The sequence below is a fragment of the Mercenaria mercenaria genome, unplaced genomic scaffold (assembly GCF_021730395.1).
Source record: "Mercenaria mercenaria strain notata unplaced genomic scaffold, MADL_Memer_1 contig_3777, whole genome shotgun sequence".
NCBI classification, from domain to species: Eukaryota; Metazoa; Mollusca; class Bivalvia; order Venerida; family Veneridae; genus Mercenaria; species Mercenaria mercenaria.
Genome location: NW_026461949.1, coordinates 1 through 71,504, shown reverse-complemented (window position 1 = coordinate 71,504; position 71,504 = coordinate 1). Strand labels below are relative to the sequence as shown.

Below are 71,504 nucleotides of genomic sequence, written 5' to 3'. Positions count from 1 at the left end.
TTCGGCTTGGTCTGCGTTAAAAAGTAAAACAATGCAATAATTATTTCTTCCCGATTTTTAAGATGACATGAGACGGTCATTTGGTGGCCTGTGAGATATTTATATCCCACAACCCAGTATTTAAAGTCAATGATAGATGGATAATGAGGACTAGAATTTAGAAGATATTCTCTTTAAAAAGTTTTATTAGAAACGCATGCATTTGTAGCAGAAATCGTGACAACCTTAAACGTATTTATCATTATGTGTTCGAATTCTCCTACTGTAGGGAATAACGTAGAACTTTTATTGTAGAATAACAGATAACGTAGAACTTCTGATCACAACCTTTTGTCTGAGCATGTACTTCCCTTCAAAGGCATGTATTTTATTTACAACGAACATTTAAAGGTAAGAGTAAATTTTCCGGAAGCACAGAGAAAGCAAACGTAGCCAGGACACTACGTAGAAAAGTAGGCTCGCCACAAGGAGAAACTGCTTTATTTAAATGTGTATATGGCGACTGGGTAGCGAAATTGGTAAGTTGTTGGAGAAAGAGAGAGAGGGGTGGTGGGGGGGGGGGGCGGGGTTGATTTATCAAAAGGGAAAACCACACACACTAAAATACAATCCCCAAAGACCACAACTCGCAACACGATAAGCATGGACACGCACAAGACCAACAAACAAAAAAATCAAATGCGCACGCGTGTACATATGACGTACCATTTAGATCGACCGCCTTAAATAGCTCCAGCGATACCGTTATACGATCGTGCATTATGGTACCGCTCGGGCGATTTTAAAAGCTTGATCCAAACGGTTAGTCATACACAAACAGCAAGACAACGTGACAGGTAGAAGAAAACGAAAAACAAAAAGAAATACAGTAAGGTATCGCCCAGGGACGACCGTCGGGTTACCCAAAGTTTGGGAGCTCAAGTCAGTATAAGTTTGGTACTTAACCTCACTCATTGTAAAAAGGGGATGGGACGTAAAAGCTGGGACGGGGATGGGATAAAAAAAAGCACGAAAAAACAAGGCAAAATAGATAAATAGTACAGAACATGAAACGATCATTGCAAAAAAATCAAATTTTGGAAGTATATATTGTTTTGTTTGTGAGAACTTTTAAAATGTTTTGCTGCAAAAAGTACATCAAAAGCATAATAAATAAAATTATATCAAATAAATAAATGTTTAATGGCGATATATCTTCACTTATCCTTTGCATTTCTAACGACTCAAGAAATTTAAAATGTTACACAGAACTATTTCTAAAGGAGACGGAGCATAAAAGCTGAGACCGTGCAGAAGAACAGATCTACTGACCACCATCTCCCTATACAGTTATGCCCAAGTGTTCTTTGTCTATAAATTAAAACCCGATTTCCGTCTGAAACTTCCGGGCCATTGACTTTTGATTTACTGACACCTTAGCATCAGTGTATATGTTCCAACTAACTGCCATCATCGTATGAAGTATGACAACTGAATTCTCACACTTTCTCTAGTTACTTATCAGAAACCCTTTGCTCTACCAAACTTTATGCAATCCATAGAAAAAGACCTTAAACCAAACAGAAGTAGCATGCATATATGATATCGTCTCCAAGTTAGAAATCTGGAAATAAAGTAAACAAGAAAAGCCGGTGAGAATGTAAAATGCATTTAAAAGAGCTGCATCAGTTGTAGACCAATCTATCAACATGTATAACGAGTTTCTGTTTACAAAACAAGTCATTTTAGAATTATTGTTAGATCATGGACCGCTTTGAGAACAGTTTGTTTCATTACACCGCTGGAAATTGCTGCCTTCCTGCAGATCAAGCGGGAACAGCAAAATCGAAACATAAAACTACTGACCACAACCTCCCTATAAAGTTATGCCCAAGTTTTCTTTTCTATAAATCAAATCCCGTTTTCCGTCTAAAACTTCCATGCCCTTGAATTTCATCACTTTTGAGACACTTTTGCACCAGTGGTTATGTTTCGTGTAAAGATCATTGTCATATGAAGTTTGACAACAGGGAGAATCGAGACATAAATCTCTCAGTTTAGATTAATTGCTCAGAAGACTTGATGTTTAACCAGCTTATCATGAAAACTTATCTTAGAATCTACTGACTACAAACAATCTACGAATAAAGTTATGCCTAAGTGTTATTTGTCTATTAATCAAAACCATTTTCCGTTTAATAATTACCGGGCTCTTGACTTTTGCTCTGCTGACACCTTAGCACAAGTGGTTATGTTCCGACTAAAGGCCATTATCGTATGAAGATTGACAACTCTAGGCTCACACGTTCTCTTGTTACTGACCGGAACCCACTTGATCTATCACCAGTTATGCAGTCCAATGGAAAATTGATATACATGAGCAAAATAATGTACCTCTCTCTTTTGAAAAGACACATACAAAGTATATCTAGTAATGTATACCTTTTTCAGTGATTGTCATGACCTTTGGAAAAACTTCACTCTCCGGTATAATTTCATCTGAATCTTTTGCTTGGTCTGCGTTAAAAAAAGTAAAAAAAGAAAATGCAATAATTATTTTTCCGGATCTTTCAAAGATAACGTGAAACAGTCATTAGGTTGTCTGTGTGGTATTTATTTCCCACAAACTAGTATCTAAAGTCGATGATAAATGGATAATGAGGACTGGAAGTAAGAAGAAATTATCTTTAAAATATTTCATCAGAAACGCATGCATTTGTAACAAAAACTGGAAAACTAAAACGTATTTATCATTATGTATCCGACTTCTCCTACTGATGGAAATACACGTGAATTAACAGATAAAATAAACTGTGTGGCGGCCGTAAAAAGTCGCCCCGACTTCATCTCAGTGTTGTTATATTTTCTGGTCCTTCGGGATCATTGATTTTAACTCATTTAAATTTGAAGATTGAATACCGCTTAAGCCGGTGCTAGGGGGCGTGGGCAGTGTTGCGTTTTCCATTACTGCTCATGAACAGACTCAATCAAACCGAGTCTGTCCTTTTCACTGTTTGCCTTGTTCTCGGTGCTTCCGAGGGATCTATTTTCCAGATTTTATTCAGATCACAACATTTTTACAGAGCATGTACCTCCCTGTAAAGGCATGTATTTTATTGACAACGAATATTTAAAAGAAAGGGTAGATTTTCCGGAAGCATAGAGCAAGAAAACGTAGCCAGGACCCTACATAGAAATGCAGGCTTGCCACTATCCGAAAATGTATTGGAAAAAATACAGCAGACGAATTACTCCAAACATCCAACATTTTAGTTAAATTTAAAATATGAATATGGCGACTGGGTAGAGAAAGTGGTGGGGTGTTGGAGAAGGAGAGAAGAAGGATGATTATTCAAAAGAGAAAGCCACACACACCAAAACAGAACCTCCATAGACCACAGCTCACAACAGGACAAACATGGACACGCACAAGACCAACAAACAAAAAATGAAATGCGCACGCTTGTACATATGACGTACCACTTGAATTGAACGCCTTAAATAGATCCAGCGATACCGCAATATGATCGTGCATTATGGTACCGCTCGGGCGATTTTAAAGTCTTGATCCAAACGGTTAGCCATACACACACAGCAAGACAGACATCCTGACAGGTAGAAGAAAACGAACCAAAAAAAAGAAATACAGCAAGGTACCGCCCAGGGACGACCGTCGGCTTACCCACCGTTTGGGAGCTTCAGTCAGTATAATTATATTGGGTACTTGACCTTCCTCATTGTAAAAAGGGGATGGGGCGGAAAACCTAGGACGGGGATGGGAAAGAAAGAAAAGGACCACGAACATACAAGGCAATATAGATACTATAATATATAACATAAAACGGTCATGGCAAAAAAAATATCTTTCGAGGGATATCTGGTTTTGTTTGTGAGACCTTTTAAAATGTTTTGATGCACAAAGTACATCTTAAAGCATAATAAACACAATTTGACAAAATAAATAAATGTTAAATGGTGGTATATCTTCACTTGACCTTGGCAATTCTAACGACGCAAGAAATTTGTAATGTAAAACACAACTATTTCTGAAGGAGGGTGGGGTGGAGGGGGGGGGGGGGTGCGTAAAAGTGGAGACCAGTCATAAGGACAAACCTAGTGTGCAAAATCTCCCTATATAGTTATGTCCAAGTGTTCTTTGTCCATCAATCAAAACTCGTTTTCCGTCTAAACTTTCGGGCCGTTGACTTTTGATCTACTGACACCTTAGCACCAGCGTATATGTTCCAATTAACTGCCATCATCGTATGAAGTATGACAACTGAATTCTCAGACTTTCTCTTGTTACTGATCAGAAACCCTTTGCTCTACCAAACTTTATGCAATCCATAGACCGACCGATATGCATAAGTAAAATGATATAGCGTCCTTTTAATTTTACCTTTCTCTGTGATTGTCTGGATCTGTGGAATATCTTCATTTTCCGGTATCATTTTATCTAGATATTTGGCTCGGTCTGTGTAAAAAAGTGAGAAACAATGCAGTAATTATTTTTGATTTGATATTGATTTGAAAATATTGTAAAAATACAGAACAATTCAATTACAGTGTATTTGACCTCGTCTATGCTATTTGAAAAAAAACAACGTTAAACTAAACAGAAGTAGCATGCATATATGATATCGTCTGCAAGTTGAAATATCTGGAAATAAATAAAACAAGAAATGCCTGTGACAATGTAACTTTATTTATCAGTTGTAGACCAAACTATCAACGTGTATAACGAGTTTGTGTTTACTACAATGCAAAACAAGTCATTTTAAAATTATTCTTACATCAAGGGCTACTGTGAGAACAGTTTGTTTCATTACACCGCTGGAAATTACTGTCTTCCTGCAGATCAAGCGGGAACAGCCAAAAACGAAACATAAAACTACTGACCACAGCCTCTCTATACAGTTATGCTCAAGTTTTCTTGTCTATAAACCAAAACCTGTTGCAGTCTAAAACTTCCGGACTTTTGATCTACTGACCTATTTGCATCAGTGGTTATGTTTCGACTAAAGGCCACCATGATGTGAAGTTTGGCAAAAGCGAAACATATATCTCTCTTATTGGCCTAATTACGTAGGAGTCTTGCTCTTTGACCTGTTTATCAAGAAAACCAATTTACAAACTACAAACAATCTCCCTATAAAGTAATGTTCGAGTGTTCTTTGTTCATTAAACAAAACTGTCTAAAATCTACAGGAACCTGGACTTTTCATCTACTGAAACCTTAGCACCAGTGGTTATGTTCCGATTAACGACATCATCATATAAAGTTTGACAACTGAAGGCTCACACGTTCTCAAGTTACTGATTGGAAACCACTTGCTCTACTATCCAATATGCAGTCAGTAGACCGACCGATACGCATAAGCAAAATAATATAGCGTCCTTTCTGGCCCTAAAATGTATAAGTGGTAATGTTACACCTAAAGGCCATCTATAATATGAAGTTGGGCAACTCTAGGCTCACGCGTTCTCTGGTTAGTAACCGGAATCCACTTGATTTATCAACAAATATGCAGTCCAATGGACGATCGATATACACGAGCAAAGTAGTGTACCTCTCTGTTTTGAAAAGAGACATACAAAGTATACCTAGCAATGTTTACCTGTTTCTGCGATTGTCTGGACCTTTGGAAAAACTTCATTTTCTGGTATTATTTCATCTGAATCTTTAGCTTGGTCTGCGTTAAAAACAGTAAAAACGTGAAGTATTTTTTCCTGATCTTTCAAAAATAACGTGAAACTGTCATTATGTTGTTTGCGAGACATTTATTTATAACACCCCAGTACTTAAATTCGATGATAGATGGATAATGAGGACTAGAAGTTAGAAGAAATTATCTTTAAAATGTTTCATCAGAAACGCATGCATTTATAGCAGAAGCTGTGAAAAACTAATACGTATTTATCGTTACGTGTTCGAATTCTCCTACTGATGGGAATACACGTGTATTAAAAGATAAAATAGAACTTCTGATCACAACATTTTGACAGAGCATGTACCTCCCTGCAAAGTCATGTATTTCATTTACAAAGAACACTTAAAGGTAAGGGTAGATTTTCCAGAAGCACAGAGGAAGCAAACGTAACTAGGACCATACATTGAAAAGTAGGCTCGCCACAAGTCGAAACTATTGGAAAATACAGCAGATGAATTGCTTCAAAATCCAACATTTTCGTTAAATTTAAAATATGAATATGGCGACTTGGTAGAGAATATAGTAGGGTGTTGGAGAAAGGAGAGAAGAATGACCATTACTCAAAACGGAAAGCCACACACACCAAAATACAACCTCCATAGATCACAACTCGCGACAGGATAAGCATGGACACGCACAAGACCAACAAACAAAAAATTAATTGCGCACGCTTGTACATATAACGTACCATTTGGATCGAACGCCTTAAATAGCTCCAGCGATACCGTACTATGATCGTTCATTATTATTCCGCTTGGTTTTTAAAGTCTTGATCCAAACGGTTAGCCATGATACAAACACAGCAAGACAACATGACAGGTAGAAGAAAACGAACAAAAATGGAAATACAGCAAGGTATCGTCCAGGGACGACCGGCGGCTTACCCACCGTTTCTGAGCTCTAGTCAGTATATGTTGGGTATTTAACCTCACTCATTGTAAAAAGGGGATGGGGTGTTAAAGCTGGGACGGGGATGGGAAAAAAGGAAAAGTATGACCATTAACATACAAGGCAATATAGATACAATAGTATATAACATGAAACGGTCATGGCAAAAATCATCTTTTGGAGGGATATCTTGTTTTGTTTGTGAGAACTTTTAAAATATTTTGATGCAAAGCTTTCTTAATCGTGCAGTTAAACGTTAGGCTCTTGGTTCTCTGACTTCAAACTAGTTGTTGTGTACATTAGTGATTTATCGTAATTCTATGTTTTGCTTAATATAATCTGGTTTTTCCTTTTAGCTAATGTAAGATCCTTTCTCAGTGGGGATATTATTTACATTGTGTTGTGTAACTTGTTGAAAATAGGGTAAGTGCGAGGATAGCATGCCCTAAACGCGTTTATACCCCCCCCCCCCCCCACCCCAGTTTCCTTTATATAGGTTGCTGACCGTTCCAAGGCGATGCCCCTATTTTAATTTTTTTTTGTTCTGTCTATTCTTGTATTTTGTGTTGCGTATGTTGTCTTGTTTGTCCTTTAAGGTTAGCGTTTCTTTTTTCTTTCTCCTCCCTCCTCCTAAACCCAACCTATCCTTTTCACTTGCAATTGCGCTCTCTTATTTTGGCATTCCCTCCCCTTTTACTATGAGTAAGTTATTGTGCCCGCCTTAATTTTGGCTGCCGGAATCCTAAGGCGGTGCCCTACAGTGTTGTTATATCTTACTCACCTATTTATCTATGTTGGTTAGTTGTGTATGGATGTGTGTGTTTGTCTTTGGTTCATAAATGTCTACGCTACTGTGGTTTACGTTGTAGTGTAACTGTGATTAAGGAACGTAGCATTCTCTTTGTATATTCATCTCTGTTCTACTCTCTCCTGAAACCCCCTCCTCACCCCCTTTCTACCCCTTACCACTTCTTCCCCCTCTATCTATACTTTTTTATAAAATTAAAATGTAATTGTTGGATTTTTGAAGTAACCCGTTTGTAATATTTTCCCGTTACAGCCTCTTTTTGTTGTATGCCTACTTTGTAAATGCATGGATCTAAGGCTGTGTTTGCGGGGTTCTGTGCTTCCGAGAAATGTTCCCTTACCTGTTATATTTTGGTAAAGATTTAACCAAGGAAAACCAACTGCAAAACTACACTTAAATCTGGCCGTAAGTTTCAAACAAGAAAATAGTTAAGTTTTCAATAATACCTAAAGGGGCCCCATAATTGTAAGCAAGCGGAAATATTTAAACAAATATTATGTAAGTGAATCATGAGAAATCCTATTTTAGCTATTACGACGCACTAGTGCAGTCAATATTAACTATTTTATCAGATCTAAGTAAGGTTCGTACCAGGATGCGCCTGACCAAGCTTTGTGAGCACCCATCAAACAATTCCAAAGAATAAGTAATTTAAATTTATATACCGGGATGTTCATGAGTGAGTAGTAGTCGTTTGCAGCCTTTTTTATATTCCTCAAATACTGTCAAGCAAATCCATTGGAACAAAGATAAGAGAAGATGCAAAAGGCAAAGGAATACTTTTCATCAACAATTTAAGAGGACCAATGTTGTATAAGGACGTGAAATAATAAATTCAGTAAAGTAAAGCTCAATCAATAACTCTACCTTGTTTCTCTGGAGTTCTTAAAACTAACGTGCTGAACTGAAAGTAACTGGTAACTTCCCAAAAAATGATTGAGAGAAGAAGAAGTAAAATAGCATAGCAATTCTACTAAATAGTACAGACGTATTCGGCTCGACTTTGCTTTTTGTAGATTGTACTCCACTGATTGACTTTGATATTTTGTTCATGTACATTCATTTATCAATAAAATGAAAAAAAAAATGAAACGTTTACTGGGTTACTAGGTTAAATACGTATAATGACGTACCCGAGTCCCTAGGTCCTGGATTTGTCTCAACCCCAGCCATCATCAACAGAATTCCAATGAAAAGAACACAACCCACAGTCCTTAAACAGCGGCTAAAGTTTGTAACGCAAACAATGGTAACAACATCCACTCCACAGGAATGTCTAAATGTACCAATTTTTGCACGGTATGTTTGTACGTCGACACCCATTTTGACTTTCTGTAATTCGAACAGAAATGAAAGAAAGTTTGATAATATGATAGGTCACAAAATGAATTAATTTACAGATAAGATATAATACCACGTGCGTAACTCCTTTCAAACAATAGAAAACAGCTGCAACTTTGCATTTCCGTAAAAAACCTTAAAATCAATACCGATACTCTCCTTTAAAGGAAATTATATCGACGATTTCTGATATAACACGGTTTCAATTTTGTTTGTATAATTCAAGCTTAGAATTGATTGCAAAACAGATAGTGACTCAATAAATATGTTTTAAGATAATACATTGCGTTTTTGTGCAATTATGTACTTTACACCAATAAACATATTTATCATGATTGTCTTTTCACTATTTTGTCATTTAGTTACTATATAACAGATCAACATCGAATTTTCTTATTCTTTTGTGACACAGAGTAATACAAACACATTATAGAATACTATTGACAGAAAATTATTTTGTTGCGTGATCATATTACCATCTTTTGTTACCTCCACTCATTAATTTCTTTTGTTACCTGCTTTTACTGTCTACTCGCATTACTTTTATTTATCGCCTCATTGAACCTCATAGAACCTAACTTAATTTCAAGATACCTATGAGAACCTGATCAAATTAAAACCGCATTTTACATTCTACTGCTTTTATGTCTTTAAGCTAAAAAATCAATAACAAATAAACACCAATTTTTCTCTCGCACATTTTGTGCCGCGCGAAAGGTTATGATCGTAACTCGCCATATTTCATTTATCGAAGGTACACTGAAAGCAGAAATCAAGCTTTTGAAAGAGGTTTTGAGCTTTCCAATTACAGTCTGCTTGGAGATATAAGAAATAAGTGTATGCACCTTTTGCACATGCTCGCTTAACGTATACAAGTGTACTACCCATGAGATGAATTCAATAACTTTACGTACTTTTAACTGAAGTCGTGATGAGTAATAAAGTAAGAAATGATAAAATTCAGTCAATAAGCATCTAAAAATAGATATGGCTATCACGATTCGTTCTAATTATAATTAACGTATTATTGCTAAATTATCATACAACTTTCTCTGCATTTAACTGATCTTTTATTTGTTTTGTTTAATTTGCTACGAAAAAAATATAAAATGAACATACCAAACAATTGATAAAAATTCCTTCCTGCCGTATCTCTTATCAGTGCCCACACTCACAACTGTTATTGACGTAGATTAGCAACGTTAATATCACGTGACTTTCAAGAAATTTTACAGCAGATGCATTTGCGGATCAAGCCGGGTATACTTAGGGCGGTGTGTAAATTAGTGTGGGTGCGTACAAGAGTCTCTACGGATATTTATTGCCGCCACCAGCTCATATGAGCGACTCCTTACTAGTAATGCAAAGTTCAGAAGACGCCCCTCTTCCGGAAGCTTCCTTTGTTTGTTTGTGTGACAGATATAAAGCACCGATACACGGGACTCTTATCCTAAAGTTAGTAATTTTAGTTGTTGAAGAAGACGGTACGCAAGCGCACGAATCCTGGAATCGTATTCCGACTTGTTGTCCTACTGCGTCAACTATAAGGCGGTCGTTTCGATGGACTGTTCTGAAAGATATTAGAAAAATAGAATAATAGGATAATAGAAAATTAATGCCTTGCTGTACGACATTCGACAAAATAAAAAAAAAACTAAAAAAAAAACCAAAAAAAAACTGTCGCACTGCACGGCATTCGACAAAACTCAATGTCGTGCTGCACGACATTTGGTAGTAATAAATATCGTGTTCTGTAACATTTAATATTAAACATTTGAATTGTGAATTTTTACCCCGCGTGCAGCGCTTCATTCATTTCCGAAAAATGTTGTATGCCAACAATCGAATATTATATATATTAGTTTACTTTAACAAAATATTCATCTGTCTGCGTGGTAAGAACCTCAGGCAGCTGCTTAATAATTGCACGAGCTACACCACTGCAACAGGTATATCAAAAGAAAATAATTTTGCAGTGTGTTGAAAAAGGTCTTGACACTTTATTTTCTTCTTATTTCGCATGATTGTAAAACCATTAATCAATTCCACTTGTCACAACCTTCAAGTCATTCACAAAATATTGATTTATATCCTACAACAATGCCCGATATATCTCTCTTTTGAGTCAGGTTATATCAATTGCTTGAGTCATTGACAGCTAACAGTGATTTTACCCTACCTTCATGCAAAATAAAGGCAAAGATCAAGGGGTATGATCAATTTTTCTTTATCAGGCCAGAGACTTGATAACGCTTGGCGGACTACTTTTTGGGTTTTCTTTTTAAAACGTCACGACTTTGTTTTTGAGAATAACAGCTAAAAGATATATTTATGCTATTATTTTTAAAAACGCGCTTTTATTAGGTACGTGAGACCATGCCACAAATGTATAGTAGGATGGTAGTATGCTAGGCCTCGACTTTTTTTTTTCTCAGACTAACTTAATAAATTTGCCAAATGTGCGTAAGTTTATAAATTAAGCGATATGAAAGGCGATATCTTGAAGTATTTGAATATTGAAGTTTGTTTAATTCAATTTATACCTGGACACTTGATAAATGCGTGAAAAAGTATGAATAAACTATACAGTCAAACTTGTGAATAAAGACCAATCTTCGGAACAAGCAAAAGTGGTCTTTGTTCACAGGTGGTCTTTATTCGGGGGGAAGGGCCACTTTTCAGTTAGCCATTATCATGCTGATAAAAAGAATTTTTACAGCTTCTTGCTTTCTTTAAGTTCTATGTATCAATTTGGCCGGTGCAAACTTGCAAAGTTTCAATCAGTGGTCGCCAGGTGGTCGCTATTCACGGCCTTTTTATGAGCATTTTCTACGGGGGGACTAGAGACCGGTCGTTGTCGACAGGTGGTCGCTATTCACGGGCGGTCGCTAGCACAAGTTTGACTGTAAATAACAATATTAATCAAGCGTAAGATGATCGAGACAGAGATAAAAAAAGAACGATATTATAACCGTCTCACTTCAGGCATGCAAATGTGTAGAAGTGTCGTAATATTTTACCTTAACACTCATTTTCAGTAATGACGATATATGCAACTTTTAACAATGGTTTAAATTCTTAAGAAAATGCAAAACAAAACAGTGCCGACAATTGCTTAAACGTGGTTTTGAGCCGGATGCTACACTTGCAAATGTACCTCAAACCATTGAGGGTATATGTCTTGAAATGGCTTCATCAAAGCTAATTTTTAATACTGCATGAAAACGCACGTTTTGCAGGGGCAACTTCAATGCTTGCAATTTTACTGTTGGTAAATTACACAACTGCTGTGCAAGAGCTTTGACCCCGGAAGTGGCCCGTTTTCAGTGTTCGGAACTGCGATAATAAACTTTCAGTAGAGGAACAATGTTTTGCCTAAATATTTCTTCTCATAATCCTCGTTGAAATGGGTCAATATTGTTGACTTGCACGTTTTATAGGTTTGTCAGGGTTGCGAATTTGCTATATGTATTGTATTTTGTCATTATTTTTTAGCATGGGTCCTCTTCAGTTTGGAACCGACCATGTTTACAAACACTTTTGTTTATTTTATGAGGAGTAATAAGGCAATTTTCAACAATCACTTGGAAATACAATAGAAATACAAAGATAGCGAAAACGTTTGACCGAGAACAGACTGATGGTAGTATGTTGCCTATGAATAAATACTATTTGAATGACGTTTCTGTCTAGACTATGTCCGCTAATACTTCTTCGGTCACGTGTTCGTTGCTAACGAACCGTCTGCAAACACAAACCACTTGAGTGGACAAATAGCACAGGATTCGCTCAACGAATAGCATTAAAGTATTTTTACCAAAAACAATATATGATTAAAAATCGCATGTAAAACAATACTATATATGGTAAAACAAATGGAAAAGCAGGAAATTATTTTCTGTTCTTGCTTTTGATCATTATGTTATGTTTTCATGTTTCAAGAGCAATGCAATCCGTTTTCGTACTAATGTCAGTATCACTAAACATGTATATATATTAATGGATATTTAAATCAAAACCTAATTTCTATCTTAACATTGGGACTTCAAAATCGCATTAATGAGAGTTTTTTAAATGGCTAAAAAAGAATTTCTTTTATTTTTCTAAAGTTGGAGAACTAATGCTGAGTTCTTTTTGAAAGCGTTTAAGGCAAAATAAAATAATATCTTTATAACGTAAGCGCTGACGATGAAGAAAATAGGATTTTTCTCACACACATTTATTTTTTGAGTTTTCGGTTTGTTTAGGTAAATAGATCTACAATATGTATGTTTGCCAATTAACGATTATTTTATTTTAGGTGAAAAAAGTAAACACTTAAAACTATCAGAAGAATGAAACAAGAAATATATTTCATTCAAAGAAAGATTTTTCGTTTAATGTAATACATACAGCAGTTCAAAAAGATATTTTCAGCTAATAAGTGCTTCCGATTTAAACCGAAATAAAGAACAAGCATATAGAACAATTGTACGAAAGATTCATTAGGCAACACAGTAATACGTTTGAGCATTATACATAACATTCCCCGCTAGATGAAATAGGTTTATACAGTAATACATTTGACATTAAATAAACATTGCCCCGCTAGATAAAGTGGCAATACAGTAATACCTTTTAGCATTAAACTAAAATATCTCAGCTAGATGAAGTGGGCAGTACAGTAATACCTTTGAGCATTAAACAAAAAATCCTAGCCAGATGAAATAGGCAATACAGCAATACCTTTGAGCATTAAACAAAAAGAATTCCCGCTAGATGACGTAGCCGATACAGTAATACTTTTGAGCATTAAACTAAACATTCACCGCTAGATGACGTAGATCATAAAGTAATACCTGTTAGCATTACACTATAAACATTCACCGCTAGACGAAGTAGACCATACAGTGAAATACCTTTTAGCATTAAACTAAACATTCACTGCTAGATGAAGTAGGCTAAACAGTCATACCTTTGAGCATTAAACTAAACATTCAACACCAGATGAATTAGGCACTACAATAATATCTTTGAGCATTATACAAAAAAAATCTTTTACTTCTTCATAAAACTGTTATAAAGTAATATTTCGGCTGTAAAGTGTTCCATTTCCTTCGCAAAAATTCTCGTTCCTTTAAAAGAGTAAACTACGCAACTATGTTTCTATTTCTACTAGATCCTGTGCTAATTCCATTTCCTTGACCATTTGACCATTAATTCTTTAAATTCATTCTTAATTTTTTTCTGTCCGGGGCCGTCGGAATAATTCAGAACACTAAATTGTTTCTGATAGACAAGTTCCGAAACCATAGAAAGTTAACAGCAGATCGGGTGAATTTATTGTTGTTTGAGGTAAAATGGTATTCGAAGTATGGACAATTGAATTGCTTACTTGTAATATGCCTTACTTAATCAAATACAAATCAACGTCTATTGAAATCACTTTTAAATTTATCTTTAAATACTGAAATCCTGCTTTTACATCAATCGGCATAATATGAAAAGACATCGTGGTTCTATCGATGATTATTCTTGAGCGTTTGTGTTTAATTTTGTGTCTATTATGATTTATCTAATGCATAGATACTCGAAGGAATGATAGTTATACATTCTACTATAGCGTGCTTTTTTTGCAATACAATATATAATTGTCCTATTCTGCTACAGATGTTGTAGTTCTGATTCAGTGTTAGATCTACACTGACGAGAATCTAGGGCAGAGATTGTGTTATCTCTAAATGAAACTTACAATAAACCAGTTTATTTAAAAAATGAGATCCTAACATAATTACAACTGTTGACAATATCAAGTAGGAAAAGTTTCAGTGAATGTGTAAACTCCATGTATAACCCATTGCTTCTACACTTTCTACAAGTATGCTATTCACTGGATCGCCCCGCCGTTACATGACTGAAATACTGTTGAAAAATGTCGTTAAACCGAAAACAAACAAACAAACACTGGATCGGAGAAGCTCATTAATTTCTGTTCAATGTAAATGCATGGTGTAATTAGTTTCTTATATATTTTGTTGTTTGATGTGTTTAACGTATATATGTACAATGTATACGTTATCTTAGTTTCGTATTTCTGTCATGCCAAAGCTTTTTATTGATAGTCAATATCATGAGGGCGTTTTTTACAATATAATTTTAGGCGTAGTCAACTTTTCCTCCCGGTCACTGATACCAGTCCAGAAAGAAAAAAACACGATGCATGATATACCTACCCCTAGGTATACAATGAGAACCATGGTCATGAACTGGAAAATGCACTAACTTATTTCAATCGCTTATTTCTCACCTTAAGCGCGCAATTTGGAAACAATTCTATACTTTCCCTGCAAAATATGCAAAAATTGCATGCGATCTTCAGCATGTGCAATAGGGTTACTCTAGAAGTGTACACTCGCGATTATTCGTTTGGTCATAGTTGACTAAAATCACCTTAAGAAAATGTACACATTTACTTCAAAGATAAAGTAAGTAAAATAACCTACTACACTCTGGTAAACTGTTTTCAACTTTGCTTACTTCCTATGATGCCTAGATGCTACCAGTTGTGTTATTTAAAAAAAAACATACAGTAGACTGCTATTTACATATTTATTTACCAACCATCTAGTAAAACTAGTATTGATAAGAAAAAAGTACAAATTCAGAGACAAAGCACACAACTCATCTATTCAGAATTATGAATTAATGTTGTCTTCTAAAAAATTTAATTAAGCTCTCTAGTTCTGAAATTAATGGTAATTCATGATTTTGAATTTTAAGACTAGACGATCTTTTTAATGTGGGGTACTCGCTTTTTAAAATGTATTTATATTAATGCTTTTATTGTTAAAAGTTAGGTGTTTTTTTTTTTTAAAACAGCTTATGTGTCTATGAGGCTACAGAAAAAGAGGAAAATATTTGGCTGCAGCTAGATTAAAAACTTTGAAGTCATTATTTTTGGAGGCAGATTCAAATGAAGCAATATGTTTCATCCAGCAAAACGACAGAAATTGTCTTTGAGTTGCATTTTCTTCTAAAATATTCTTATTTTCAGATTAATATAAAGACGTGTTTTATTACATTTAAACGACCACACAAACTTATGGCATATGTAGGAAGCATGAAAACAAATATAGAAATTCCCTTGATTTTTAAAAGGGAATTCGCTTAGGTTTAAATGCCTGTTAATTCTAGAGGTGATCACAAAGGTCTTAATTAACAAAAATAAATTCTGAAGCACATATGTCAGTTATTTTACAAAATTAAGCACAAACACGAATGAAAATCTCTCAGTATCCGGGACTTGTTTCCTAATTATAAAAGCCGGGCTCCCAAGCCATTCAACAGTGTACAATAAAAGTAGACAGACGTTCTGTGTATTTGAAATTTCTTAAGTTTTAAGACTACAGTAAGTTTCTTTCAGCGATAAACACGTGAAAATACTCTTGCATAATAATTATATTTATACAATCGAACCACAGAAGCGTAAATGTATAAAAAATGTATCAGCTTTCGGATCATCACGATTTTTTATTTCCCATTTGTTCTTAAACGAAATATGTCTGATGGCCTTTTGTTTGCAGACTGAACTTTATTGACCTAACAATTAGTTGAAAAATACCACATTAGACGATATATTCCTGTTCGCTTGCTATTGCCATCTTGATCTCTAATTCTGTCTGTAATAGAACAACGTGCATGATACTGTACAAAAAGAAACGTTATAGTTGTATTAATTCCATTATTGACATCACACGTAATTTTGCAGTCATTCTAATGATTGTATAAAATTGTTACCAGACCTGTTGGTTGTTAGGAGGCATAGTAACCTAACATGTGTTTCCGAGTTCCTTGCAATAAAAAAATAGGTATTTACCTCTTTTCTGAAAGAAAATGACCATACATTTCTGAGGTTATAGACGAATTACTACATTCAGAGGAATCTTGATCAGAAACTGTTCAAAGCTGAGCAGTAACACCTCAGCATGAATACAGTTATATTTACTCTACAGACCCTTTGATCTAATATCACATGACCAGCTAGCTGGTGGTCAGCAATCCAAGTAATAAAGTGGGGCTGATAACAATGATAGGCACACTCCAGAAGCTAAACAATGATAAAGCAGACCTATGGGCATAATTTATACATCAGTATAGCAACAAATGAGACACACATTTTATTTCATGTTTCATTACTTTTGAAGACTTTTTTTCTATGTACAAGTATTGCTGGGAAAATAATAAATGATTACTTAAAATCTATATTATCATTTTAAGTATTGTTTTATTTTAATTCCAAATTTTCAATGTTAACCTAATTATAGAAAAAAAACTTTGCTAACAATCAGAGACCGTAAATATTTTTATTACAGACTCTCTGCAACAATTTTGGCCACGGCCGTTTTGGCCTAGACGTTTTGGCTTAGGATGTTTTGGCTAGGCAAATTTTCTGGATAGGATGTTTTGGCCAAAAATAAATTGTGGCTCCAAAACATGCAAAAAATGGTCTGGCAATTGTTCTAAAGAATGTTATAGTATAATTGAACAAATTAAACTGATAATAAAACAAACTCATGTTATAGCAATTGAAATCATCAAGTGAAACAACAAACAAAATAAATTTCTGTCTGATGAATACATGCAAGTGTGGTAATAAATTGATTAATTGCAGTGATAAAAGCAATTGGAAATAAATCTTCACAAAAATTTGTTAAATTATTTTTTCTTAAAATTATTTCTAACAACCCTAATGATCAATTACCGTATACTATAACATATTAATATCCAGATCATACTTTGCATGTTAGGGACATAAAATTTAATTTTGGCCAAAACATCCTACCCCAAAGATTTGCCTGGCCAAAAGATCCTAGGCCAAAAGATCCTAGTTGGCCAAAACGTTCTACATTCATTTTAAATACATCTGAATAGGCGTGTACGTACGTGTCTTATAAGTCATATATAACATCAAAAGGAAACTCTTATGTCAGCATATAAAAAAAGAATGAATTAGGTGTTTTTGAGTCTCCTGGTCGACATTGAATTTAATAACCTGACCTCAACATTTTTACGCTTCTACTACGCTTCTACAATAGAAAAGAAAAGCGGATTTTGATGTGTTTTAGAACACAGAAGTAGATATAAGTAAAAATAATATTAAAAAAAAAAAATTAGTCAGTCAGAAACGCATATATTTCTTTATCAATAGTTTTATATTCAACTGCAGAATCAGTGGTCTATATAAAACATATTTGTAAAAATTTTGATCAAGAAGAAACATAGAAATTTAATGTTAGAATACAATTTACCCAGAAGTTCAGTGCTATATCAGCCTTCAGTGTTGGGCCATAATTCACTGTGGTCAGTTAGCTTGTCAGTGATAATGAGATAACATGCTGGGCAGCAAACCACAGATATTTTCTGGATCTGGCCAAGATTCCTTAGATGTATAGACGCTTTGTCTTCAGTAACTCACCACGTAAGCAGAAATGTACAGACAACATTTATATCTACACAGCATTTACGGCAACTGCGCCCAGATCAAATATATAGTGCGCTCACTTTCCAGTAGTTTGTCAACATCCGGTAGAATGTGATTAGAAAATCTGTTCACTTTAATTGAAATAAATAACATATATGAAGTAGCGGTATATATCACGCTAAGGGATACCTGTTCGCACGAGCCTTGTTAATGGATGTGTGAGTTAAGGTTACGGTTTTCACGACGAATTCTCTGTTATTTGCTTTCATTTAAAACGAAAGTTAGTTAGAATTGCACATACTGTTACATCTGTTCAATTGTTTCAGTTTTTTTTGTTGACAATATAGTGTTTCGGACTCAATTACATAACAACCATTAAACAGAATACATAAATAGTAAAGTACGTCTAATTCTAAAGTACACCATTGTTTTCTCTCTTCTCTCAAATATCACCGTTTTTTTATGACGACCCATTTTTCTTTTCACATATTTCTGTCTGTAGTCCGCCTCTGATACATTTAACAGACACTTTTAATATCAGTAAGCGGGTGCATTTCAGTTACAAACAATTACTTTAAGTATTTCAGTTAACATTGCTGAAAGCTCATACCCCGAGTTACAAATTCTCACAAATCTTTGTTCACAGCTTCTATGATTTGGAAATTGTCAGAAGTGCTAATTCAATTCTGGGATGTTTGACAGGGTAATATCCGAAATTATGGCGCCTTTTCTCTCCCCTCAAACGGTTTATGTTTGGAGAGATCTCCGTTCACTGCCTTTGGAAAACCCGCCTTCAATTTATGTTAATGTTTGTTAATGAATCAACAATATATTAACGAAAATATTTTCCTATTACTTTCCCGACTTGCCTGCTAATTGTCATTGAAAAGAGTTATGTCTAGCATGAATGGAATGAGAGTCCAGGGGTCATGTTGCTTTTATTCAGCACTAATTGACAGATATCAGAAGATCATTATGTTATACTGTAGTACCGAAAAAACAGTTGCCTCATTATTATGTTATTAAGTTATTTTAGTCTCTGCTTTGTTGCATTCAGGATCTTTTACAGATTTTATTACCTTAGTTTGGTATCAAACCAAGACCGAAATAAGTACAACAAGTATATATCCCGGAAAAAAGTTTAACTACTCAATCTGTTGCTCAGCCATCCAAAAGATTTGATACTTCATAATTTGCATCAAACAATCCTAACCCGAAAATTGACATCAGAAAATACTTTCCTCCCGTATTTACCCTAGATCTATTAGTCTTCCAATTGTAATCATTTTTGATACTTTTGACCAATCGATCTATTTAATAGCGCAAGGACGAGTGATCATATTATAGGCGAAGATATCTTAATAAAGTTTTATTCAATAAAAAAACAAACAATATTGACTACTTCTATTGTACAGACGTTTGTACGCCAGACACTTGCATTGACATTACCACGAAATTAGGTGTCAGGTAACTGTGGCAACGTCATGGCGACGTTATAACAGAACTCTTAAATTCAAAATATGCTTATACCAAATATTTTTTCACTATATCAGGCACTAGCAAATGAATATATGTTAACGAAAAAAAAAATGCAGATTTTATTTTACCAATGATATCATTTAACTTTGTAAGAAAAAATGTAAATTGAAAATCACGATTTGGGAAAGCAACATTTTAAAAAGCCATACCTTTATAAGCGTAATGAATTGTTATCGTCGCAAAATATGAAATAGATAGCTATCACTGCGCATCAAATTGTTATTTAAGTGGAAATGTTTGGTAAATACTATTTCAAATCATTCATTTCTTTTATCAAAGTTTTAATCAGTGTCAAAATCCTTCATATGAGAAGGTAGTTGTAAAACTAGTTAGCAATCCTATTGATAATTTCTTTTCAATAGGATATGCTTCCGAAGCAAACAATGCCCATTCAAAACTATATGAAGGCAATCTTTGTGCAGTTGAATACAGTGGATAAAGTTACATAAACAGTGGTGAAAGCCGGGATCGTAATAAATTCTGCTGTCCTTTTCTTCTCCGAATTACATAAGGTAGTTCTGCACGTTTGATGAAGAGACGTAACGGCGTAACGTGATTGATTTAGAACACGTAGTACATTTGTATAAAGCCTGGATTAGGTATACAGAAATCAGAAATGAAAAACGTTTTATGTGTGAGTAAATTTATGTAAACAGCAACGTTACTATATTGTAAAAGACAAAATATGATATCAGAACGTTTGACATGTTATAATATTCAAATTAATGTCTTAAAATCAGCGTAGAATGTGCGGATTAGTATCAAATTTATCACGACAATTTGCCAAAAACGTTGTTTTCTTTTTTCTTTTTCGTTTTTCATTCTTACTAGCATGTGAATAACTTAAAGAACGAATAGGCAGTAAATACGACATTCAAAGTAGGATGGAGAAATACACTAAAACAAAATTTCTAATCAGGGTATTTAGATTTTTGGAGCAAACTAATGACCTCAAAATATTAACTTTCACTCGTCCTTATGCACATTTTACTCTAGATTTACACAGGCAATTTGATATCAGTTGATCGAATCATCAGTTAGTATACAAGAGTAAATAGAATAGCAACTCCTGTAGTCCCTTCGTCACACATACTATCAATATGCTTCAACTTCATTTAGAAAATGTATTCATAAGAGTTTCTATGGCGTATGGCTTGTCCAGATTAAGTTATCACGATTATCTCCAAAAACGCATATATATGCTCAGTCTGGTTAACATCATCATTATGCTTACAGAAGATGCACTTTTGATATTTTAGACACAAAAAATACTCAAAATGCACTTGTATATTGTAATATTCAATGGAACATTTAGGTTATGCCTTATCAATGAAAACAAGGCACCGCTTAATACAATTAACAGAGAAAATATGCAATAATTTCCGTCTCAGTCAGTATTATTACCCTTAGATTAACGTAGAAATATTTCAAATGTTGTATCCTCATTTTTAAAATAACATTTGTTGTCTGTAATGTTCAAGATTTCTTGCATTATAATATTAACATTAATTAACTAAAGCGTAAAATATTTCATACCTGGCAATATAAGCGGTCCTGTTCCTTCTATCATGTCGGCGCTTTAAATGTTAACTAGCCTAGTCAGCAAACCGTAGTTGTTAACGAAACAATGGCCATGTGACTTCCACGGAAAAGGAAGTAAATTATGTAAAAAGCATTTGCGGATCTACTAAGGGTATCCAAAAGCACCTTGAGTAGATTTCTAAAACACGACGATGGACTTCTTTTGATTCTAGCATAGAATAGGTCTTATTTTCGTTTTCCATGAGTGTTAGAAAAAGAGAGTAAATTGTGTCAACACATAATTTGGATACACGCGTACCATGGCAAAACGTTACTGACTTTTAACAATTTTACTTTGAAAAAATTGATTTGATCAGTGTTGCCTTTACAATTTGTTTGATAACACTTTGGCATTCTTTTTGTAAATTGCTAAGGGGACTTTCAAACGGAATGCGTCTTTATCTAATTCATCATGATTTTAATAGAGCTGGCTATAATAACACTGTCTGAACAGTAAACATTTGTTTTTCACTATTTGGTTTAAAATACTAGCTGAAATTATACATAAAGAAACAACTAAAATTAATATTCCTCATTTAGTTTTTGGTGTGTGTGCAAGAAGATACGCCTCTGAAGAGGTAACCCAATATGAAAGCTTGTTCAAGCATGTCTCAAATATCTGGATAGATTGAATGCGACATTGTCGTAAACCATGCGAAAGTGCGTACGATATTGACGTTAGAACGAATGCTCCGATGGGATACTTTAACGAACCGTTTTAGTGCATTTGCGTTTTCCCAGTAATATTTAACGCACACTTTCTACTGCCTTGAAAACTTTTGGCAAAAAAAATAGCTAAAACGTGAAAAAGTTCTTATTTTGGAACATGATAACAAAGTAAGAGTGATATCTGGTGCAACATTAAACGGTTTAATATCCCAACCGGTGTTTTTACCACAGATAGTCCCAAGACGGGATCTTACTATCTTCCCTTACTTTTTGTTATGCCATAGTTCCGTGTGTGTATTTGCCTTTTTTGTCTTAATATGTTTGTATATGTTTTACGATGTACACATCCATATTTACACTGATGTACGGTTTCAATGTGAGAGTATGGGATGGTGGCTGCGTTCGTTCCACGTGTTTTTTCCCCTGTTTTTATCAGACACTTTCCTTTTATGGCATGAGACACTTCGATAAGAAAATGCAATTTTTTGGAAACTATGTGTAAAAATTGTGGTTCATTTCTACATTTAATGTGTGTTTGATACCTCTTCATTATGCATTATATTAACTTTACTTGATTCACATTTGCTGAATTAGTCTCCCTCCGAAATAATTTATTGTCGAGGGTTTTGGCAACAAAACTTGGAGATTGTTACAAATCATTGTATTAGATTTATAATCGTCTGTGTAACATGCAGTCAAGCTTATGCAGTACTAGTCACAAGTAGTTCATGTACAAATTTGATTTTCATGTGTTTTCTTACGCTCTAGTGCGATAAAGTATTTTCTGTAGCATTCTTTCGAAATCGGTATGCTGCTATCACAACTAAATACAACTGACGGTGTAAGAATGTTAGGTCCCGAAAAATGAGACTGAAATAAGTGAAAGGGGTTAATACAGATGATTATTGGTAACGAAACGTAATATATTTATATAAAAGCTAACACCCATTTTTCTTTTACTTTTAATAGTATCGGTATAATTCTTGAAATGTTCAAAATGCACTGGAATTGTCCTCAAGAGTGTTTTCGTTTGTTTTTTCTAAAATAAAAGGCATTGATCAATACAGCACAATCAATTTTATTACATTATTTAACCTTTGAAACCATGTATCTTTTTATTTTCAAGTAGTTTCTCATATTCTAGTTGCCGTCAAAATATCATGATAAAAAAGGATAGTACTGATTAAAGTCTTCTAAAACACATATAAAACAATAAATATTGTGCAAAATTGCAATATCAATCTTTATTTAAAATACAATTTCCAGAGTACATTCCATTTAACATAGTCTATTGTACTACTATTTAATACCTTTATAAATAACCTATATATATTTGTTTAATGAAGGCTTGCAAAACAGCTTCGTGAAATAGATGACAAACCGTGATTCTTTTCTGTAGTTCTGTAGCATGCAACACTGAATACATCAATTGTTTTGTTCAGCAATTCGATAATTCGATAAACTGGATTGTGTGACAAACCGCAAAAAAAAATGTATTTTCTGTTTCGTACTGTTTGATTTTCTAAAAACATATAATGCAGTTGCGTAGCCTTATGTCAAAGAATGTTCTTGTGCTATAATTCGTGAGCTTGTACAAGTCTCACATTGGCTTTTAATTGGTTTACATTTGTATATCAGGTAGATAAACGTGTTCGGTTTTCATGGCCCAAGCATATAGTGATTGAGCTGTCTGTGTGTCCATCCGTCCGCCACATACAGCCCACATTAATGACCTGCTTTACTTTATACACACTCACGAGTCATTGTGGTAAGACCTACAAACAGACCTATATACTGATGACCCTGACCACACTAAGAACCTCAAAATTCAACACCTTTTTACATAAATTTCTTCCCTCTTACTAAATGTTGATCTTTTTGACATACGACAGTCTTAATGTGGCAAAGTGTTAAAACTGATCTATAAGACATGACATTGACTTTTGGATCACCTTCACCTTCTGATGGATTATCACTAAACTTGGTCAGTAGTATTTTTGTTTGACCCTCCCACTGGTTTGTTAAAATAGTTTAATTCGACTGAACATAATGACTATTTGAGCTAAAAGAAGAATAATCCTTTAAAACCGGGTCCTTTCTAACTTTTAGCTCATCTATATTTTTCTAAAACATTTCCTACGCTTGTACACAGAAGTAGAACACAAAAAAGCGATAATTTCGTGCTTCGCCATAGACCACTAGTTTACCGTATGATCTTTGGTATGCGACAATTTTCTTTTGTCATGCGAAGTGAGCTAAAACAGGTCTTTAAAGATTGACCTGATTGATACCGTTAACAAATAAAAACTAGAAACCTATGATTAGCTTACAGTACCATTAGACTGAACGGTATGCGATCATTTTGCGACAATGTTCCATTGTTATGCGAAGTGAGCCAAACAGGTCTTTTAATAATTTCAGACGGATACTACTAGTAACACCATGTTACACACATGGAGTTTCCATATTTACTAAACCATACCGTTACAGACTGGGTGATTTGAAAATAGTACAATGCTTACAAATTATATTCTTTCTTGCGTGATTCCATACAGGCACGGATAATCTACGTCATTAAACATCAAGGTTTTTCTTTATCTTTTTACAAATAAATGTATATGTGTAACTACGATATTTGAGACTTGCTAGGTTTTTCCAAAAAGCTTAAGCATAAGACCAATGATTTGACTAAGTCTTGACTAAGTCTCAAAATATCGACTTAAGCTTATTCATCAAAAGTCTTAGACAAAAGGCTAAGTCCAAAATTTGAGTCGATTTTAGGACTGGTAGCTACCTGTCTTAAGTCAAACGTAAGTCAAAAGCAAAAATGGCTACCCACTATGTTATTTTGCAAGGTCGAGTTCTACAAAGAAGACCGGTAATATTTCGTTACAGGTTGAATCCTTTAGATTATATGAGAAAACGGAACTTGTCAAATTGTTACAGACTTTGCCGATGTGCAATTATTGAAGTATGTGTCTAGTCGAATGTGGACATTTTTTAGAGCTACAGCTAGGTTACACATCTTACCTGTGTATTTTTTTAAGTTCTATGTGGAATTCGGTTTTATGCCACCGGGGGCTTCCAAACGGTCATCTTCGATGTTAATAGTAAAAGCTAGGCATGTGATTGACATTACTCGAGCACTTGTAAGACTGGGCCACACGATACATTTTACGGATGCAAATGATTTAGTGCCTTCCATCAAAATAATGTATAAAGTGTACAGACGAACACGAAATAGCCAAAACGCCCGAATAAAGTATATTTCATCAAGTATTCCGAAATGCACGTGAACATTTTCAAATTAACAATGGTTCAGGACGTGAGAAAATCAAACTAATTCGTTTCATTGACATACATCGCAGTCTAATCTGCATCCATACTAATCGATTATTCATCACAGATAACTTTATTCACTTTAAAGCATAGTGCGCAACGAATTTACTGAATATATGGTGGCCGATTTCTACCAGTGTTTTTCTGTCGTTCTGGCGCCCCCGCCATAACGAAAGAACAACGTTTTGACATTTGTCGTTGTCTTGTTATGTCGTTCTGAAGCTCCTAACAGAACGACGTTTTCCTCTTTTGGCGTTATTTCGTTCCCTCGTTCTGGTGCCCCCGCCAAAACTACATAACGAAGAATGCAACGCGACAGAACGAAACAACGCCAAATGTGAAAACGTCCTTCTTTCGTTGTGACGGGGCGCCAGAACAACAGAACGACACTGGTAGATATCAGCCACAATACTGATAATTATATCTTTCTCTTTTTACAATACTGTGAAATCATTTATATTCGCTGGCATGAAATTTCGCGCAAACGTGAAGAAGGACTGATTCGCGCGGGCTTAAATTCGCGCATTTTCAATTTTAGGAAGGGAAAGTATAATAAAAAATAATAATAGCGCGGTTTTAAATTCGCGCATCGGTCCTAGCGCGAAATACGCGAAAATTCGTCCTACGCGAATAAAAATGATTTCACAGTAATAATAAACTAATGATGTTTGTTTCGTACTGTGAGGATCAAATGTACAGTTAAAGTCTGATAACTTCGCAATGACTATTTGGACGGGTCACAGATCTATTCGTCACAGATGTGAAAAATTAGTTCTCAAAATTGTGTTTTCACATAACACAGTTACATACACATGTTTCACATTTCATGTAAAATTTGTGATCGATGATTAGAAATCGCATGTTCATATTACAATATTATATTAATATGCATTTTTACACCTGAATCGCAGTTTTCACATATTGCTTGTTATGAACTAGGAAATTTATTTACCGTCAGGCTTATGCTTCATCAAAATGGGTTAACGTATATTCACTTGCGAAATCTTTTTTGGGATGTTGCGGTAGCGCAGTTGGTAGCGTTGTCGAATGTCTTGTTGCTACGCCTTGTCGCCGTAGCGGTGTGTGTAAGATTCCGACTAATGCCAAAATAAATTGTAATTCATTTTCATTAAGATATGACACATGTCAGTGTACTGGCATTTTTTGTCATGGCTGTAACTTTTAACGAAATGATGAATTTTATAATGTTCAAATACGAAGGCGATGCTTCGTCGGACTCGAGCCAATGTCAAGGTCAAACACTGATGTTAAATGACATTTGATTATATTTCGTGTCCGCTGTGTATCTCTCAACTCTTCATGAAACTCGGGCAGGTATGTCCGTCATCTCATCGCGGCGTGCCAGAGGTGGTTAGCACGTTGGACGGAAAATAAATTCATAATTATGCAAAGGGCCAACCACATGATCGAAAAGACATACATGCCTTAAATATACACTTTCCAACTGCACGTGCACGAATATGGCGCGAAAATTGCTTTTCGCATTCTTTCAAGTGCTTCCTTAGGTAAACGGGGTATACAGATCCGTAACAGACACAGAGTCAATGTAAACATAAGCCTAAGAAGTAGCATGATGCCTGTGGAGCTGTTTTCCGGAAAAAAAACATCTATTACCACTACCCCCCCAACCCTGCCCCGCCCAAGCAATTTAACTGTAGTCGCCGCTAGGAGCATTGTCTTTTACATTTTACGCAGAAGGAACATACAAACTGAGGGACGGACCATTACTACACACATGCGTGCACACTACACACATCACTGTGTAGACCACTCCGGCTATATAGTTTTTGTTTTAGAAAGTAAAAGGCGAAACTATTTTATATAGATGAAATCACAAGGTGACTGCGAAAATTGCGTTTTACATTTGTAGGAAATTGCTTTTACATATGTGACCAAAAGTTGGTTTTTACATTTGTGAAGCTTTTTTTATTACATACAATGTATGTCACCAGCAACGTTTTTCATTTGTAACAACTCGGTTTAACATTTGTAGAAAGTTTTTACATATACGGTAAAATTATTTTATGTTTGATAGCGCGGGATAGATATGATATCTTTCTGACAGCCTCAATATAGAACAAAGAAAACAACGTAGATAGCGCGGCGAGGATGATATGATATCTTTCTGACTGCATCAACCTAGAACAAAGAAAACAACATAGACAGCGCGAGAAAGATATGATATCTTTCAGACAAGTTCAACCTAGAACAAAGAAAACAATGTAGACAGCGCGGGAAATATATGATATCTTTCTGACAGCCTCAACCTAAAACACAGAAAACGACGTAGACACCGCGAGAAAGATATGATATCTTTCCGACAACCTTAACCTAGAACAAAGAAAACAACGTAGATAGCGCGGAAAATATATGGTATCTTTCTGACAACCTTAACCTAGAACAAAGAAAACAATGTAGACAGCGCGAGAAAGATATGATATCTTTCCGACAGCCTTAACCTAGAACAAAGAAAACAACGTAGATAGCGCGGAAAATATATGGTATCTTTCTGACAGCTTGAACCTAAAACAAAGAAAACAATGTAGATAGCGCTAGAACGATGTAGTATCTTTCTGACGGCCTCAGCCTAGAACAAAGAAAACAATGTAGACAGCGCGGGAAATATATGATATCTTTCTGACAGCCTCAACCTAAAACACAGAAAACGACGTAGACACCGCGAGAAAGATATGATATCTTTCCGACAACCTTAACCTAGAACAAAGAAAACAACGTAGATAGCACGTGAAGGATGTGATATCTTTCTGAGAGCCTCAACCTAGAACAAAGGAAACAGCGTAGACAGCGCGAGCAAGATGTGATATCTTTCTGACAGCCTCAACCTAGAACAAAGAAAACAACGTAGATAGCGCTAGAACGATGTAGTATCTTTCTGACGGCCTCAGCCTAGAACAAAGAAAACAACATAGATAGCGCGAGAAAGATGTGGTATCTTTCTGACAGCCTCAAGCTAGAACAAAGAAAACAACGTAGACAGCGCGAGAAAGATATGATATCTTTCTGACAACCTCAACCTAGAACAAAGAAAACAATGTAGACAGCGCGGGAAATATCTGATATCTTTCTGACAGCTTCAACCTAAAACAAAGAAAACAACGTAGACAGCGCGAGAAAGATCTGGTATCGTTCGGGCAGCCTTAACCTAGAACAAAGAAAACAACGTAGGCAGCGCGAGAAAGATATGATATCTTTCTGACTGCATCAACCTAGAACAAAGAAAACAATGTAGACAGCGCGGGAAATATATGATATCTTTCCGACAGCCTTAACCTAGAACATAGAAAACAACGTAGATAGCGCGGAAAATATATGGTATCTTTCTGACAACCTAAACCTAGAACAAAGAAAACAATGTAGACAGCGCGAGAAAGATATGATATCTTTCCGACAGCCTTAACCTAGAACAAAGAAAACAACGTAGATAGCGCGGAAAATATATGGTATCTTTCTGACAGCTTGAACCTAAAACAAAGAAAACAATGTAGATAGCGCTAGAACGATGTAGTATCTTTCTGACGGCCTCAGCCTAGAACAAAGAAAACAACATAGATAGCGCGAGAAAGATGTGGTATCTTTCTGACAGCCTCAAGGTAGAACAACGAAAACAACGTATACAGCGCGAGAAAGATATGATATCTTTCTGACAACCTCAACCTAGAACAAAGAATACAATGTAGACAGCGCGGGAAATATCTGATATCTTTCTGACAGCTTCAACCTAAAACAAAGAAAACAACGTAGACAGCGCGAGAAAGATCTGGTATCGTTCGGGCAGCCTTAACCTAGAACAAAGAAAACAACGTAGACAGCGCGAGAAAGATATGATATCTTTCTGACTGCATCAACCTAGAACAAAGAATACAATGTAGACAGCGCGGGAAATATCTGATATCTTTCTGACAGCTTCAACCTAAAACAAAGAAAACAACGTAGACAGCGCGAGAAAGATCTGGTATCGTTCGGGCAGCCTTAACCTAGAACAAAGAAAACAACGTAGGCAGCGCGAGAAAAATATGATATCTTTCTGACTGCATCAACCTAGAACAAAGAAAACAATGTAGACAGCGCGAGAAAGATCTGGTATCGTTCGGGCAGCCTTAACCTAGAACAAAGAAAACAACGTAGACAGCACGAGAAAGATATGCTATCTTTCTGACAACTTCAATCTAGAACAAAGAAAACAATGTAGACAGCGCGGGAAATATATGATATCTTTCCGACAGCCTTAACCTAGAACAAAGAAAACAACGTAGACAGCGCGAGAAAGATCTGGTATCTTTCTGACAACCTAAACCTAGAACAAAGAAAACAATGTAGACAGCGCGAGAAAGATATGATATCTTTCTGACTGCATCAACCTAGAACAAAGAAAACAATGTAGACAGCGCGAGAAAGATCTGGTATCGTTCGGGCAGCCTTAACCTAGAACAAAGAAAACAACGTAGACAGCACGAGAAAGATATGCTATCTTTCTGACAACTTCAATCTAGAACAAAGAAAACAATGTAGACAGCGCGGGAAATATATGATATCTTTCCGACAGCCTTAACCTAGAACATAGAAAACAACGTAGATAGCGCGGAAAATATATGGTATCTTTCTGACAACCTAAACCTAGAACAAAGAAAACAATGTAGACAGCGCGAGAAAGATATGATATCTTTCTGACAACCTCAACCTAGAACAAAGAAAACAATGTAGACAGCGCGGGAAATATATGCTATCTTTCTGACAGCTTGAACCTAAGACAAAGAAAACAACGTAGACAGCGTGAGAAAGATATGATATCTTTCTGACAACCTCAACCTAAAACAAAGAAAACAATGTAGATAGCGCGGGATAGATATGATATCTTTCTGACAACCTCAACCTAAAACAAAGAAAACAATGTAGATAGCGCGGGATAGATATGATATCTTTCTGAGAGCCTCAACCTAGAACAAAGAAAACAGCGTAGACAGCGCGAGAAAGATATGATATATTTCTGACAACCTCAACCTAAAACAAAGAAAACAATGTAGATAGCGCGGGATAGATATGATATCTTTCTGAGAGCCTCAACCTAGAACAAAGAAAACAGCGTAGACAGCGCGAGAAAGATATGATATCTTTCTGACAACCTCAACCTAAAACAAAGAAAACAATGTAGATAGCGCGGGATAGATATGATATCTTTCTGAGAGCCTCAACCTAGAACAAAGAAAACAGCGTAGACAGCGCGAGAAAGATATGATATATTTCTGAGAGCCTCAACCTAGAACAAAGGAAACAGCGTAGACAGTGCGAGCAAGATGTGATATCTTTCTGACAGTCTCAGCCTAGAACAAAGAAAACAACGTAGATAGCGCGAGAAAGATGTGGTATCTTTCTGACAGCCTCAACCTAGAACAAAGAAAACAACGTAGATAGCGAGGGAAAGATATGGTATCTCTTTGACAGCCTCAACCTAGAACAAAGAAAACAATGCAATAATGCGGGAAAGATAGTGTTGAAGCCAGTGCTTCGTAAAAGACTAAAGTTTGGTTGTTTATATTAAGCGACTGAATAAACGTATTTTCTTACCAGATATGACTTTTAAAGAGAATTTATGCGAAACGACATATACCCAGGCTTACCTTCAAGGCATTGACCAAAATAAAAGACAAGGAAATTTAACAAAATCCGAAAACCATAGTTCGGGTATCGTATTTTAATTATTAGGACTAAACTGAACTTATTTGAAGAGAGCAAATTAGGTAAAAATTAATTAAATTACTTTAATCAGTTATCTTCCTTTGTGGGTTTAATTATTAGTTTATTGTAGTCATTTACAGAAAGTATGCCCTTTTTACGACAAAATTCCTTAAATGACGACTTTTTATGCATTTCGTATCATTTTGTAGTCTATGGTCATGATCGATTAAAAACCGTTATCATCAGCGACCAAGTTTTCTCTATCGAAAATCTTTAAGGTCTATTTCAGATATTTTAAATAGTTTGAAAACAATCTCTTTTCTCCAGAAAACCCTGAAGTGAATGAAACGGAAGATTTATCATTGCCCTTGTCCGGGAATACATTTTGTGGCAGATACACAGAGCGCTGTTTGGTCGACTTTTCTCAAGAGAGTGTTCACTTTTCAGACGAAATTTCCAGCAGTACGTTATATATCATGTCGAAAATACTTTGATCTTTACTAGTTCTGACATAACTAATATTCTCCGTGTTTAACTTTTATTAAGGCACCGAATAGTGTATGCGAGTATTTCAAACCAAAATTAAAACATAAAAAGATATAAATTTAAAACAGGCTTTAGTTTACACCATCGTATGCAGCTGGTAAAAATGATTCGGAAGATCTTTAATGGTTAAGTTATATGAGATCAAAGAATAAAAATATGTCGCTAACATATATTTCGATTATTTTTCTTAATCGCTGTATTTCTTTTAATGAAAGTCGAATCGAATCGGGATTTGTTTCTTTCGACTCGGAAAGAGGTCTCGCGTCTTTTAGGTCATATCCTACATGAGTGAGTGACATTGTAGGTAAGCAAACATTAGTTGTATCTCGGTTATTAAAATTTTATTGCTTTCAATTGGAGACGTCTTTTGGGTGGGTCACGCTTAAGTGATTTGTAGGTGAGTAATGCTTAAAATTGTCGTATCTCGGTTAATAATGTTTGGATTACACCGGGACCTATTGCTTTCAATTTGGGACGTCGTCGTGCGTCTTTGAGTCACGGGCACGCATCAGTGATTTCTTGTACATGTATGAAAATGTGTAAGAGCGTCTTATATTTCAGACGATCCGTGTTACATGAGGGTCTATCTATCTGAATCAACTCGGAGCATTACGTTGCCCTATTTGTAATTCCACTGCCTGCTTGTCAATATTGGCTCTGTTATTAATGTTGAAAGCTATAATGTAGGCTCTCTTGGATGATGGTGTGTCAGCGGACCAATTTTAAACATTTATTGATGATTAGGGTAAAAACTATTCAAAGTTATTCCTACATACAGGAAGTTTGAATCGATTAGTCGCCAATGATGACCAAAATCAAACAAGCATAGACCTCTGCTGTGGCTGATAACCTTATTTAATTGTTAAAATCCCCGGATAAAACTAAACTGAATATCGAATTTCCCTGTAAGTTTCTTTCATACATACTATTAATTTTGATGCCATTATCAATATTATCATTATTATTATTATTATTATTATTATTATTATTATTTGAGAGTTTTGTTTCGTCATTTTCAGGAAAGAGGTTCAAACTAATGTTCCATCAATCGGTCAAATTTGTGCGGCTGGTCCGGACAACTTGAGGAACATATTCTTTAGCCAAATGTGAGCCGAAAATGTATTATATCACAACAAGTAGAAACACATACTTGTATAATGTATATAACGTTCAGGTACTATTTAAGAAACTTTCGTCTACTGTAATTTAAATAATCTATTAGAATTTAAGAATGTTGTGTTCAAACTTGTATGCAACACATCACCCGTAAATTCTTGAAGTTCTGTATGCAGACATAATTAGTTTTACATTGAAACGAATTTGATGAATTCTATGCCAACTTACATGATAACAAAAATTTCTGGTTTTAACTCATACTTATGCTGTTTGTAGAATTAGCTCTTTTCTTGTTTTGCTGTAATTTGTTTCTGCCATTTTGAGCCGAGTATTCTGAATATATATTTACTTCCGTTCTACTATAAGTTTAATTGAAATAACTCCTGTTAATTTAGGCATTTATTCCTAGCAGATTTGTTCCCCTTTTGATGAGACGTTAACATTTCGTTATTCTTTTTAATAAATTCCTATTTTCGAGATTTACTCTCTAAGTATTTTTCAAAATTTTATCTAAAATTAAAGAATTGCTGCTTTATGATATTATTAAATCTGTATTTGTTTGGTCTACTATCATATGACTATCTCGGGAACCAATCTGTTTGTTACAGAAGCTAGATAAATACTAAGGAAATTATTATATCTGGGTCAGCAAATTCCGACCCTACGTCTAGTACGCTGTTAGTCGCAAATTGGGTTCCCGACAGCCATTTTCTGTCATAAACCCAAGGGAGGTTCTCAAGTAGATCCCTGTTATTATATGCGTTTTCTATCTCCAAAGGGTGCAGACAGCTATATTCTGTTACGATCCTGTAGTGAGATTTTTTATAAGTCGGGTTACGGGCGGCCTTTTCCGTCACAACCTCTGGGTTTCCTACTAGCTCTCTGTAATTAGGCCTATTGACGTACATTACTAGCTTGTTATCCCCCGCCGATGAAATCGGGAGGGGGGTATTGAAATGGCGTTGTCCGTCCGTCAGTCCGTCCGTCCGTCCGTCCGTCCGTCCGCAGCCATTTCTCAGTAACTACTTGGTAGAATTTCATGAAACTTGAAATAAACATGAACCAACATACTGCGATGATGCCCGTCAAGTTTTTTTTTTGATTGGTCAATTTCCCTCAGAGTTATTGCCCTTGATTTAATAAAAAATGTCCGTCTGCAGCCATTTCTCAGTAACTAACAGGTAGAATTTCATCAAATTTGAAATAGACATGAACCAAGATACTGCGCTGATGCCCGTCAAGTTTTTTTTTGATTGGTCAATTTCCCTCAGAGTTATTGCCCTTGATTTAATAAAAAATGTCCGTCTGCAGCCATTTCTCAGTAACTAACAGGTAGAATTTCATCAAATTTGAAATAGACATGAACCAAGATACTGCGCTGATGCCCATCAAGTTTTTTTTTTGATAGGTCAATTTCCCTCAGAGTTATTGCCCTTGATTTAATAAAAAATGTCCGTCTGCAGCCATTTCTCAGTAACTAGCAGGTAGAATTTCATCAAACTTGAAATAGACATGAACCAAGATACTGCGACGATGCCCTTCAAGTTTTTTTTCGATTGGTCAATTTTCCATATAGTTATTGCCCTTTAATTGTTTAAAAATCCACAGATCTGTACATAACAAACCAACCAATTGGAAGAATTTCATTAAACTTCTTTCATTCTTTTCCATGAACATTTATTATAAACATGTGATGTTGTGTACCTACACCTGCTCACCCCCCTCACCCCCCCCCCACCCCACCCAATTTTTTTTTTTTCATTTTTTTTTTTTTTTCATTTTTCGTTTTCTATCAATATTTATAATCAACATGTAAACTGTTGTATCCTCACCACCCCACCCCCACACCCAAACAAACTATTCATTTTCTTTTAATTTGATTTTGACTAATGAAATTATTTGCTTCTTGGTAACATTCTTAACTTTTTGCTGGAGATATTTTTTGCCGTTCCTCAACTCTGACCCTTTCGGCGGGGGATTCCAATTCATCGAATTTGCTTGTTATACTTGTTGTTACATATTGCCTAAATCATTCTATCATAGTAAACCTTAAATTTGTTACATCTTTTGTTAAGGGCTTTATAATTAAATTGAAAACCGTGATTTGGCTTGGTCTTTAGTTTACCCAATTTGAGAGTAAACTTGATATACCCGGTGTACGAGCCTAGGGTAGTACCCATCCTGTTGAAATATTTCTCTTTTTGAGTTATAACATGGCTAGAAAGTTGCATGCATAGTGAAACTTGAGGGAACTTGAGAGTTGCTAGATAAGTGCATCCTACAGGATCAGCTTGGGTTTATATTATTTAAGTCCGAGTAGATAGAACGGTTACAACATATTTGTACCTTTAAGTTTGAACTAAAGTTAATAGAAAAAGAAGTCGTCGTTTGACTTCACTGTACATCATAGAAATAAAAATGCTACAAAGGCGGTTTTGTTATTGACCAGCCACATAAAGTACTTTATATCAAAGTACATTGCTAAATATTTCTAATGTTCCTTTTACCATGCGCCGCGGTATACATTGAACACCTGCGAGGGCGATGTTACTGAGAATTGTTTACAAATTTTATCTGGTGCACTAGCTCAAATTAACTGTAAACCTTTAACCGGGTGCACCTTTAACCGGTTTAATCCCCTGTGGTGTATTTGCCACTGACCATTCCAAGGAGGTATTCCTACTTTCACCCATAATTAATGTTTGTGTCTTGTGTCCTTTCTATATTTTGTGTTCGATATATCCATGCAAAGTCATGTCTGTGTGTTTTGGTTGCGGCGTTAAATGCTGAAAAAACTGTGCTTCAGAGAAATATACCCTTACCTATTATCTTTTGACTGTAAAAGAACAATGGATACTCTTGGGAAGTGTGACATGATAAAATATGCTTTGATAATACAGCGTTCGTTTTGGTTTAACTTAATACTTCATACTTAAGATTGATTAATAATTTCCGGTAAATATTTCAGAGCATTCGTTATTGGTTCTGATTTTATTTGTCAAATAGTTTAACGTTAAGTGTGTGCAGATAAAAGTTTGGAAAATAAGCTTATATATAAATGAGATTCATTAGGGAAATATCGCCGATTATAACTTTCTGAAATTACTTCCTTTCATCATGTTCATTACTTCCTTTCATTTGGATTACTCGGCTTTTATCTATAAATTGTTTGCTCTGTATAGTATGAATTGAGCTAAAAAAGTAGCAGTCATGATCAACAAGTTAGTTAATGCGTTTGGATGCATATTAAGTTAACGTTTATGTGTCTAAATGTTGATTAGGTAAGCCTAAAAAATGTTAATAAACAGAGAAGTGAGAACTTTTACAATTCGTCTCTTTGCGAAAAAAGATCAGTCAGATGATACTCGGTAGCCTAGTGGCAGAGCGTCTGCTTCGAGTGCGGGAAGTCGTGGGTTCAATCCCCGGTGGCTTCATACCAAAGACGTAAAGAATGGTACTAGCAGCTTCCTCGCTTGGCGCTCAGCATTAAGAACTGCTAGGACTGGTCAGCACGGTGTCAGTATAATGTGACTGGCTGGAGTATCATGCCACGTGTCTACGGCGTGATATTCCATTGAGGCAGCGCTATAAAGTTGGGCATTGTGCTCACTGCTACAAGTAGACACCGTCGTTTATATGTCTCGAAAATTGATAAAACAGACGTTAAACCCGAACACACACACAATAACTAGATAGGACAAATGAGTCGCGCCATGAGAAAAACAACATTGCGGCTTTGCGACAAGCATGAATCCAGACCAGCCTGCGCAGTCGGGTCAGGATCCATGCTGTTCGCTTACAAAGCCTATTACAATTAGAGAAACTGTTAGCGAACAGCATAGATCCATGCTGGTCACAAAGCCACTATGTTGGTTTTCTCATGGCACGGTTCAAATGTATTATTTAATCTATGAAAATGCGTAACAGCATAAGACAACATATGATTAACAACGCGGTACCAACATGTAACACAAAGTGGCAATATATATGAAGTCAGCAAGCCATTCCATAGCATTAAAGTTTATTTTTAGACAAACTGATTCTATTTATTTCCATTACAAGCAAATGTTTCCTACATATTTTTTTTTCATCGCTTCCAAAACTTTTGACATATTAAGCCCCCTTTTTTTCTTGATATCCAGTCAGCCATGTTGCATTCTTGGTTTCGTAGTAAAAATCAAGTGCGTTCACTGACCATGAGACACTGTAATTCCTCAACATTGAAACGAAATACTTTGCAAAACTTTCAGTTTCATCCTGAAGTATGGTTTTCTTCTGAATATCCACAGGTGCCCAAGCGCCCCAATAGGTTTTCAGCCGTGTAGAATTATTTTGCCAATTCGAGTTCCCTCACGAGAAGTTTACGCTGCTCATCAGTTCCATTACCCGTCCAGTACCTGTCACTTTTTCCCCTTTTACTATGTCCCGCGGCGTAATGGTGGTGTTTGTGTTTTAATGATCTTTTATCACATAATTGTCGTTACCATAAAGGCAATTTTCTATCAAACCAAACCCCAAGCACCCTTTTTAGGCGACGAGAGAATCAAGATTCGTTCTTTATTGTTCTCACTGGTATTTCGGATTGCTTCCATTGCCCTTGACGTCCTGTTGTGATACTTTGTAAGGTTCCGGTGGATAGTCCCGTTAATACTGCAGTTGGGGAGCTTTTTGCATCCAGCGCTTAGAATTTCAGTCATTACATTAAAGACCAATCTGTAATCTTTTTTTTCAGTCTCTCTGCGACTTTCGTCCACGAAATGACGTAATTTTCCTCATCTTCTTCAGTAGCATAATTTATAGCCAGATGATTTGACCATGAAATAATTGGTATTACTCCTATCTCTAAACATTCGTCCACTATTTTCTCCAAGTAATCGAGGAAACGTGTGGTGAAATTCGGAGAATTGTAGGGATAGGGATAAACAGAAGCAGAGCACCGAAGCCGTACATTTCTGAAGCCGGCATCGTACACGTCCTGTATATTGGATTCGTTATACCTTCCTAATGGCTCTTTTGTATCCAATGAAAAATATTTCATAGCAAATCCCTAACCAATCATGGGTTGTAAAACTTTTGGCAAAATAGGTTGGCTATAATTGATCGATTCAGATTTGTGTACCAAAACACATCCCAACAAGTAGAAGTAAACATATAAATGCAAGTGTAAACTTCATGGTTGATCCTCTCCTTCTTCTAATCGAACACAGTATTAAATCTCCACAGTCTGGAATACGAAATATAATGGCATGGTTCAGTAAGCGACATATGTTTTGTACCCCCACATTACCCGGTAAGATATATGTTAATAACTTAAATCAACCAGTGTGGATTTTCCTAAATTTATAACCCCAATCAATCAAGATTTTATGAATACCCATAGCTGCTCCTGTCAGGTAAGTGCAATTTATTATAATGAACGATCTGAGAAAATCGAAATATAACAGCCCTGATTGAATGTACGGGGAAACATTTTACGGCCGCCACACGGCACAAACAACGGTGCTGTGAGATAAAACGAATTATAGAAATAATATTAAGTGTGCCATGGTGACAGTTAATATGTGTCAACCAATCGAGTGGGATCATGGTCGGCCATGAAAGGATATTTGCGAGCTTTTGTTACAATGTTCACTCCTGTCACTGTAGAAGAAATTGTAAAAGCGTCTGGTAGGCCATTATAGAAAGGATAGACGCCCATCTGGTAAATCGAAAGTTTATTCTACAAATACGGCCACGGAATATATTGCTGGAGATCAAAAGCATTCTTGCCAAACACACTTGTCTATTCATGCTGGAAAACAGGAGTTTTCCCGGAACGGGCCCAACTTAGGTTGTTCGATGGGAACAAACCTCTACTACAGTTAAGGTGACTGGACATCAGAACGAAAACTCGAAAATATTCCTTCAGGGCCAACTCGGACGCCCGCTCAGGGGAAAACAATAATTTTCTTAGCTTGACCAATATGCCGGGTCTGCTTTCACGTTTCCCAGCTGCCAAACGGCGGAACGCCATTTATTTTTACGGTTACGGCCAAGAAATTTAATGCTGGATACCTTAAAGAAAAATTCATCTTAAAAAGTGGAATGGAAGAAATCAATTTGGCTCCATTGTTATGGATTCAACATTTTTTTTTTTTACATCCGAAAACATAGCTGATGACGCACATTCATGGTATCGTAGAAACACAATATCTGTGATAAAATGATCCATTAGCTTAGAATGAGTGATTATGATCTTTACTTGTGTCAGGATTTGATGGTGGCCGGAGCGAGGTATTACCAACGATTAGGGAGGTAGTGTGCACCGCCTGACTATGGCTAATCCTTACCTTGGCAACTGGCACTTAATTGTTTCCCTATCTGTTTTCGTATGTGTATTTTTGTAGTTTTTCTGTATATTTATCCACTGTATATACATTATATACTTAAGCATGGTGACGTACTATTTACACCTAGATCAAACACACACCACAAACATTCTGTCTACAAATATAACTAAATTTGCACCGCTTTTCGTCAAGCTTTATCACATGTACGCAGGTATATATGATATACAAAATATCGCAAGCATTTCAATACTTATGCTCGGCCAGCACAAGCTTTAACCAACAACCATTCAAAACCAAACAATTAATCTGCAAATCTCAGAGCAAAATATATATTCGAACAATACACCACAAAACTGCAGAAAACCAATTTATACACCTTTAAAACTCAAAAGAACCCTTCAACACACACATTCAAACAACCAACCAAATCAAAAACTTCAAATTCACAAAAGAACTAACAATTCCAACCGCTAACAAAACCACAATTAAACAAACAAAATATTCGCCGAGCGAATCAACAAATATGTACAATAAAATGTACGACACCAATCTACAACAAATAAATTAGGAAACAAATCTTTCCTTCGAAAATCGAACCACCAATTGACTCTTAACAACATTAAAAATACTGCATGTATAACATGCGTCTTTCTCTCGCTAAAGCGCGCCCAAAACTGATAAACTCTTATAAAATTGTGTAAAATTCCATGTACCTGTCAACACCTAATTATTTTGCCCACTCTCTCTCTCTCTCAGCAGTGTATAGGATAGACAACGAGTGCCGTTGTCTACGGGATATATACAACGAGCAAAGCGAGTTGTATATATCCCGTAGACAACGGCACTCGTTGTCTATCCGACTTAGACCACGTGACATAAAAACTGCAATTATTGAAAACTGTCCCACGCGTTCTATAGAATTTAGGATTAACGTGTTTTTATAAGAGTGATATTATCTTTGTACCGTTAGCGCTTTTTGTCAGTTGGGCATGTGAAAGAATGCAGGTTACTTTGTATAAATTCAGTTTTACTCGAATACCGGATTTACTAAAATTTGACGTTCATTAACACTTTGAGTCATTTGCAATCGCTAAACAGTTAAATATGGATTTCTCAAAAATACTCAAAATTGAACTACTGAACAATTAGTTTTTGTGAGGAGTTTGCATGTTGGCGAAACACGATGACAGATACGTTGATCCAAGAAGATAGCCAGGTTCCGAAAGTACAAAAAAGGCTGACAGCAAATCGGAGGTAAACATGTTGGATAAAAAAATACTGTTGTTTGAAGTAATCTGGTATTTTAAGTATGGACTAGTGCTTACTGGTAATATACATAATCACATACAAATTATCAGACTATTAGAAATCACTTTTCAACAATCGGTATAAAGTGACAAAATAATTATGGTTATATTCATTTTTGTTCTTATAAAAACAGGAACCAGTGTCGGTGTTTATTTATTTATTTATTTTGTTTATCAGGATATAGTTAGTGCGTAGATGCTTTTAGGACTACGAACACTTTTAACTATATCGTGCCTTTCTTGTAAGAATGATGTAGTTGTTCGACTTTCTAACAGGGCCCAGTTGTTCGAAACTTTAACGGGCTGTTAGTTTAGTTTAGTTTATACTAATTTGTTTTAGCTCGATTGTGATGAAAGCTTCAAGCTTATTGTAAACACACTCGAGTCCGTTTCCTGGGAAAACCACTACTCGTGCCATATGAGGTCATGGTCGTGACCCCAATGGTGCTCGAACCCACGACCCCTGCAGTAAGATGTTAAACTAACTGCCTGTTAAATTTCTATTCAAGATACTAGTCTTGGTGGGTGGGAAACACTAGTATGATGTTTTAATTTTACTGTAAAGATGATTTAGTGTTTATAATACTTAACAAGTACATTTGTTTTTCTAAGTTTTCTAAACTGTCGAAATATACTAATAAAGTTAATCGACCGTTAGCTCAGTCGACTGTTAAAGTTTCGAACAACTGGATCCAGTTGTTGCAAATGTAAGGATCGTGCTGACATGTCTATTTTATAATAAGTGAACATAAAAAGTTACAACTGTTGGAAACGTTTCAGTGAATGTGTAAATTACGTATTTGGTTCTACACTACAAATGTGGAGTTTTTTGTAATTCAATTTGATTTTTATATGTATAGTTATTCCAGTCTTGTATTTCAGTCATGTGAACCCTTTTACTGATATCCAATAACATGGGGTCATTTTTACGACATTATTATTTAAACGTTGTCAACTGAATTTACCTCCAAGTCAATCTTATTTTTTATCCCATTGATAATTGGTGAGAATATTGCAAGGTCATTTAACTCCGGCGTTAGCCTGTATTGTTAGATGGTAAATTGACACGAAATTCACGCGTTTTTTGCCCAAGTTTCCCCCAATATATATACAACGCTACTGTTGTATATGAAATATAGACGGGTACAAGTCTGCTTTGCGATTGGCTATTTACGGATTATCGAGTACACTAAGAGAGTAGTCTAAATAATGAGACCTCTGGTAGACAGATTTTACATTCTGATATTTTACGTTGTCGACCTAAAACGGGATATCGACCAGTGAAAAAAAAATATAACGATGTTCATCTTTTGTATACAATTATTTGACTAATTAAGACAGATCGTTGACTTAACTGGTAAATGCTGTTTTGCATTGCTTGTAGACGTTTTTTTTTTCATGTTTCGCTCAAATGCATGATTGTGTCTACATAGAATGTCCAGAAAGCTAAATTATTTAAAACCACCGTTGATACAAAACAATTGCAGAATGGTTTGAGCGTACTATTGAATTTTCCTGCAAAATTAGTAAAGTAGTCGGCTTACATAAGTTTTCATTAATATAATATAACTAATACAATTAAAACTGCGTAATGTAGAAAAATGTTACAACATGGAACATCCTACAAAATTTTGTTTATTTGTGGCAATGACACATTACATTTTCGATCAGTGAAAACGTGAAATTTAATGTTCTGTTACAAAACCCATTTTATTCAATTAATTGAATTACCATACAGTTTCCCTAAGAAAAGTTCATACCTTTCTCCACTTACACTTAGGCCATTAATACTTGGAATAGTCCATTAATCGTCAAATAATATTATCTTAAATGTTAAATTGCATCAAAGATTGAGAACAGCGCTTCTCTATCTCGTCGCCTAAATTGACAGCGGCTGTCTAGACTTTATGTCGTAGGTTAGCAACAAACACGTGACTTCTAGTGAAAAGAAAGTTTAATCTAAAGGAAGTGGCGGATCTGGTTGACGGAGCGTTTAAACAGTAACCCCTTTATGAAAACCAATTTATGATGTAAGCATATAACATGAATTATATCATCTCCATTTGTAAATTATGGTGAACGTTAGGATTGATATAAAGTCATTCTTAGTAGAAAATGAAAGTAAAACGACTATGATACAAAGGGAAAACATTTCTTAACTTTAAGCTTTTGATTTTACAAATATCAATTTATTAACGAAATTTTGCATTTACTAACATGATGATAAACTTGATGTTTAGCAAATTGGAACTGCGACTTCCTATTATAACCCATTGTTAATTAAGTGTTCATCATTGCTCTCTAAATACCAGAATCGAAGCAGCTTGAACACATGGCCAATTTAGTAAGGCCGCTCGCTGACTATTAAATACTTGCCACTGACCTATAAGAATTCGAGCCACGCTAAGGGCATTGAATGCTTTATGTTAAGAAGTCATCCAGCTGATTTAAGAAGGTGATGATATAATGTACGAAGTTGCACTTGGGGTCTTCCTCTATCATCAAGAGCAGAAAGTCGCTATATTACCTAAATATGTGTCAAAGTGACCAAATGCCGATTGGAAGCTTATGAAATTACAAGAAGATACTTTTACATAAGGCTACGTCACTGCAAAATCAATCAATACGAAACAGAAAATACTTCTTTGCGATTCTGGACTGTTGCCAGTTATCAAATTATTGATCAAAACAATTTTAGAACTCAATATTGAAAGCTATACACAAATGAATTACGGTTTTCTTATCTATTCTGCACGCCTTTTTGATCGAAATAAAAACAAGTGTAGAATAAACTGATCAAGGTATTTTAAAGCTTTACGATAGACATGTTCAAACAAAACATACTTTTGTACTTCTCTTTTAAATAAAGATTGATATTGCGAATTTGAAAAGTTAGAAGAAAAGAACTATTTAAAGGTAATATTATGAAATTAATTGTCCTGTATTGGTCAACGTAAACTTTAATTTAGAAATAAACAGAAACACGCTTTGGGATAAGACTAGCGGATGTTTGGGCATTTAAAGAATCATACCGCTACCATAAAAAGGTAAAAGGATAATGGTTGATAGGTTTTATATAAGATAACAACGCTTCATTAACTATAAGTATCTTTATTGTATACCTATATAAATCTTGTCAAAAATGTAGATATGGACAGGCGGGTAAAACCCGTATTGTACCATTTGTATTGTTTGTAAACTTCATTCATTAATATTTTAAGATTTCGTTCGATAAGAAAACAACAAGTCGAAAAGCTGGACGTTAATAACAAAAGAGTTATCGCAACAGTAGCCAAATATGGGATTTTGTATTCGGTTCTCGTGGATTTTGCAAAGATGGGTCATTTTCGGCGCTTGCGAGACTCAGCAAAATCCACTCAAGCCAAATGCGAGTCCCAGATCGAGCTACTGTTATAATAGTCATATTAAATTAACTTTTTTTCCGCTACTGTCAGTGTCATTTTGGGACCTACAATTCTGACGTTGCCAGTTTTATGTAGAATTTGAAAGCAGCCTACAGATTCCGATAGAATGCTGCCGCACAATTCAAGGTCAACCGATTTAGCTATTATCGTCCTGTATTATACACTTCAGAATGATCATCTTATAGTTTTGTTATATACATTATGTTTTTGCTTCTTTTCCTTTCATAATGAAAAAGCTATTGTATTAGATAAAAATGGTCATATGTATGATGCACTAGTTTATTGGCACATTTCGTAAACCGCTTGGTCACTTTGTTATCAAAAGAGCTTTTATAACAAATATCAAATAGTGAAAAGAAATTCAGCTTAAAATGATATATAATTGGAAAAACACATATTGAAATAAATTGCACTTACATTTTACAAAGTTTGTTTTATATAAATTTATTTCGAAAGAACATCTTTTAGCGGAAAACGAATAATAAATTGCCCTAAATAATGTGTCAAAATACCCTTTAATATTACTGTCAATGTTAGGGACAAAGACGTGTTTCATCGAGTTGCTTCCGCCCGTGACAGAATGAGTATTATAGAATGAAACAAAACGTTATCGCTGATTACCGTTTTTACATATTTTTTTGTTGCAAATGTAATAATCAGAACGGCTGTATTTTCCTTTGGTTCAAGAGCAATGGACTAAGAGATCCTAGGTTTGAATCCCATTTAACGTGTTTTTTTTCTGAACTGAAGAAGCTGACATACAATAAAAGCAATACTTAGGCTGTAACCTCCCAGTTCAAGGTCAAATTATATGTAGATACCTTTGTCCAGTTGATAGAAATTTTAACCAGCTGTTACACTAACTAGTGGTTAAATTTGGATTCAAAATATAAGTCTTGATGTGAAACATTAGTTTCATGTTTTAATTTTACTGTAAATACTGTTTGTTTTCATAATCCTTAACTCTTACATTTGTCATTCACTTGGTGTTTAAACATTCAAACAAGTACATTTTTTTTTTTCAAATTTTCAAATAGCAAAACAAAAATTACAATCTTATACTTAAGACAACTGTTTTTGAGCTAAAGGCTGTATTAGCAAACGGACTAATCGAATCAATTTAACTGGGAGTCACAGACGAAATAAGAAGCTTCCAGGTAATTTACAAGACCCACTATATTTGTTAGATATATGTAGCAAAGTTGACCCATAGCCGGTCTAACATATTAAAATTCTATACTTAGTAGGACAATAATGCAAAGAAAGTTTTATGAAAGCTTTAATCATAAATGGCATAAACAGTATGTAGTACTATGAAAAGAGTTTTAAATCTAAGCAATATCACAAGCCTAAATTATGTACAAGTGATTTGAAAATAAATGCTATCTGTATTCCGCCCACGCACCAAAGCCGTAATAACTCTTACTGTGTCTGCTTGAAATTTAATACATGTAATAACAGAAATGAACTAAAGAAAACATAACAGCACATCAAATAGAACTGGGAAGATGATTCCATAATGTTATGTCACTTAAAATCTAGAAAATTAAACATTTTCCACTTTTTAGAAGTTCGGAATAATTAACTGTTCGTCTCGCTAATTTCATACAATCAAATAGTCATTGTGACGCTTTCTACGTAAAATGTTTGTGTAAATGCAGGAGAACATTATCTGCAGACGACAAGCTCTTGACAAATTCTGTGATGGCATGTCTAGGACTCTGTAAATGTATCAGTGTGGACCTGAACAACAAACCTAACAACAGAAATAAATCAAAATGATTTAAGTTCTAAAGGAAAGGTGGAAGAGGACTTTTCTATTGACATCAAAGTGGTTGATTCGTGTGCATGGTAATATTATGCACGGACTTCTCGTTACTTATATCGTCAAGCGTGAAGATTTATAAAATTACAAATTAAACTAAAAACGAAATGTAACTGAATTTGTATATCAGCAGACAAGCCATCAATGTAAAAAAGTTCACATTTGTTCCTAAAAATAACATAATTGATGTCTTCAACAGAACATGGAAATAATGCATTTAATAAAAAACGCCTAAACGCTTTGATTCGAAGACACGCGACGTTGTTTGTGTTTATAGTAAGTATGCAAAATGCATTCAATACATCCCATGTAATTCATATTTGAATGAAACGTACAGAACCCGTAGCAAATACTACCTCGCTGTTCGAACGATATTTGCAATGTAGATATTAATTAGTATCTTCAAAAGTGCACAGCACTGGTAAAATGAAAACACATAAAATGAAAGGTGCGGCCCTTACATTAATTTTCATATCGGTATATAAAGCGCTTATGTTTAGGGTTCTCTTGAAACAAACTTCTATAAAAGCACCTAATATTATTCATATGTGAATGGAAACTACAAAACTACAAAGTCAAATTTAATGTCTTTAATAATCCCTTGTCGGAAAAAAACTTTCCTTTCAAGCCAAATTTACAATAGAAATTTACAATTTTTGAATGTGAAAGATTGAAATGTATTTAAATCTTTAAATTTGTTTAATTTCTATTTATACAAATGGTAAATGTATGAAAGGTTCATAGTGTTGAGTATCAAAGAAATGTAGATAAAGAATACTTAATAAAGAAATGTATTGAATGACAGTTTAGTTCAGACTATATCCGCTAATGCATAATTTATATGAAAATACATTCACACCCGATAACCGGTTGCGAGCAAATTAGTTCGAAGCGGAGAGACAATGCTCTGATATTTTTTCCGGCATCTGCCTTGGGGTACTTATTTCCAATCCAACTGTCCAATGGTGCAAAATCCGTCGAGATCTTTGTTTTCAATAAAAGTAGCATAAATGTAGAACATGTCATATGTTTTCCGTTAAAAACTAATGTATATCATGTAAGTTATGGTGAGATAAATGCGTTGAGAAACGAAAAAACACCGAATATTTAACGCATTGTATTTAATTATATTTTCTAAATTAAGACTATCTTACCAACAACACCTCTGAATACTAGTATTATTTTGCTCTGAATATTGTTCAAAAGTTATAAACACGACATTGTTGAAAAAAAAAGTGTGGCAGCATGGTACAGTTTTAGGTTATTTGTGAAGGCTAACATGTGTATGTTGTGATTTTAGTTTTAAATTAGTAAATTGTATACGCAGTGATATCGAGCACACAACTCGTAAAAATACGGTTATGACAGTTGGTACTTGCTTTAATTGTTGAAATATATTGGAGGATAATGTAGACAAGCATACGTCAAGGTTAACTTTAGTACCTTTATACCTTTATGTAGCTGCAGTAAAACAAAACGAATCTGTCTAAAGTTGTCTTTTTTAATTAATATTACATTTGTATATTATTTATAAATATTTGATAATAAATGCATTACATATGCATATAAATATTTTAATCCAAACATCTAAACATTTGTTTATCATGTGACCTATTATTTAAATCGCCAGTCCGTTGTTGGTTATACATGTATTGGCCAGTCTTCAACAAATGTTTGATTTGCTAAAAGAATGTTAAGAGAAACTGCGGATATTTATTTTTGCTGCCAAGCAATGGCTTGCTGGTCAAATGTTTACCAAGGATAGATTGGATACATACGGTCCGGAGGTAAGTCCCTCGGAATGTTTTTGTAACTATACCTCAATACCTCAAATGGTGCAATCTGAGGTAAAGTTGACATATTTTCAGCATAAATATTTGACACAATGTCATCTATTAAATTTGTAAATTAAAAATAATAAACAAGCAAACTGGCAAAGTTCAGTTGACTGTAGCCTGGTTCTACCACTTCAGCATTTACAAATACTATTGATATAAACTTTGCAAACATCTGATGTATAGATGTAAGGCCATCAAAGATGTAAGATCATCGGAATTTAGGGGTGTTGTGAGTTGGAAAAGATGGCAGCCTTGCATACGCTCTCATGTACACTTATTGAATTAATCGGGCTTGCCAGTTTACAGTCAAAACTTTTTCCCGATGTCCGAAGGCAAACTATTCAATAAGTGGTTTATTACGTGATATCGTAAATGTAAGATGGACAGACAAACGTTATTGTAAATGGAATGGAAATTTAGTCCAAACCGTCTGATTGTTAGTATGAGGCTAAGCCGTTTTCAACATGGAACATATTTTACTCGAATACCTATACATTAACGTTTTTGTGTATTTATCTCATCGGGGAAGGATATGACCGTCAAAACCATTCTACACCACCACGGGACAACAAACAGGATGTTTTCTATTGGAGATAAGCTACTGGTGACTTTATCAGTTTATGATTATACAACTAAATATAATTGAGCATGTTCCGTTTATGTTTCTATGACTGCGGGAATACTTTCACAAACGTGTGTGAAACTTGCTTCAGATTTGTCTCTATCTTTATAAAATACGGAGGGAAGGTTGGGCCGGTGAAGTATTTTCTAATACCTGATTTATATTTACGTCTGGTGATAGATAGTCTTCTGCTACTTCTGAAGTGCTTATGTTCGTCAACAGATAATGTATGTGGGTCTAACCGATTCATTTTTTGTTCGATACCCATCTTTTTCCTGTACGACAGTTATGCTAAAGATGTTTGTATTTTCACACATTCAACATATGGTTATCACAGACATCCTGAAGATGCACTGCATTTGAAGAGGGTCGGGTGTTTAGTTAAGCTTTGACTTATATCTGTGCAAAACAACAAAGCTAGTACAAATTTCTATTGCATGATTAAAAATGTTGTTGTTTTTTTTTTACAAATTACGAACATAATGTCACTACTTAGACAATTTATTTACTAAAATGCAAAAACAAAAATCTGCTTTTCAATGTCAAACACAAACATTTTCAAACTGTGCAAGTCCGCTACACTTTTTCGAACATGTCGTGTTTTTTTAATAGTGTTTTGTAGGTTGTGATATGGGCAATATTTATGGTAAACCTTATTTTTATGGGTGCCGTTAATAGAACTAAATTAGAGCGTGAATTAAACATACTGTTTTAAATGTTCGTTTTCGCATTTAGGCAACAAATTCTCACTTTTAACTCGCCATGACATAGTAAATACCTGTCTATGTTAAAAGAAAAGACATGACATGTACCTCGTTTATACTACTGTCAATAGAAACAAAGTTCTTTGACATATTATGAACCAAATATTGTTGAATCGAAAATACTTATTCCATTGCTGTACCAAAACTGTTTCTCCGCCCCAAACTGATTTATTCGTAACTGGTTAACGCGGGTGATGTGCGTTGCTAACGAGCCACTTACAAAAACGACTGTAATTTAATAGCCACATTCGAAACGGATGGCAACAGGACATATGACATAGGATTTGTTCAACAAATACCATTAAAGTAGGTTTATAATAATTTCTAAAATACATACGCAATAAATGGAATTTATTCTCATTTCATGGTTTATGAATAATGATACCAAATAGCACACTACACCTAATTTAATTACATTCAAAAGGAAATATTACATTTTGCATAAATATGTATTTGGTTGGATCTTTTAATTAGAGTATTTAGGATATGGTTATATTTAAAAACTTAGAGATAATTTGTTTTATCTCGGATGTTTGATGTTCAATAATCGCCCCTTAAGAAAAGGTGAGTTTATTTATATTACTTGAATAAAGTGAAATTCTCATGATAAAAGAAAGGCGTATGTAATAAAATACATACGGTTGTTTTTTGTTTCGTTTTTTTTTTTTCTAAACAAAACTGCAGAAAATAGTTTTAGTGATTGACTTATTAAAGATGTATTGTAATTATTGGAGAGAATTATTCTTCGTTTGTTGATACATTTTCAAATGTCAATGAAAAAGGATGTAATTATGGTGGTTGATTTCTGCCATTTCGTGTTGGCGTGTTGGCGGGACGAAAACATGACAACACGAAAACTCGACAAAAACCTACGGCGAGTCGATTGGGGTTAGGTACGAAAGAAGGTAACCCCACATGTTAGGTGACTCAAGGCGTTTCTGCCTTTAAATGTTTGAAATACATGTATAAAACGATGGCCTCTGCTACATTTTTGAGCCCAGATTTTGAGGTACGGGGGTTGGGTATTTCGTGTGAATAAGTTAATCTTCATTGAGGCCCACGCATATACGTAATTATTTTTCTATTTGTGAAGGCTCAGGTCCTGGGCCGGGGTCGATGGCCGTGCAACCCCATGCCCCCCCCCCCCCCACCCCCACAACCCCAAAGTGACCTGTACTCGTCATAGGTGCCCCAACTTAACTATTTTGGCAAAGGAATAATATATTTTTCACAATTCAGGCCCAAAATGCAACAGATTCCATCATTTCATTCCTATATTTCAAAAATGTCCTTGAGGATACCCCTGACCCCCTGAATAGGAGAGCATGACCCCCTAATGTATCTCAAATTTTGGAAAAATGCAGCAGGGACCACCATTTCATACCTATATTTCAAAAATGAAAAGGGAAAAGACCCTGTGACTCCACTGTCTGGAGGAGGTTAACACCCGTACCTCAAAATTGGTAGCAGAAGCCACCATTTTATATATATATTTCAAATATTTAAATGCAAACACGCCCTGACCCACCTAACATGAGGGGTTAACCCCTTCCGTACCTAACCCCACTCGGCTCGCCGATGCCGCCTTCATTCTTCAACTGTTGCCGCTCCCCGCACCCCAATCAAATATTTTTGGACCCGGGTCAGTAATACATACACTTCGTATTCTTAAAACGATACCTGACATCTGACAATGTCATATTATTGTACTGTTTTATAATCTCAAAACTCCTTATGCAGCTTTAGTGAATATAAATTTTGAATTGGCGGTTCGTTCGAATAGAAAGAAAAATGCTTCTAAAACCCTTTGCCACTGGCTTCAGAATAACTCTACATTTTATATGAGATGTCTGAAAAGAATTTGTTGTGTTTTCATGTTGTCATGTCGGCGGGGCGAAAACACGACAACGCAGAAACTCGACATATAATGTATTTGTCGTGTTTTCGTGTTGTCGTGTCGGCGGGGCGAAAACACAACACAAAAAAACACGACAAATACCTAATTTGTCGAGTTTTCGTGTTTTTGCCCCGCCGACAGAAAAACACGACAAATAAAGGGCGCCGACACGACATATTTACACCCGCCAACACGAAAATTCGACAGATAAATCTGTCTTGTCGGCGCCCTTTAAACGTCGAGTTTTCGCGTAAAACTTGTCGTGTTTTCGTCCCGCCGACACGACAACATGAAATGGCAGGAAATACTTTGAATTTCTACGGAATAGTAAGCATCTGAGTTATCCCTTACCATGCCAAATTTCTATAATGAACTTGTCCATCTTTCAATTCAAACAGTACCATTAACCGTTAAAAGGGGTGCTTACAAAACGTTACTGACTGAATGGCGAACAGTGTAGATCAAAATCAGACTGCACATCCAGTCGCAAAGGCAGAATAAATTGTGTCCAGCATGATAAGGATTAAGAAGGTTAGAAGTGTGTCCATATAGAAATTTTCAGCTGCATAAAACATATGTTATTAAATTCGATGTATTTCTTCTCATTCGGCGCGGAGCATTTGTTGTAAATGACGAATTTGTCCTTTCGATTTGCAAACTTTCAAACTTTTATTGTCAATGTCCTACTTGACCCATTAATATGGCATCAGATTAAAAACACGAACGAGAAAAATAAGTTTCATCAAAAGAAAGGAAGCAGGACAGAAATCAAGAGCAGAAAGTAAAAGCAACTTTTGTCGGACATCACATGGAAAATTCCTTTCCTTTTTAGTTTGATGAATATGCCTGAAAGAAATAGTTTTACTTAGCTTGTTTTTTTTTCTTGTTTTTTTTTTTCATAAACTTTAAAACATTGATTGTGTATTTTTCAAGCACATATTGATGGCTTACCAATATTATTTTAAATTTAAGCATATCCAAATATTGTTTTTCAGTGTGTTGCAATAATTACCGTTTGCGCAAATGTTACGCGCAAATAACCAATCTGTACGATTTATAAATCCTACAGCGCCAATAACCAATTTACAATTAGCGCAACGATATGTAAATCGGGTAACCTAACTCTTGTTAAACGCGCAAGATAGCTGCCCTTGTGCATTGTGTAAATCAGCCTGCGCTAAAGACCTACCGATTTCATCTTCCGACAAAATTTCATAAGAGGGCTTTTCATATAAAATTGTTTAATGATTAAAATGGCGAAAACTTGACATGCTTGAAGCTGTGAATTGCCCAGGCCGTTCTGTTTTACCTGGCGCAATCCTTTCTATCTTCTTCCCAGATTTTACGTGTACATTACATTAAATTATAAAAAGTGATCACTATATTTGTACAGACTTTTGAAGAAAATATTTACGTCCTCCGTTATTTACATACTTTTTCATTAAAAGTCGTGTCATTTGTATAGTTGTATGACGGTTTGTGTTTATTTTTTTGAAATAAAAAGTTTCAAAGGTTATGGTAACTCATCAATTATTTCATTTAAAGAATTACTACGTCCATACTGAATTTCTTCAGTTAAGATATTAATGCAAATTTTGCTACAAGCTCAAACGAAAAAAACAAATATTTTATACAGAAAGAAGCTGTAATATTGTTCGTAAATATTTGCTACAGTCAAACCAATCTACCAGTACTTTTGGTCTGTAAAACGAGAACAGTAGTATCGTCTTAAGGAGGTAAAGCCACCAGGGTGAGAATCATCTTAGTATAGTCGCGGAATAGTTTTTCTGAAAGAGGTGATTGTGCAAGACATTGTTTACTTAAATTGTTTAAGCTCTCCAAGGCACAACGTACAAGAATGAGCTTTTTAGCATCTTTAGATGTTTGTTGTATTTCATTCGGTGTACATCTTGTCCTTCTTCATCATTTAGCTTGAAAGTATCATATAGACCTTACATTCCTGATCAGACATTGATCCAACTTGATCAGAATAACGGTGCAGATAACATCTGAGCTAAGTTTGAAATCCAGTCATTTCCGATGAGCAACTGCGTCACAAGATAGAATGTATGAACAACCTTCTGTACAAATACATTTTATTCCATATGCTGAAACTAAGAATGATTAATCAAGGTCAATTTCGCATATGAGACATGATCAGTGAATAAGTAAATAAAACCTTAAAAATCCTGCACACATTACAAAGGCAATGTCTTTTTTCTCTGTTTGCCTAGGTGTACTGTTAAGACACCAGTATGTTATATCACCTTCTGTTCTATCAGTGCTTCATACACACACATACATACATACATACATACATACATGTTAAGCGCGGAGTTTCCTTTTGCTGCATCTTTCAGCAACCTTTGTACCTGTATGTCATATTGTTTTGTAATTGTTCGGATTATTTATGAAGTTCAGTAATGTGTTAAATTATGATTTTGCAAGAGCAACCCTATTCGTTACCCGTACGTAAAACTAAAACATGTACATTTTGCATATGGATATTTCAATAGAATACAGCTATTTTTTATATTCAAAATCTCATTATTGAGCAAACTTCAAATAAAGAACGAAGAAAAACCTTTAGAAGTATTCATGTTTGGCTAAAAAGCAAATTTCAATTTATGTTGAAATAGGAGAGTTATGATTCAAAAGTTCTGTTTGAAGGAATATCAAATGATCACAATGACAATAAGGAAGTAAAAATTTTCTGTTTGTCCAACTACATCTACAGTATGTGCGCTAGCCAAAAAACATTATAAATATGCAAATAAACATATTTTAACTGCTTTTGCGACTGAACAAAAAAGATACTTCATTTACATAAGATTTTCGTTGAATGTAATACACACAGCAGTTCAAAAAAGGAGCTTTCAGCTATTAAGTGATTTCTATTTAACCCGGAATAAAGAAGAAATATATATAACAATTGTACGATCATTGTACAAATGATTACGATTGCCGAATTTAGCTTAAGAGAAGCATTAAATGTAAACATTCAACGCTGGATGAAGTAGCAATTAAAAAAGGCTCGGGCATTAGAGTTCATTAAGTATGGGATACAGTACTGCCTCGAGCATAAAGTGAATATACACAATTAGGCGACATAGGAAATACAGTATTATCTCGAGCATAAACTGAATATACACATTTAGATGACATAGGAAATACAGTATTACCTCGAGCAAACAAAAAAAATACACAATTAGATGACATAGAAAATACAGTATTACCTCGAGCATAAAGTGAATATACACAATTATATGACATAGGAAATACAGTATTACCTCGAGTATAAAATGAATATACACAATTAGATGACATAGAAAATACAGTATTACCTCGAGCATAAAGTGAATATACACAATTAGATGACATAGGAAATATAGTATTACCTCGAGTATAAAATGAATATACACAATTAGATGACATTGAAAATACAGTATTACCTCGAGCATAAAGTGAATATACACAATTAGATGACATAGGAAATATAGTATTACCTCGAGTATAAAATGAATATACACAATTAGATGACATAGAAAATACAGTATTACCTCGAGCATAAAGTGAATATACACAATTAGATGACATAGGGAATATAGTATTACCTCGAATATAAAATGAATATACACAATTAGATGACATAGAGAATATAGTATTACCTCGAGCATAAAGTGAATATACACAATTAGATGACATAGGGAATACAGTATTACCTCGAGCATAAAGTGAATATACACAATTAGATGACATAGGGAATATAGTATTACCTCGAGCATAAAGTGAATAATTATACACAATTAGATGACATAGAGAATACAGTATTACCTCGAGCATAAAGTGAATATACACATTTAGCTGACATAGGGAATATAGTATTACCTCGAGTATAAAATGAATATACACAATTAGATGACATAGAGAATACAGTATTACCTCGAGCATAAAGGGAATATACACAATTAGATGACATAGGGAATATAGTATTAACTCGAGCATAAAATGAATATACACAACTAGATGACATAGGGAATACAGTATTACCTCGAGCATAAAGTGAATATACACAATTAGATGACATAGGGAATACATCATTTTTTCTATATCTACTTTATCTATCTAATCGCGAACGTTCATTTGCAACACGTGACCGTACAATATATTACGGTATTTGGATGAACGTGTGTACAAAAATCCCGTATTTTCTCTATCAGAACGCACGCGCGTACACAAATAATCCTGTATTTTCTGTATTTGGACGGTTCAACAGTCCCATGCTAAACATACGATAAAGCCCGAAACGCGTGAAAATGTTCCAAGGGTAAATCGGATGAAGTAGGCGCTCTATGTACAGAGTTTGATTATGCGTCTTGAAATCTGGATTTAATTTTAGTTTTTTGTTTACAACGCACAAAAACGATTCAAGTGATTACAATGCTATCTGATTTAGATATTAAAACGTCCGTTAATAATCAAAAACTTAAAAATACAGTAAAAAAGATCATCAGATGTTGGATTATTTAAAAAAAAAAAAATGTCGCCTAGCGGCTAGTCCAATATAGTTTCTCAGCTAGGTGCTCGTCCAAATATATCTCCGTATTGTACAGAACAATGTTAAATATCCTAATGATATCTAGTCCATATTGATGCAAAATCGAATCACTTATTAAAGCTTAAATGTTAAAACAAAATACTTAAAATATATTTTGAACTCATAAATCCTGATATTTTATTATCATGTTTCTAAATTAAGCCCTATATAGAATAGCCGTTTACTGCAGTAAAACTAAATTGTTATAATGCTTGCATTTTGTTTTCAAGGTAGACAAAATGGGTGTAGACATACAAACGTACCGCGCAAAAATCGGAACTTTCAGGCATTCATGTGGCATTGACGTGGTTACATTTGTACTTGTGGTCAACTTTAGTTATGGTCTCAAAGCTGTTGGCAGTCTTTTATTCATTGGAGTTCTTCTTATGATGGCAGGCATTGAACCAAATCCAGGACCTACGGAATCAGGTAAGAGAAACACATAACTGAAAATTATGCGTGTTCAAAATATGTATAATAAAATAATTTACACAACGTTAATGCAAAGAAGTTTAACAAATAATTCACTTTATACATATATGTTTGAACTTTGAAAAACCCTAAGTGTTTACTAGGTATGAAGTTTCTAAAATAGAAAAAAGTGGAAACTTCACAGGTCGCTCAACACGAAAGCCCAGTTTAGTTAACAACATTTAAGGCAGTTTTCCGACAAGTAATTAGCATTGTGCAACCCTGGTTCCATTGTTGCAGATGTTATTGTATCGTGATCAAGGGCAAAATGAAAATTGTGACTCTGTTTCACTGACAATGTAATGTAAATTGTTTCAGTTTTTACACGTTTTATGCCAAAATAGCGTTAACTTTTTTTACGAAGATTTTTTTTCTGTGCTTATGCATTACGCTGTTACTACATCAAAAGTACAAGGTATTCTGATACAATCCAACCAATAGTAGTGCATGTAGTAGTATTACAAGAGCTGTCACAGGAGACGGCACGCTCGACTATTTCGATGCTGGATATTGAAAATGAGCACATCTTAGGGAGCTGGAGCTGTCACCTGAGTGTTTTATGGCTCCAATGTGGATGAAGGTAGTGAGCAATAGCTTATGTTTGTGTCAAAAAAACTATGAAATAAGAAAGGTAAAGATAAAGTTATCAAAACATTAAATAAGTATAATTCTAAGCGAAAAGGGGGCATAATTAATAAAATATTGTGTCATTTGACGTGGGTGATGATGTGTAACAATTATTTTAATTTCAATCAAACCCATTTAGAAAAATCTGAGATAGAGTGAAAGTGCACACAATTTTAACATAAAATTCTAAGTATAAAGGGGAAATGATTCATGAAATGCCGGTGCTAAAGTTGTGGTCCTTGTGTTATATGATGTGAATGATGATGTTGAACAAATATTTTAAGTTTGAATCAAATACTCTCTGTAATAACAAAATGCAAAAGCATCAAAATTAACCTCAAGTTCTAAGTAAAAGGGGCACTATTCATGAAAAATTGGTGTTATGGACCTTGTGTCATATGATGTGGGTGATCAGGTGGAACAACTATTTTAAGTCTGAAACAAATCCATTTAGTAATAACTGAGATAGAGTGAAACTGAACCAAAACCTTAACTTGAAATTCTAAGTAAAAAGGGGGATAATTGATGAAATATGTGCACAATAGTTACAACCCTTGTGCCATATAACGTGGGTGATGATGTGGTACAACTGTTTAAGTCTGAATCACATCACATCCATTCAGAGATAGTGTGAAAGTAAAACCTGAAATCCTAAGTAAAAGGGGACATAATTCATGGATATTGGTTCGAGAGTTATGGACCTTGTGTCATATGATGTGGGTGATGATGTGAAACAACTATTTTAACTTTGAATCAAATCCATTTAGTAATAACTGAGATAGAGTGAAAGTGCACCAAAACTTTAACCTGAAATTCTTAGACAAAAGGGGGATAATTCATGAAAAATTGGTCCAAGAGTTATGCCTTCGTGCCATTTGATGTCAGTGATGATAAGGAATAACTATTTTAAGTTTGAATCAAATCCATCTAGTAATTACAAAGATAAAGTGCATCAAAACTTTAACCAAAGTGAGGACGCGGAAGGACGCCGACGCCGACGCTGTGTCGAGTAGGACAGCTCTCTATACTTCGTTTAGTTGAGCTAAAACGAACAAAAGTATGAAATAATAATGGATAAAAAAGACATCAGATGCCAAAATATTCACGCAACAGTACAAAACGCAGCTTTTACAGGACATAAGAGCTTCACTACTGAGAAAATAAGTTAGGTTGATTTAAGACATACGTTTCGAACCACAAATTATGATGTGAAAAGTGAAATGATAGGTGAAACTAGAGAACAAACGTTGTATCTAAATTGTATGAAAGGAAATGTAACATTCTCACTGGTCACATGACTCCTCATATTAATATACCGTCAGTTGAAACTAAAATAATGATGTATGCTAATGCACGTGAATTATTCAATATATGTATAAAATGGCGGCCTTAAAGGTGCCTAATATTTAATACAAAGATTGTTCCTTTAATTTTGAAAGTAAATTCTTTAGGAAATACTCAGTCGACGAAGATAAAAGTAACAGGTATACCAAAGACAGCAGACGCCGAAATTCTTACCTTTTTCTTTGAAAACACAAAAAGAAAAGGAGGTGGCACGGTGAAGCAAGTTACAGTTGATAATGACAGAAATTCAGCTATTGTCGAATTTGAGAAAGCAGCAGGTAAATGTTATCATAATTATTTTGTTGTGTGTTGTTGAAAGTAAAATATCTTAAACGACCTGCTTGGAAGTTTTACTTTTAAAAATAAATTTTCACAGCTCCGAGGTTCTTGAAAAGGCTGTATCTACATGTTTTGATACTAATTTGCGTTTGCATGCGTGTTCGTTTAGGTGTGGTTTGTTCATATGAACGAATTGTAATGGCGAAATAAGTGTTTTTATGTGAGATAACACTTGTCTTGGTTATCAGGAAAATGAATGATATCTTTGATTAATGAAAGAAAACGATAGTGCAAAAAGAGCATTTGCTCAAAATTACTTTATTACAACGAATAACTGTATGTATGAAAACACAATCGATACATTTTCTCTTCACAGCTGTTGACAGAGTGATGAAACAGCAACCTATAAAAATACTTGAAACTGAAGTAAACGTTTGAAGTTTATGGTAGGTATTCTTCCTTGTTTATATTTGATCTAAATCATGTATCTATTTGTGTTAAATAATAAATGCTTTGCCGAAGGACTGAAGAAGATATCAACTACCTTTTTAAAGTAAACAGTACAAGTCTGTCTTAGCCTTAATGTTACGAATTCGAAAATCAATGGAGAGGTTTCCTCCCCTTGATAAATTAGAATCAGAAATGCTCTTTATATGCTACCTTTCATAATTTATATATCATGATATTGAAGTCAATGCGCAATACTACTTGTATCAAGTTAAATGTAGGTTGAAGCCTACTCCATCCAAAGGCACCCGTCACACAATAGAAAACTCACGACAACCTGCTTGCCTTTTTATCATCTTTTTTCTTTTTTTATATTTTTTTTTATCCTGTAGAACTTCTATAGTAAAGTCTTACAGTATCAATGACAATTTTGGTCTCACAAGCAAGACTTTGTATTGTTTTATTTTTCTCTCTAAACTCAGTAAATAGTTCTATAGTCCTGATCAGTTTTAGGCGAAAAGATCAGTATACTTTAAAGTCATTTGCTTATTCCTCAATTATTATACATAATGTTGGAATGGAATGTGTTTAATTTGAAAAAGGTCAAGCCAAACTTTTTTTCACCTGTATCAATAATAAGGAAGATTGATATAAAGGGAAGTCAAAACTTCAAAAGAACGATAATAACTGAATACGTTTCATATAAATATTTTAGAATATCATCTTTTAATATGTAAATGAATTTTTGTGATCTAAAGCAGTCTTACAAAGGAAAACAACTCAGCCAGAAAGTTTGTAGCATAAGCTACAGTTTTTATCTCCCGTTAGTTATCTTGCTTTTCCTTGTTTACAAGCTAGAAAGTCCGTAATATTAGCTACATTTTTATCTATCCTTCGAATTTTTGCTGGCAATAAAATATACGAATATTATTATTGTAATTCACTGACCGAGGTCAACATGTAATATGTGTAATTGTGTTTGTAAAAAAATGAATTTGAATCTGTAAAATGAAGTCTCTAGAGATAAAATATTAACTACAAAAACGTTATATTTTATAATAAAACGTGCGTGAAATGCATTTGAACAATAGCCGTTAATTTAGGAAATTACCAGTACTTGTTTTTTAGTATTTATAAGCTGATAGATTTGTATGGAGAAATATGCACGAGTTCTGCAGCGGAAACATTGCGCGACTTAGGAGCGCAATATTATTCCGCGAAAGAACGAGTTCATATTTTTAATGCAAATCTAATAATCTTTTTACATCTATTACATATGCATCTGCAATTAATATCATTGTATAACTGATTAAAGGTTCTTGGTGGTACGCCTGGGGTAACAAATACTTCAGCTTATTTTTTCAGTTGATACAATTACTACACGACCAACAAGATCAAAGTTTCGGGACTACCAGACAGTGCAAACATGAATTCCTTATTATGTTTTTCGCAATGAAGACAAGGTGGCGGTACAGTAAAGAATGTGACGATGTATAGTGACAAACACTGTGCTGTTATTGAATTTGAAGAAGTGAAGGTTCAGAAATTATTTTTGTTTGTAAAATTATTTGTTTCAATTCCTATGAACTGTTTTGAATGACTGAAAAAAGGTGTCTTCTTCCAAATATACATGAAATAGAAATATTAGATATTTGGAGTATATTTGAAAATACATTTCATATTAGATAATAGTCCACTAGAGAAAGTAATTTGGTAAATTCAATTGCAATGTGATTACACTGTAAACCTAGACTGTATCCCTTTTGCCGTCTTTTGTTTTAATAAACAAAGGTAAAATTAATCGAACTAAGAACAGTTTTCCGCTTTGACAATTCAGTTGAATGTGGCATGTTTCAGGATAAAATTAGCGAAATCATTAACATATGCAGAATGTTTACCTTTTCTACAAAAGCATAAAAAGCATAAACGAAACGTGTTTCTGGGTAATAAAACTTTTCTGGGACATTTAAGACGACGTCAGTAATTAGGTCCGAGATAAAGAAAATGATAGTCGACTCGAAAGTCCGAGCCTTTTCAATATCGGATACCTCCCTTCTGCTATAACATATGATTGTTTGCCTTCAAAACAGTTTTTAAAAATAACAAGCGACATCAATAAATTAAAGCGGCATGCCTCCAGATCGTTCGACAACAAAAAAAATATAAAAAAATGTTTAGATGTCTTGAAATAAATGCTATATTTCTTAAGAAGGCTTTAAAACTTAATTACTGACAAACTTTATGTTACGGAAATTCATGAGAATTTGCTGCTTTTACTCCTTTTTACGATGAGAATCGAAAAGCGTTTGTAACGATTTTACTCCAGGTCAACTGTCTCGATTATAAATATTTATATTTTGAAGTCATTATTCACTGCTTAAGCTATAGCGCTATTGTTTACGACGACGGTCCGGGGTTCGATTCCCGACGCAGTCATCTTTTTTTCTTGATTTGGAATTTTTCAAATATTCAAGAAACAAAAAATCATATTCTAATGTTCATAATATGACCAAAACTTAAATTAAAAGAATTTGAAAGATTATTTTTTAGCCAAACGGGAGGCATGCTGCTTCAAAAATAAAAGCATGTCCATGTTTTGTTTTCTCTTTACAGCTGTTGAATTCGTCTTAAAAAATCAGCCACTTTTGATACGCGGAAAAGAAGTGAGTTTGGAAGCAATAAGTAAGTTATGACTTGGTTGATAAATGATGACTTATCTGCAAAACGTCAATGTTTTTTTTTTTTTGTGCCAAACTTAATATGACTCAGATACCGTAGTGGTTAATACTCGTTTATATTTTCTTTAACTAAATGTCCAAAAGAAGGAGTATGCCCCTTTGCAAATATGTAACGATCTAGTAGCCAATAGATCGATCGGTTGAGAAACAAAGTGGTATTAGATAATTATCTTTATCTGCCGTTGATCTAAAGGCATAAAACTAACAAAACAACATTTTCAGTGGTCTGTGTTTTATGGGTTAGATGACCAAAAGAATTCTTATAGCTATGAAGAAAGCGAGTGTGGTCAGGATAGCTATGTCAAATCCGAATGTTCTCTGCGTCAATTGCTAGTAAATACAGCAAGCTTGAGGACTATTGTCTTCCATTTCTGTTTTATTTGAGAAAGTGTCCGTTGCGTGCAGAGAATATATGTCTGTTACTTCTACGATGGTACCTTAGGTTCAGTTGTTGCTGTCACATGATTATTGTTTGATAGACAAATTTAAAGTGGCCTACGAAAAGGGAGATTGGAATCACCTTTTAATCACAGCTTTGGGTCATTTACATCAAATTGAAGGTAGAACTCTTTCTACTGAGAACGTCATCCGGCTGGCATTCAGAAGATAGTTGGCTGACTCGGGTACCCGCACGTACAATGTATAATACTTAGGATTTTCATTCAACATTATAGTTGGAAACTTGTCAACTCACCTCCTTTAAGTTAATGAAAATCAACAAGAAAGTAATGACCGGTAGTGATGTTGTTGTTGATGATGTTTCATAGTTATCAGTATATAGGGCTATATTTTCAATTTGATAAAAATGCATTCATTAAGAATTCGAAATGAGTGATTAAGCTGGTTTTTGAAGATGCACTACCTATGCCATGCAACGAGTTTCTAAATTTACTTACTGATTTGTTAGTCATGTTCGGAATTAATAATCATATTTAAAGTAGCATACAGCGAGTGATTCATAAATTAACTTTGGATCAACATACATGAGCTAATTAGCTTTTCCAAATACATAAGTTAATAGTTGTAAGTGTTCATAGTCATCGCACTTGCGCTTTAAATGTGGCTGTATTTGATCGTTCGCGACGATTATTTCTACGTAACAGATAATAGAGTCCTTTTGTATTTACTTTGATTTTAAAAATCGTTGCAGTCCATGAAACGGAGGACAAGTTAAATTCAATCAAAGTATCGGGCCTTCCTGAAGGGGCAATTGGCAAAGCCTGTCTTCAGATATATTTTGAAAATGTGGACAAAGGTGGTGGAAAAGTAAAGGAAGTATATATCAACAAAGACGAGTGCTCTGCGATCATTGAGTTTGAAGAGAAAAATTGTAAGTCCTGCGTAAAAGGTATTTGCATACTAATGATTAAGAGTGAAGTATACCTTTGAGCAGCAAGTTACATTCAAAAGTGTTAACATCATGTGAAAAAAAAATACAAACCTGTATATAACGACCACCGTTAGGAAAGCCAAAATGAGGTCTTTATTGGGAGGTGGTGTTTTTTCACAGATTAAAATACATTGTACATCTTAAAATCGGAAACAAAACATGTGGTCTTTAGAGCCTGGTGGTCTCTGTTCAGAGGTGTTTTTTACACAGGTTTGACTGTATATGCAAATACATGTCGCCCGTTATATTTTAACTGGGAAGTTTTAATGCTATGTAACGCATTCGACAAATTCCTTTCGACATCAACTGTCACTTTCCTGTAAGAAACGTCTTTGATCTTAAGACTGATTTCAAAATGAAATTTCCTTATCTGAAGAACCGTTTACATCGTTCAATGTAGTTTCATAGATAACCAAATGATTGACTATAAAACAGTGGCATACTTAACATACTTTTTAACAGATTCTATTTAAGCAGGTTTTGAATTACTTGAAACACATGATTGAACCAGAAATGATAGGTCTTCATAGAATTACTACTTGTAGATGATTTGTCCGTGCATTAATTATATATAAGCGGAATATTTATTCACTAGTGCGATATTCCTAATATCACAAAAAATACACGTACGTGTGATATTTATAAAGCGGACATGTTTTTTTCCTTTCTTAAGATAAAATATGCCCTATGAAAGGTTTTGTAAAATTGTATCATGGCATTTGTTAACAGACAAACTGTAAATTAAGCTATTGACCTATTCGAACATACTTTCAGCTAATTATTTGAAATAAGTAGTATAGTAATATAACATTTTCAATATCACCGGTTTAATCATTGTTTTCAGCTGTTGACATTATTTTGAAGAAGCTGCCAATAACTATTCTTGACACTGAAGTGGTTGTAAAACGATTCAGTTAGTACCCTTTAAATATTTTGATCTGTAGGGTTTAACGTCGCACCGACACAGTTATAGGTCTCTGTAAATATGGATGGCTGTATTCATATCTCAAGTTTTAAAAACAATTGCCAGCGGATTATTAAATGTTTTTGTCTCTACCAAATGGGTTTGGAATCCTTATAACTAAACTTTTGACACTGTTTTAACATATATTTTCTCATACTCTATAATTCTATCTTTATGTTCTTGTATCCGTCCGGGATCCAGTGTGTTTGAAAGGCATTCTTTAGATGTTTTTCTTTAATATCTCACTTATATATATATATAAGTTCAATCTCCAAGGAAGTGTACAAAATGTATATGTATATGTTTTTCAAATAACGGTTTGTTATTATAGGTGATAGTACCTCATTCCCTTGTCCCACAATGCCTGAACTGCAGGGTATTTTATCTCAAGATAGTACTCATACAACGGGGACAATACAGGAATCGGTTGAAGACAATTTCCCAAAACCTGAAAAGGCCCGGATTCCAGGTAACGTGACTAAAACAGCTTCTTGTCAACAATATTATGCTCTCTTAACATTCTGATATATTTTGACAGAATCTATAACTGCATAATGGGAAAAACTAATCTTAAATACTCTGTCTCAAAATGTCAGGACTATATCCTTTGGGCATCAAAGAGAACCTCCGGTATATTCGCTTTGTGTATAACTAATACAAACCAATTTGTCAGGAAGATTTATCTCTACAGCTACAAGAATATTGCAACATTTGGTTCAAAGTCATATAAGACATGTTTCTAGACATGTATAAAAGTCTTTAATTCAATTTATGGAACTGAAATAAAAACTTTGAAAACAGCATAAGAGGACGAAAACTCGTAGCACCTAACACAATACCAAGCTCCAACGTGACACTTGAGAGCCAGAGTTATTAACATTTCTGGATCGAACTGAGCACAAGTTCAATGTTTTGTATTGTATTGTACCCAAATTAATACTCTGGTGGATCGAAGTCATGTAGAAATGTTTTTGCACGTACTATGACTTTTCCCCTAGTGGTATTTTAAATGAACTTTGTACAAATATTCAAAATAATTGTGTAGGTTAATAACATATGTTACCTTAAATAAAGTTGCAAAGCTTGTTCGACCAATTGTCTGCTTTTACTCCGTATGTATCAAAAAAAGTGTTCAAGCGACCTCGTATATGATAAGACATCAAAAGGTAGATTGGGCAATATCTTCGAAGACATGTTGTTTCTGTCCACATTATGTCAAATATCTACACCGTGTATAACTGAAATTGTTCACTCTTTCCTTTCGATATGGTCTACATTGATATTTTTCAAATCTAAACTAATTATATATAAAAATACGTTTTCGTTCGATACAAATATACTGGTGTCATTTAAGCCAATGTTCCGACTTTCTCTAACCCTGTAACGCAAGAATCACAAGGTCTGGTATCTGATACTTGAAGCTGTTGAAACCAATATGACAGGCACTAGTGTTCAAAAACTTGAACAAACACCAAATCGAGGTAGTCCATATATTGATTCGTTTTATTTTTAATATACTCCATAACATCTTATATAAATGTCACATTAGTTCCTTTTACATCTATTATGGATAAAGTGAAAAAGGGCCCGTTCCGGCTGAAAAACAGTATGGACACCAACCTGTGGTCGTTCACTAGCACATCTGGTATACATGTCCGTTGTTTAACTTGCATATAATAACAATTTTTTCAGTAGCGGTTTTAAAAACTGCTGTGGATACGACTAAAATTCCGTAGATCCAAGATCAAGATTTACGTTCCTGTATAGTCTCAAATTCCTTTATGCAATGAGGGACTATAAAATCACAACATGCTGGTCCAAACAATTACAATTAGGGTTTAGGAGTTATATCATCAAAACACAAAATATTTGATAAACGAACAATATTTACAACATTCTACCTGACCATGACATCCCAAACAAAGGATACAAAGGTATTCTGAAAACATTTACTCCCTTTAAAGTGAATGCCACCTAGTGGGACATTATCGCAAATGCATCAAAACGAACATATGTAGCAGTTCTTAAATATGGTGAGGTTTTAAAGGTATTTAACTGTCAGAAAATGTGACCCATTGTGCAGTCCTTTTCATGAATTCAATGTAGTACCAGTATAGTGACATCCGTATTGTAAATATATAATTTACATGCTATATGATTTCATATGAAACAATCCTTTCTTTCTCTGATTTGGTGTCGTTTGATTTTGTTTCACAAAATGTAAGGCCAAGTGTTAAACATATAAGGAACAAATTAATTGTATAACGTTACAAACCAGTGGTATTGGTTTGATGACAATTTCGTAACGTAGAACACATTTTTCAAGACAAAACACGTTTTTCTTAATAACGTCATCTTAATTGTTTATGTATTATTCAATAAAATTGCCGGCCAAGATCTTCGAGCTGCCAAAATAGCAACACATAGGTTGACCATTGACTAAGATTATATTTCTTAATTTTATTCAACCAGAACCCAGCTATCCTGACGATGGCATAGATGAACCAAAACGAAGAAGTGTTAGAGACATGGTATCTGATTTCAGCAAAGTAGTTGTGGAAAGGTCTTCAAGTGACCAAAAGCTGTCACTAAATCCGATGGACACAGTTAGAAAAAAAGGTTTGTATTTCACATTTTCAACCTAATTATAATTTAATTGTCGATTAAACAGATGTTTCCCTTGAACTAATGACGGATGATTAAATGAAATGTGCCAATGACTTCATACGTTTAAAAGCATCGATTTTATTCGATTTTATTATTAGCTCAATTTTGAGTCGATCAACTAAACGTTCCATTTAAATTTTCAGCAAATTTGAAACCCAAGTATTCTGTGTCGTTGGCCAGACTATTGGTATTAGCTCGACTTTGCGGTGTCGCCGACAGTTAAAGTTTTTGAAAAGTCAAATATGTTACTATCAAAGCAATTGAGATGAAACTTAAAATAGTTATTCACTATCAAAGTCTTAACCAGGAGGAATAATCCACATAACTTTGTTTTGATTTGACAGAGTTATGCACCTTTTTAACTTCGATTCTGGTAGTATATAGATGTTACTGGCAAAGCTCTAATTCAGTGTCAAGCACTGAGAAAAGTCGAGCGTGCTGACTTGTGTTTATCGTCAGTGCGTCCGGTAATTAGTCAGTCAAGTTAGGACATAAATATGTACAGTCTGTCACTCATTTCGTCACTAGCAAAATGTGCTTTTCAAAGTTTTGTTTCTTGAAAACCTCACGTTGGCAAAACCAGCATAAATTACGTTAAGAATAGTGTAAATACCTACGCTGAAACCTTTAGATATGTAAAAGCGACTGTTCTCAGAAACACGTGTGCATGTCTCTCAACAATTCCATTCAATATTACATTTGATATTTAATTCATTTAGATAATTATGCGATTTTGTAAATAATGTTTAGGCAAATATTGCAAATGCGAGAATAATCAAGTGGATTCAGCTGTAAATTAAAAATTACAGGCCAACAATATATGTAATAAATATATTGCATATGTTACGGAAATTCTTTTGACAAGAAAAACAAGGATAAAAAGAAGGCCATTCTCACTATTAGTTCTGACTGGAAACATACTTATATATACTTATATTTTCAATGTGGAAAAATTAAAACAAATCGTTGTTATTTAACAAGGTGATGACTCCTCAGAATCTCTGGTATTGGTATCTCAAGATGGTGATCATGCAACGGGAGCAGCAGCACAGGAGTCCGTTAAAGCACATTTGCGAAGCGCTAGGGTTCTAAAACCTGAAAAGCCCCCGAAGCCAGGTATTTCATTTTCAGTTTTGTTTTGGTGTTATCTATACTTTGCAACATTTCTGTACTAGCTGGCTAGTTTATAAATGGAAAAATACTAACTCTCATCCGATAAGAGAAGTCCCATTATGTCTGAAAAGATGTCAGTACTATATGTTTCGTTCACATTTAGCAACACAAAAATTTTCGTAGGACTACACTTTTTATGTCTTTGTAGCAATCTAAAGACTTGGTCTGGTGCGAAAATATGGGAGACAAAATAATCACAAAACTTTGATTTTAATTTCAAACAGCACGACAGAATATGATGGATATAATGGACGTCACTTTTTCAAAAGTATGTTAACTATCTTCCTATTCTTTCCTCAACAGCAGCAATGTTTCATTCTGTTGTGACAAAAGGCCTGTCTTGACGGTTACTTGAAACGTTTTTGATCTTCTTGAAATTTCAACCAAACGAAAAACTGTTCTAAATGTCACTACAAAACCGCCATGAATACAATAAAATGAATGTAGAAATTATCAATTTTGGAGATAGCCGTAAAGAATCTAGTAAAACCTTATTAGAAGTTTCTTTCGAAGCATAGAACGTAGACAGGCAAATGATAGCAGGCTCAGTTTGAACGAGTCTGTTCATGTGAATTACCGAAATGTGATTCTTTTGTTACGCACGCACACCCCGCCCCCTCTCCCACCCCCTTAGTACCGGCTGAAGCGAAATTCTGCTAAAGTAAATTTGAATGAGCTCAAAGATCCTAAAGGACTAGAAAGTATAAGACCAAGCACGGGGAGACTTTTATAGACGCCACTCGGCACGCAAAGACTGTTGTTGTGATAATTAATCAAATCTGTAAGAAGATAATTGGAAGCTTTCAATGCTATTTATCAAAATAAAAGCTGGGTTTAATTGTTAAATTAGCCTGTTGATGAGAGGTACTGAAATGTGCTACAAAACACACACTACCTGACACCAGCTTAAGAAGATTCTATGAGTAGAGCCATGATGTCTTTTTTTCTTTTACGTTTCTTTACATGTATAGCATTGAAATATAGCCACTTTATATGATTGTGCATAATTCTACAAAGGATAACTTGGTCGTTTGTAACAGGATTAAATCGATATTTTACAGGTTTGTTGTGTAAACGTTCGTTATCATGTTCATTGAACTCCCGTGCCGCTATGCATGATGGCATCTATGGACTATTAGTAATAGAAATTATTGACTCACCCAAACCCCACTGATTACATATGAAAAATTCTTCTTCATACAATCCTTGCATAATTGGAGTTTGTTTTCAAACGATAAGGAACAAATCATCCAGGTTAGACGATAATGTAGAGATAGTATCTGTTATTTTCAAAAAATAGGTATGAAGTTAAAAAACTTTGAAATACAAGCAAATATACATATATTTCTCTAAATTAGATATATTTACAATATTTTAACCAGAAGTGTATAGTTATGAGCGTTTGATATTTTCATATTAATGAAAAATTGCGATCTCAGTAATGTAGCTCTTCTTGGACATGTATAGCAGAAATATCAAAAGGACGTCATCTTAATACCTAAACGTCACAAGCTTGGGCCCCTGCTCTTCCTTGAATATATAAATTACCTCCCGAAAAATATCAAGTCTAAAGTGCGTCTATTCGCAGATGATATTGCAATATACATGTCACTTACCTCTGGCAGACAATTAATACTTAAACACTAGAGTTGGACTGGGATTAGGAATTCAATCCCTCCAAGTGTCAAGTTATCCACGTCACTAGAAGGAAGCATCCTATTCCCTTACAGTACTACCCGCATATTTCTGCCACGAGATAGCTAGATAGCTATCGCGATGATTAAAAAAAAACTTGATAAAGCGAAGTTTCCTAAAAAAAGATTATCACAATAGTCGAAATTTCACTGCAAATATTATTGCGATAATTTACATTATTATCTTGATACTTTTTACATAAGTGCCCACAACTGCCATTTATTATCTAGAAAAAGAAATCTTGATATTACGAACTTTTCTGAAAGATTTCCTGGAAATATTTTTGAACTTATATACAACCTTCAAATACATGCTGTAACAGAATGCAAATATTTACGCTCTGACCGGGACTCGATCCCAGGACTCTCACACGTAAAGCAGATACTCTTCCACTTCGCTATAACAACAGTATCTATGAGTAACAAAAACAGTATAAGTCCGCCCTTACTGTCTATCCGACTACATTACGTGAACTGGAACAATTTAAAGACAATAACGTGTTCGGAGTACTCCGGATTATCGGCGTATTTTTGTGTACAGAAAAATATAATCTAATTTTGCCAACAATTTTAATCTGTCGAAACTGCCCAAGTTTTTCTGAAGTGTTATTTAGAGAATTTACTTTCTAACTGGTAATACCAGTTAAATATAACTTACACCGATTCTTTTATATTTGCCCCTTTAGCAGCAGTCGACAAACGGCAAAGACAGCGTGTTTGTCCAATTTAAGCAATATTTTACATATGTTGAGAGGATTTCAATTGATAGGAAATTACAGTCACAAACTGTCACATGCAGCCATTAGTATTTGTGGATCAGTATTATCACCTAGATTGACTGTCAATGATTTTAGACCCAGATTCCATTGTTTACATTTTCACTCGATGCACTTGTTAAAACAACTTTATTTGCAAAATATCAAAATACATGAAGAACTCTTGTACGGTCTCTAGATATGATGTACCATAGTCAATGATTCATGGACAATGCCCCTCTCCCTCTCGAATCAAGGTCATGTAGGAAATGTTTTATGTACGTATAGTAACTTCTTTGTCACAACAGCAGAAATCATTAAGAGATGTACTGCGATCGTAAACATCTTTCCGTACATAGATTCCATATTTTTTCTGCCTCTTTCGGATCATATATTTACAGTGCAACCTCTGTAGAGCAACACCCTTTGAGAGATACACATATTGACTGTTATGTAGAGGTTGTTGTTCTGAGAGGTAAATTTGATGTTGTTGTTATAGAGAGTTTTTTTTATTAAGAGAGGGCCGCTCTGGAAAGGTTTATTCAATCAATATGTTTAACATAAACTAAACCCAATGAAAACATGCACAATAGCAATAGCACTATAAACGTGGCTGTGAGTGTGATACTGCAACAGTGGCAAATGTGAAAGATGTTTATGTAGATTCTTAATTTTAACGATATCAACTGGTGTGTGTTTTTAACTTTCAACAGCGAAGAAGCCAACAAAACGAGAGCATAATTTCGAAAGACCAGGCATTGATCACAAGTATACAGATGGTGAACGTAACACGTCTCAGTTCCTGACAATGCTAGATATTGACATTTCTAGTAATTCACAACAGCAGAAAATTAAAGTTACAGATGATGGCAATAGTGAATCAGGTTTGTATACATTCCCTTATTTAGTAAACTTTGTAAATATTATCATTTTAGCATGAATTTCATCAACAGGTTCCTTTCTTTTTTGTACCATTTCATGATTTAATAGTTGTTTCAAACATGTTCATAAGGAGCTGTTTAGAAGTTTCGTCTCAAAGCATAATGTGGCAATGTTATTGATATGACTGTTTCTTTTATAAAGGCAGGTGTTACGTGTTTAGAAATGTTTGTCTCTATTTCTTTGCTTTATAAGTTTATGGCGCTTTCAAGTCAAACAGATTTAGTAGAGGTTATAGGGCTTTCATTCCAAATTGTTATTACGGCGGAAGATTCCAGCGTGCCTTTCTGTGTATATATTTTAATGGATTATTACGAAACATATTTATATTTTATGTATTTTCCTTCCTTAGGTCCTAACTTAAGCTTCTGTTCTGAAGTTTCTGGATTGAAATGTCTTGGAAATAGAAATGATACAACACGAACAGAATTGACAAATTGTAAATCCAGTCCACCTGTCCTCAAACAGGTTGCTTCTGTTGGTAGTTATCCAGTGACAGGTAAACACATAATTCTACTTTGTTTCATTGTAATACTGAATAAAATATTTGTAAACAGTTGCCCCACTCACCCACCCACCTCCGCCATAAATATTAGTTGACAGATTGCAAGACTACCTATTGTCGTGATGAGGCGATATTTCCTTGACGAACACGCTTAACATATCTAAATCAAACATGTTTGTACATCATGCGTTATTAATATTGGCACTTCTATGATT

At 34.7% G+C, this 71,504-nt stretch overlaps 2 protein-coding genes across 2 annotated transcripts; one reads left to right on the top strand and one right to left on the bottom strand.

Moving 5' to 3' along the window:
* Window positions 1-2,421: 2,421 nt before the first annotated feature.
* LOC128553390 (uncharacterized) lies at window positions 2,422-10,294 on the bottom strand (the record flags this gene model as incomplete). The annotated part of the gene is made up of 5 exons (XM_053534532.1): window positions 9,847-10,294; window positions 8,520-8,718; window positions 5,598-5,672; window positions 4,379-4,453; window positions 2,422-2,496 (listed from the first exon to the last, which is right to left on the bottom strand). Coding segments are annotated over exons 2-5 (415 nt in total), but the record flags the coding sequence as incomplete, so codon positions are not given.
* A 38,713-nt stretch (window positions 10,295-49,007) lies between these two features.
* On the top strand, window positions 49,008-71,283 carry LOC123532348 (uncharacterized; the record flags this gene model as incomplete). Its single annotated transcript, XM_053534531.1, has 13 exons — window positions 49,008-49,112; window positions 55,531-55,725; window positions 57,846-58,016; window positions 58,394-58,449; window positions 59,780-59,789; window positions 61,078-61,146; window positions 62,353-62,532; window positions 63,437-63,505; window positions 63,888-64,025; window positions 66,029-66,175; window positions 67,205-67,339; window positions 70,559-70,729; window positions 71,137-71,283. Coding segments are annotated over exons 2-13 (1,483 nt in total), but the record flags the coding sequence as incomplete, so codon positions are not given.
* Window positions 71,284-71,504: the final 221 nt, after the last annotated feature.